Source organism: Xenopus tropicalis, chromosome 1 (assembly GCF_000004195.4).
Source record: "Xenopus tropicalis strain Nigerian chromosome 1, UCB_Xtro_10.0, whole genome shotgun sequence".
NCBI classification, from domain to species: domain Eukaryota; kingdom Metazoa; phylum Chordata; class Amphibia; order Anura; family Pipidae; genus Xenopus; species Xenopus tropicalis.
In genome coordinates, this window is record NC_030677.2 from 207,857,882 (window position 1) to 207,929,970 (window position 72,089).

The following is a 72,089-nucleotide window of genomic DNA, read 5'->3' on the forward strand; positions in this document are numbered from 1 at the left end:
AGGCACAAGGCTGCAGGCTGAGTTATACAGGGAACTCTGAGTATCACTCATGTATTATAAGGGATAATGTACCCCCTACTGTAAATGATAAGGATATTAGCAGTCACTGAGGGGTTCTGTGCCCCCCATATAAAGGCACAAGGCTGCAGGCTGAGTTATACAGGGAACTCCGAGTATCACTCATGTATTATAAGGGATAATGTACCCCCTACTGTAAATGATAAGGATATTAGCAGTTACTGAGGGGTTCTGTGCCCATATAAAGGCATAAGGCTGCAGGCTGAGTTATACAGGGAACTCTGAGTATCACTCATGTATTATAAGGGATAATGTACCCCCTACTGTAAATGATAAGGATATTAGCAGTCACTGAGGGGTTCTGTGCCCATATAAAGGCACAAGGCTGCAGGCTGAGTTATACAGGGAACTCTGAGTATCACTCATGTATTATAAGGGATAATGTACCCCCTACTGTAAATGATAAGGATATTAGCAGTCACTGAGGGGTTCTGTGCCCCCCATATAAAGGCACAAGGCTGCAGGCTGAGTTATACAGGGAACTCTGAGTATCACTCATGTATTATAAGGGATAATGTACCCCCTACTGTAAATGATAAGGATATTAGCAGTCACTGAGGGGTTCTGTGCCCATATAAAGGCACAAGGCTACAGGCTGAGTTATACAGGGAACTCTGAGTATCACTCATGTATTATAAGGGATAATGTACCCCCTACTGTAAATGATAAGGATATTAGCAGTCACTGAGGGGTTCTGTGCCCCCCATATAAAGGCACAAGGCTGCAGGCTGAGTTATACAGGGAACTCTGAGTATCACTCATGTATTATAAGGGATAATGTACCCCCTACTGTAAATGATAAGGATATTAGCAGTCACTGAGGGGTTCTGTGCCCATAATGAGGCACAAGGCTGTACTTCTAGGTACCTAAGGATATATATATATAACATTCAAGACATAGTTTAGATGTTTTTTATGGATTTTGTACATTTTGTAAATTAAAAAAAGGAGACACAGCAGTCAAAATGTGCCCAAATACAACTAAAACAGTTACATCTTTATAATGTTTATTACGTTGCATTCTTGAAAAAAGGACAAAATATATGAGAAATAAATATATAAGTTAAAACCGAAACGAAAAAGGCACAGAAATCTTTTAACGTGAAATAAACTGCCATAACCGCATTTCACCAACACAAAGAGAAAACTCCGCCCCAAGAAGGCAGCGAATAACGACAAACGATGGCGGTTATTTACTGATTCTGAAATAAAATTCCGTCCCCAAGCAGATTTGTAATAATGTAACAGGTCGTTAGCTATGATGGGAAGTGCGGCGGGAATAGATCCGAGCTAGACGGGGACATAGAAATAAAAGTTTGCCCCGGTTTCCCGGATATAATCAGTCTCGTATAACAGCCCCGTCTCGTATAACAGCCCGCGTCCCACCGGCTGCCAGCAGCGATTATTATTCCGAATAAGCTTCTTTGAGCTTCACCATTCACTCCTACAGTATATTCCTTTTCATTACAAACGAGACTCAAGTGATCGGGTTACTCTGAGTCCGTCCGACAGTCACGGGGACTTTGCGGCCGCTCTCGCCGTTAGACCGGATCCATTTTATGGCCAAAAGGTGTTTCTTCATCAGCGACTGAATCTTTTTCTTTTCACATTTCCCCGGTAAATCCTCCGTGGATGAGGAGACGGAGGAAGACGCCACCGGCACGTTGCACACAACTTCCCAAGATAATGATCTACTGGGCTTCTTTAATGTCACTTTTGGCTCCTCGTGGACTTTTGGTTTCCTCGATGGAGAGGAAGGAAGGTCCGGGAAAGACGTGTCCTTTTTCCTTTGGGATAAAAGAACGTGGGGTTCCGAGTTGAGCCCAAAGAAAAGAGATTCCTTACGTCTGATGTTTGGACTTTCCCCAATAGTAAGGAATCCATAGGGAGTAGTAAACTTGGGCAGATGAGGGAGGGACAATGCGGCCCTTGTAGCCGGGTCAGCGTGACAAGCAACTTTATCCACGTCCCATGAAGCAAAACCAGGTGCCTTTGTGCAAAGGTCTTCTCCTTTCAGCCTCTTGATGTAGGACTCAGAATGGCTTCGTTTGGTCCTGGGGGACTTGTCCAAAAAATGTTCTTCTTTATCTGGATCCTTGGTGTACTCCATGCTTCCAAGCTGAAGAATGACGTGATTCACATCTAACGACGGGATGAAGAACTTCGGGGTCCGGTCTGGGGTCATGACGATGTTAAAAATGCCCGAGTTTCTGGGGGGCAGCTTGGGTGCTTGCTTGTTGGCTTTACCTGTTTTCCAGTTGAAGAGAGTTTCTAGAGCGCCTTTAGGAGGGATCTGGTTGGTGGATAACATGGCTCTCACTGGTGCCAAACTGAGCTTTAAATGAATTCTCTCCGAAAAGAATTTTTCCTAGGGAACTTGGTTGCTGTTTATAAATCCCAGACGGACAGACTACGTCATTCAGCCAACGTCACTGGCATGGCAACCGGAGATAAGGAGGCTCTCTCACTCCTACGGCTACACTTACCTGCTGAATCATAGCGCCGCGCGGCCGGCCCGGGGCTTAGGCTCTTTCATATGTAATCGCTCTCCATTCTCTGTTCTCTTTACGGTGCTTAAGGGAATGAATGGGAAGGGCACGTTTGTATTGTGAGGAGCTTCTGTTGGGAATACTTTATAGTCAAAGCCAGTAAACAATTTGCTTTCAAAACAAATTCTTTAATGAAAATAATAAAATCTTACGTTTATAACTAGTGATAAAAATCGGCCTTTTATAAGGGTTGTGCACCTGTAGGTTAACGATGATCGGGGTCTTCAAACTTTTTAAGCAGGGGGCCAGTTCATGGTCCCACAGACTGTTGTGGGGCTGGATTAAAGTCCTCCCCCTGCATCTTCATACTTTGGCCCGCTCCCCGCTGCTTTCTCCGACTCCCCCCTGCTTTCTCTGACTCCCCTGTGTTCCTCCGGCTCCCCCCCATGTTCCTCCGGCTGCGCCCCGTGTTCCTCCGGCGCCCCCCTGCTTCCTCCGGCTCCCCCCTGCTTTCCTCCGGCTCCCCCTGCGTTCCTCCGGCGCCCCCCTGCTTCCTCTGGCTCCCCCTGCGTTCCTTCGGCTCCCCCCTGCGTTCCTTCGGCTGCCCCCTGCATTCCTCCGGCTCCCCCCTGCGTTCCTTCGGCTCCCCCCTGCGTTCCTTCGGCTCCCCCCTGCGTTCCTTCGGCTCCCCCCTGCGTTCCTTCGGCTGCCCCCTGCGTTCCTCCGGCTTCCCCCTGCGTCCCGGCCGCATAGATTACCTTGGGCCCATGGGTTGTAGTTTGAGGATGCCTGATAGTAGAGAATAGTAGTCTGAGAATAGTTGCAATTGGTCTTCGTTTATTATTATGTATAATTTTTTTTTTCAGTTCTTTCATTTTCAGTTTCAGCAGCTATTTGGTTGCTAGGGTCCAAGTTACCTTAGCAACCAGGGAGTGGTTTGGATGAGAGACTGGTATATGAATAGTAGAGGGGCTGAATAGAAAAGAAACAATAACAATAAAACTGGAGCCTCACAGAGTTGGAAGAAGAAGGCAAATAATTCAAAAACTATTACAAATAACAAACATATTACAAATTTCTGCATTTCAAAATTGGCAGCAATGAATTCACTGCGCATCAAAAATGCCGGACGCATAAAAAAAAATAGATGCGCGCGTCAAAAAAGTCGCCCGTGTCTTTTAAAAATGTCACACGATAATGGCAGTGGCGGATCAGTGTTGATAAATGTGAGGTTGTTCATTTGGGATTTAAACATATGCAGCAAGGAAAGCCAGCAAGTAGTGATGAGCAACATTGTTTGCCAGGCATGGAATCGCTGTGAATTTCCGTATTTTGCCATTGGCGGATTTTATTGCGAAACGGCTGGCAGCATAGGGATTCCCCTGTACTAAGCACAATTCAGCAGGAACAGCCCCCTAAGTTTGCTCATAGCCTGTACAGAGAGATACCATAAAACTATGGCACATAGGGATTCCCCTGTACTAAGCACAATTCAGCAGGAACAGCCCCCTAAGTTTGCTCATAGTCTGTACAGAGAGATACCATAAAACTATGGCACATAGGGATTCCCCTGTACTAAGCACAATTCAGCAGGAACAGCCCCCTAAGTTTGCTCATAGCCTGTACAGAGAGATACCATAAAACTATGGCACATAAGGATTCCCCTGTACTAAGCACAATTCAGCAGGAACAGCCCCCTAAGTTTGCTCATAGCCTGTACAGAGAGATACCATAAAACTATGGCACATAGGGATTCCCCTGTACTAAGCACAATTCAGCAGGAACAGCCCCCTAAGTTTGCTCATAGCCTGTACAGAGAGATACCATAAAACTATGGCACATAGGGATTCCCCTGTACTAAGCACAATTCAGCAGGAACAGCCCCCTAAGTTTGCTCATAGCCTGTACAGAGAGATACCATAAAACTATGGCACATAAGGATTCCCCTGTACTAAGCACAATTCAGCAGGAACAGCCCCCTAAGTTTGCTCATAGCCTGTACAGAGAGATACCAAATGATCAAACTGCAGGTTCCCTTGAGCTGCCTCCTCCTAGGAGTCCATCTTAGTAGCCAAGAGTATCACTTATGGATATTTGGCTACAGCTGTATTAAAATCAGGCTTCCATTGCTGGTGAGAGATTTGAACCCTTGGCAGTCAGTGATGTTATCCAACTTGTATTCTCTGTAATGGGGAAACCTGATAAGCTATTGTCAACACTTTGCTTGGAATACTACCAATATGGGACTTAGTGCTACAGAATATATTACAGTAGGGTTGAACTGCCCCCCTGTGGTCATTTTAGAAAATGCAGTGTGTTGTCGTTTTGGGTGAAAGAGCCAATTAAACTGGCCGTAAACCTAAGGATCCACTCTAGGCCCGGACTGGCAATATGTGGGTTCTGACTAGGGCCAGAGGGGCTGCTGTAAGGTGCCATAGGCAGTCACTATTTATTGGGCTTGTACTTAAAATGCCAGGGCCTATTCTGTATCCAGGTCCAGCCTGATCCACTCATTTCACTGATATGAGGTGGGCAATAACAGGCTAATCTGGTTCTCTCTTTTATTTTTTAAAGAAAAAATGCTCTTTATAAAATAAGAGCAGAACTAATAATAAAACAAATCATATTTTATAGATATGAAGAGAAAATAATGGTTTATAACCAGAAGGAACCAATTTTAATGTTCTGATACTTTATACACAGAGTTAAAAACAGAAGCCTTTACTGTGAGTGTACTCTAGTGGCCTCTAGTGGATGCGTGTGGAAATGCGCCCAATGGCATCACTAATCTATATTGTTCTATCCGCAATGGAAAATTACAATGTAAAAAAAAAAAATGACTTTGTTAAATGTTGTTTATTGAATTTTTTAAGGCAAACCAGTGATAAAATCACATTGCATTGTAGTGGATAATTGATAAAGCTTCTGTTTGCTTGAGTTGGTTAGTAGAGTTAGCTCTAGTACATCTGCTAGGAAAGGGAGTCCCCCCTAAAAGATGCATTAAACCTACCTGTCAATCAAAATCTGACCCAGACCTGAGCATGGAGGCTGAAACTTTGCTGAGAGAGAAATAAAGAAGAATAACTTGATTATTTAATTAACAGTACAGAATATTTCATTGATTATATTTATGTAACCTCGGCTCAGTAACTGCCTTCCCGGGCTAGTACCAGTAGAACACGGGTTACACGGGACTCTCCCACCCAGAATGGGCCTTCGCTAAGTGGAAGAGGAAGGTGAGGGGGTTGCGCAACTACACCTCTCCTGCTGCTATGCAGAAAAATAACAACAGTGGGCGCCAGAGGTTCTTGCAAATAATAAAATAACACGTGATTATTGAACCCCCACAGGGTTACTCACAATACAGCTCTCAGGGGCCAGTGGTCTGGCAACAACCCATACAGAGTGTAATACAGACTCACACTCCCCTGAGTGCAGACTTCGCAGGGATCTCACTTCCCCTCTGCCCCACCCCGTAGTGGATCCCTCAGGGAATTCTCTATCCTGATTCCCTAGTCACTGGGATCCCTACACTACAGGCAATATGGCCTGGGAGAGATACCTCTAAAACTGCCAATCCTATGTAGGAGCTCAGAACTGCTCTTTCTAGCTCCACCTTAACTGCCTTACACCCCTAGAGTGGTACTGGTACGGGGGCCCAACCCTATCTGCCTTACACCCCTAGAGTGGTACTGGTACGGGGGCCCAACCCTAACTGCCTTACACCCCTAGAGTGGTACTGGTACGGTGGCCCAACCCTAACTGCCTTACACCCCTAGAGCGGTACTGGTACGGTGGCCCAACCCTAACTGCCTTACACCCCTAGAGTGGTACTGGTACAGGGGCCCAACCCTAACTGCCTTACACCCCTAGAGCGGTACTGGTACAGGGGCCCAACCCTAACTGCCTTACACCCCTAGAGTGGTACTGGTACAGGGGCCCAACCCTAACTGCCTTACACCCCTAGAGTGGTACTGGTACAGGGGCCCAACCCTAACTGCCTTACACCCCTAGAGTGGTACTGGTACGGTGGCCCAACCCTAACTGCCTTACACCTCTAGAGCGGTACTGGTACGGTGGCCCAACCCTAACTGCCTTACACCCCTAGAGTGGTACTGGTACGGTGGCCCAACCCTAACTGCCTTACACCCTAGAGCGGTACTGGTACGGTGGCCCAACCCTAACTGCCTTACACCCCTAGAGTGGTACTGGTACGGTGGCTCAACCCTAACTGCCTTACACCCCTAGAGTGGTACTGGTACGGGGGCCCAACCCTAACTGCCTTACACCCCTAGAGTGGTACTGGTACGGGGGCCCAACCCTAACTGCCTTACACCCCTAGAGTGGTACTGGTACGGGGGCCCAACCCTAACTGCCTTACACCCCTAGAGTGGTACTGGTACGGTGGCCCAACCCTAACTGCCTTACACCCCTAGAGTGGTACTGGTACGGGGGCCCAACCCTAACTGCCTTACACCCCTAGAGTGGTACTGGTACGGGGGCCCAACCCTAACTGCCTTACACCCCTAGAGTGGTACTGGTACGGGGGCCCAACCCTAACTGCCTTACACCCCTAGAGTGGTACTGGTACAGGGGCCCAAACCTAACTGCCTTACACCCCTAGAGTGGTACTGGTACGGGGGCCCAACCCTATCTGCCTTACACCCCTAGAGTGGTACTGGTACAGGGGCCCAACCCTAACTGCCTTACACCCCTAGAGTGGTACTGGTACAGGGGCCCAACCCTAACTGCCTTACACCCCTAGAGTGGTACTGGTACGGTGGCCCAACCCTAACTGCCTTACACCTCTAGAGCGGTACTGGTACGGTGGCCCAACCCTAACTGCCTTACACCCCTAGAGTGGTACTGGTACAGGGGCCCAACCCTAACTGCCTTACACCCCTAGAGTGGTACTGGTACGGTGGCCCAACCCTAACTGCCTTACACCCCTAGAGCGGTACTGGTACGGTGGCCCAACCCTAACTGCCTTACACCCCTAGAGTGGTACTGGTACGGTGGCTCAACCCTAACTGCCTTACACCCCTAGAGTGGTACTGGTACGGGGGCCCAACCCTAACTGCCTTACACCCCTAGAGTGGTACTGGTACGGTGGCTCAACCCTAACTGCCTTACACCCCTAGAGTGGTACTGGTACGGGGGCCCAACCCTAACTGCCTTACACCCCTAGAGCGGTACTGGTACGGGGGCCCAACCCTAACTGCCTTACACCCCTAGAGTGGTACTGGTACGGGGGCCCAACCCTAACTGCCTTACACCCCTAGAGTGGTACTGGTACGGTGGCCCAACCCTAACTGCCTTACACCCCTAGAGTGGTACTGGTACGGGGGCCCAACCCTAACTGCCTTACACCCCTAGAGTGGTACTGGTACAGGGGCCCAACCCTAACTGCCTTACACCCCTAGAGTGGTACTGGTACGGGGGCCCAACCCTAACTGCCTTACACCCCTAGAGTGGTACTGTTACGGGGGCCCAACCCTAACTGCCTTACACCCCTAGAGTGGTACTGGTACGGGGGCCCAACCCTAACTGCCTTACACCCCTAGAGTGGTACTGGTACGGTGGCCCAACCCTAACTGCCTTACACCCCTAGAGTGGTACTGGTACGGGGGCCCAACCCTAACTGCCTTACACCCCTAGAGTGGTACTGGTACAGGGGCCCAACCCTAACTGCCTTACACCCCTAGAGTGGTACTGGTACGGGGGCCCAACCCTAACTGCCTTACACCCCTAGAGTGGTACTGGTACGGGGGCCCAACCCTAACTGCCTTACACCCCTAGAGTGGTACTGGTACAGGGGCTACACCTGCCACTATCTAATCCCTCATTCATGGGGCCCTGCTCCCCAACTTCAACTGGGCCCCTGCCCTGGGCTCACAGCAACACTCACCCTGTTCCTCAGGTGGAAGCAAAGAGGAAGTGCCACTCCTTTCCCAGCACTATACCAAAGTGAGGCAGGAAGTGGTCACCATACCTGCAAGCCAATAGCATCCATATGTACATTTACTTACTTAGATACATTCCCTTCTGCCCAGCAACTAAGGGATCTGAACCTATAGGGATTTAGGGGCGTGTTTACTAAGATTGGAGATAAATATCTCCGGTGATGTTGCCCATAGCAACCAATCAGCAATAAAATTTGAACAGTCACTTACAAGTTAGAAATCAAAGCAAAGACCTAATTGGTTGCTACAGGCAACATCACCGGTGATATTTATCTCCATTCTTAGTAAACACACCCCTTAAAGTCATAGGGGCCATTTAACCCTATGGGTCCCTACATTTAGAGTGAGATGAAGCTTATATTACATTTTCATTTCTGTGATAGATCCCCCTCCATGGTTCCCGTACCCTACTTATGCCCCCATCTCCGTTGCTGGACTTCCTATGGAAATCTGGGCCGAGACTGGGGGCATATATTTTTTTAGGCACCCGAGGGCCCCCCATTCAAATCCCTCCACCTTAGGCACAGGCCCTCAGGTGATTTATTATAAATACGTCCCTGCAGGGTCGGATTGGGGGGTGCAGGGCCCACCAGGGCTACTGCCCCAGGTACCCCCGCACCCCCCAAGGTGCCTCCTCCGGCCGCGTCTCCCACAAGGGCCCCCGTCCCGCACCCCTAACCCCTGGAGGGGCCCCTGTCTGATGTCCTCTCCTGAATGCAGGTATTTGAAACGCGTCAGGGGAGGCCAGAGGAAGAGGCAATAGGGTCGGGTCTGGGCTGCTGTGGAGGGGGGGCGCTGCCGCTTTAAAACGAAACAAAATGAAGTCGGATGAAACTATAAGCGCAACGTTAATTCCGCGGATATACGGCCGCACTCGGCAACCTCTTTATTCTCGGCTAATGTTTGTTTGCTTGGCTGTAGCCTTTAATCTGCATCTCCATTCCCGAGCCATTAAACTGTGGGATCTTGCGCGGCCGCATTAAATATGAATTTACGTTTCCGCTTTTATTACCCACTTATAGGGGAGGGCGCAATAAACCTTCCAATAAAAATGAGTCGTTTTGTTTAAGAACAATCTCGAGAAATTGTAGCCACGAGGCCTTTTGGGGGGGAAGAGGCAGAAGCCAAGGATTGTAATGTCCCGTCGGATCCGGGGTTTCCTTTCAGCTTTGGCCTGGGGGAGTCTCCTTCCATTTTCGGCTGAAAGTATTAACCCTAACCTGGCATTGAAGGGATTCTGGGTAACGAGAAAAACGAGAAAGAAGAAGCACAGGATGATTTATTAGCCGTTATCTTTGGATAATAATGGCAAATGCCCAGGGACTATGTGGCAACATCAGCTAGCCCAGGGATCCCCAACCTTTTTTACTCGTGAGCCACACTCAAATGTAAAAAGATTTGGGGAGCAACACAAGCACCATAAAAGTTCATGGAGGAGCCAAATAAGGGCTGTGATTGGCTATTTGGTAGCAGGGTCGGACTGGGGGGTGCAGGGCCCACTGCAGGTGCCCCAGCCGCATCCCCTAACCCCCCCCAGGGGCCCCCCTAACCCCCCCTAACCCCCCCACAGGGCCCCCGCCTGACGTCCTCCCCGAGCGCGTATAAATTGAACGCGTCGGGGAGGAACAGTCAGTAGGGGGAGCGCCGGCAAAGGTCGGACTGGGCCGCTGGGGCCCACCGGGATTTTTCCCGGTGTCCCGGCGGCCCAGTCCGACCCTGTTTGGTAGCCCCTATGTGGACTGGCAGCCTAACTGAGGCTCTCTTTTTATGCCTCCAAAACTTGCCTCCAATCCAGGAATTCAAAATAACTCCCTACTTTGAGGCCACTGGGAGGCAACATCCAAGGGGTTGGGGAGCAACATGGTGCTCAAGAACCACTGGTTGGGGACCCCTGAGCTAGCCCAAGAGTTTAAGGAAGGAGCAATAGATCAGAATATTATCTTGGTACAGAAATTAACAATATTACGTAGGGGCCCATAGGGTTAAATGGCTCCTATGGCTTTAAATCCCTACAGGTGGTGAAGCCTTTCCTGCACTTTACCAACCTTGAACCCCAGGGGATCTCTCTCTCCCTGCTGCCACTCTGGGCACGGTCTCTCCTTGCCTTCCTCTCTCCCATCTCTCCTTGCATGGTCACATGGTATCAGCCATTTGTTGGCATCAATCTCCCTTTGTGGTCCAATAATTGGTTGCTAAGTAACAAGTTTAACAACTGGTTCTGGTAGAATCCAAGTCAGCCTGGACCCCCAATGCTTTGCTGTGGTGAGTAATGATGAGCGAATCTGTCCCGTTTTGCATTGGTGAAAAATTCGAAAAAAAAAAAAAACTTCTGAAAAAACGCAAAACGGGGAAAAAAATTGCAAAACACAACTTTTTTTGACGTGTGCGCCATTTTTTAATGCAACCACATGCAATCCATGCCTGATGAAAAAATTCGCTCATCACTAGGGGTGAGTATTGATGCGCAAATCTGTCCCGTTTCGCCCCAAATTTGCAAAACTGCTGAAAAATTCACAAAATTGCAAAAAATGTGCTAAATGCGTTGAAGACAACTTGCAACTTTTTTTCTTATGCCAAATGCAAGTAAATGTGCGTTTTTGGTGGGGGGGGGGTTTGTGGTGAAATTTTTGTCTTGCCGACTTTTTTGTCTGCAACCTTTTGTCAGTAGCCTTTTTTTTTTTTTTTTTTTTTACACAACTGCAACTTTTCTACACGTCAAAAAAGTTGCATTTCGCAAATTTTTTTGCCGTTTCGTGAATTTTTTCAAAGCTTTTGGGTGAAGTGAAACGCGATTCGCTCATCACTAGTTCATAAAGGAGATGTAAATGTTAAAAATCAAAATCATATATTTAGCGTTAAATCACTATTCTGTACACTTTGCACTAACTTTATATTTTCTGCGACTTTTTCGTCACCGTCACAAAAAAAATCGGATTGGTTTTTCCGCCGTTTACAATTGATCAATACGAAAAAATTGCGACACCGATGAAATAGTTGCGCAAAATACGATAAAGTCGTGACAGCGATGAAAAAATCACGCAAAATAGGAAAAAAATGTGACGGCGACGAAAAAGTCACAAAATTTTCGTTTCCAATCCGATTTTTTCCCATTCAGGATTCGGATTCGTGGATTAGTAAATGTGCCCCTTAGTCACAGTGATAGTCTCGCCCTAAAATAATCGAGAATGAGCATTGACTCGTGCACGAGCTTTGGGAAAAAATAAGCCTGTCATGCACAGACTGGCGCCTGCTGCCTCCGGGCATGCCCAGAAGGGCTCACTTCGACAAGTTGTCGGAGTAGTGAGAGACCTGAATAGGAAGTGGGGGCGGAGCTTCACTCTGAACACGGAAGGAGAGGAATAGAGCAGAATGTAACTCGGGAACCAGGTCAGAAAGAACAGAGGGACAAAGGTAGGCAATTCTGGGAGGCTGTTTAGAGTAATTTTAATAATAGAAAAAAAAAGGTTTACTTATTCTTTAAAGTCCCCATACACGGGCTGATTCTGGCTGCTGATGTTGGTCCCTTAGACCAGCTCGGCAGCTTATCGGCCCATGTATGGGGACTAACAACAGGCCTGCCCGACCGACATCTGGCCTGAAATCGGGCATCTGCCCGGTGGCCATACATGGGCTGATTCTGGCTGCTGCTATCTGTCCCTAAGACCAATTCGGCAGCTTATCAGCCCATATTTGGGCACTAACGACCGGCCTGCCTGACCAATATCTGGCCTGAAATCGGGCATCTGCCCAGTGGCCCATACATGGGCTGGTTCTGGCTGCTGATATTGGTCCCTTAGACCAATTCGGCTGCTTATCGGCCCGTGTATGGGCACTACCGACCGGCCTGCCCGACCTACATCTGGCCTGAATTCGGGCATATGCCCGGTGGCCATACATGGGCTGATTCTGGCTGCTGATGTCGGTCCCTTAGACCAATTCGGCTGCTTATCGGCCCGTGTATGGGCACTACCGACAGGCCTGCCCGACCGATATCTGGCCTGAAATCGGCCATCTGCCCAGTGGCCCATACATGGGCTGATTCTGGCTGCTGATATCTGTCCCTTAGACAGATTCAGCAGCTTTTCGGCCCGAATAGGGGCACTAACGACAGGCCTGCCCGACCAACATCTGGCCTGAAACAGGCCAGATATCGATTGGGCAGGTTTAAAAATTTAGTCACATTGGCTCGTTGATGTGGTCCCTGAACGATGGACGTCCCAGGGCCAAACGACCGAATAAGCCCGATATCGGCCACCCATCGGGAGAAGATCCGCTCGCTTGGTGACCTCACCAAACAAGCGGATCTTAGCGTGTATGGGCTCCTTTAGTTCTAATTTCAGTTGTGTTGTGAGTTACAGATATTTCTCTTTGTATTGATACAAACGTTATCTCCAAGAGCAGAACAGCACATTAGATGACGTCTTAAAGGGGCGGGGGTTGGTCGGAGGAGCTTCTCTTGCAGTTCAGTGGGTGTCGGTCTGAGCCCCCATGTGTCCCAGGAGGTGCCATTCACATGTCTGTGTGTCATTGTTGCTGACCATATGGCTCTAATCCCTATTGCCCCTGAGGAATAGACAATAATATCCTGTGTGGCTTTAGTGTATTGACAAAGAGGAGATAACGAAGCTATTGACTAACTGGCGGCACAGTCTCATTTAGTTGCTATAATATTATTGGCTGTATGTATCTGCCATATACACAGGTCTCTCTGCGCTTTCAGCCTGCGGGCCGCAACCAAGGGGGCAATTCTTCAATGTATAAATTTTAATTGCTTTCACAATTCGAGTTTTTTGCACTAAAGTTATGGTTCAAAAATCTTCAATGTCTGTTATCAATAGCGAATTTTTTCGCCAGGCATGGATTTGCAGCGGATTTCGGCATTGGCAAATTTTTTTTGTGAAACTCCCATGAAAACTTGCTAAACAGCAAAAAATCTGCGAAACGCATTTGTTGCGTGACTTTTTTATCGCCCTTGTGGGGTTTTTTTTTGTCGTCCACTCTTATTTTTGTTGACCACACCCATTTTGATGTGACCACACCCATGTTGACACGACCGCACCCAATTTTGATGCGCAAACTAATTTGCTGCGCGTCAAAATTGGGTGCGGTCGTGTCAAAATGGGTGTGGTCGACAAAAATAAGACGTGGACAACAACAAAAAAAAACCCAAGGGCGATAAAAAAAGTCGCGCAACAAATGCGTTTCGCAGATTTTTTGCCGTTTCGCAAATTTTCTTGTGGTTTCATGAATTTTATGGCGAAATAGGACAGATTCTAATTATTAATTGCAAAAGACCCGAAAACTCAGATGTAAAAATTCACAAACCTAAAGGGTTTCTGTAGAAGTCAATGGGAGTTTGCCCCCAGGCAAAGTCAAGCCATCGTTTCAATTCGAGATTTCGGAGTTAAATTAAAGGTAAAATTCAAGGTTTTTGTTATTCTTAGGAGTTTTCCATATTAATAAATAAGCATTCAAGTTTATTTAATGCCAAATCTTGGAGAAAAAAAATCTGCGGTCGCTTCAAAAAAGGCGCAGTTGCGTAAAAAAAGTCGCATAGTAACCATTTTTGCGATGCAGGAGGCCCCATGCTTATATACAGGTCATGGAATTCCGAGGTGACTTCTAATATCCTTATATTTTACAACAGGGGGTACTATATTTATTATAATATACAAGTTTGAGTGAGTCATGTGACAGAAATGACATCACTAAGCTCCGATTATAACTGATGACATCACTAAGCACCGTTTATAAGGATATCATTTACAGTTTGGTCCCATAGGGAAATGACCCAACTGTGTATTATTTAGTATGTCCATAAGGAAATATAAAGAACAATATTTAGCAGCAATGTTGCCTTTGGTTGTAGGCAGGGGATGACTCAGGGCGACGGCAGAAAACCGTTTTAGCCAGCAGATGGTGTTCGTCTGCTTCCCTGCGCTAATTGCTATCAATAATTAAAAACAGGTCTCTGATTCATACGTGCTAGGGCAGGGATTCTTACATTAACCGGTTTCTAACCATTAGGGTCCCCTGTATGCAATAAATTAAGTCAAATATGATGCTCGGGATCATTTATGACTAAACGTACGTGAAACAACTTTATCCAACTTCCAGCCATAGGTCAGAAACTCAGAAGCACTTTAATTGGGCTGATCGCCATCATTGGCAAAGATCGTATTCCCAGCAAACTTGGCACCGTCTCCAGTGTGTCACAGCCAGAGCAGGCAGTAACCCTTCCAACACTTTCCCCTGTCTCTGCCCCTATATATTAGGTACCTACCTAGTGCTACCAACCTCTATTTCTGTAGGGAAATGAGAGCAGGGCAGGCAGTAACCCTTCCAACCCTCCCCTGTCTCTGCCCCTATATATTAGGTACCTACCTAGTGCTACCAACCCCTATTTCTGTAGGGAAATGAGAGCAGGGCAGGCAGTAACCCTTCCAACACTTTCCCCTGTCTCTGCCCCTATATATTAGGTACCTACCTAGTGCTACCAACCCCTATTTCTGTAGGGAATGAGAGCAGGGCAGGCAGTAACCCTTCCAACACTTTCCCCTGTCTCTGCCCCTATATATTAGGTACCTACCTAGTGCTACCAACCCCTATTTCTGTAGGGAAATGAGAGCGGAGCAGGCAGTAACCCTTCCAACACTTTCCCCTGTCTCTGCCCCTATATATTAGGTACCTACCTAGTGCTACCAACCCCTATTTCTGTAGGGAAATGAGAGCAGGGCAGGCAGTAACCCTTCCAACACTTTCCCCTGTCTCTGCCCCTATATATTAGGTACCTACCTAGTGCTACCAACCCCTATTTCTGTAGGGAAATGAGAGCAGGGCAGGCAGTAACCCTTCCAACACTTTCCCCTGTCTCTGCCCCTATATATTAGGTACCTACCTAGTGCTACCAACCCCTATTTCTGTAGGGAACTGAGAGCAGGGCAGGCAGTAACCCTTCCAACACTTTCCCCTGTCTCTGCCCCTATATATTAGGTACCTACCTAGTGCTACCAACCCCTATTTCTGTAGGGAAATGAGAGCAGAGCAGGCAGTAACCCTTCCAACACTTTCCCCTGTCTCTGCCCCTATATATTAGGTACCTACCTAGTGCTACCAACCCCTATTTCTGTAGGGAAATGAGAGCAGAGCAGGCAGTAACCCTCCCAACACTTTCCCCTGTCTCTGCCCCTATATATTAGGTACCTACCTAGTGCTACCAACCCCTATTTCTGTAGGGAAATGAGAGCAGAGCAGGCAGTAACCCTTCCAACACTTTCCCCTGTCTCTGCCCCTATATATTAGGTACCTACCTAGTGCTACCAACCCCTATTTCTGTAGGGAAATGAGAGCAGAGCAGGCAGTAACCCTCCCAACACTTTCCCCTGTCTCTGCCCCTATATATTAGGTACCTACCTAGTGCTACCAACCCCTATTTCTGTAGGGAAATGAGAGCAGAGCAGGCAGTAACCCTTCCAACACTTTCCCCTGTCTCTGCCCCTATATATTAGGTACCTACCTAGTGCTACCAACCCCTATTTCTGTAGGGAAATGAGAGCAGAGCAGGCAGTAACCCTTCCAACACTTTCCCCTGTCTCTGCCCCTATATATTAGGTACCTACCTAGTGCTACCAACCCCTATTTCTGTAGGGAAATGAGAGCAGGGCAGGCAGTAACCCTTCCAACACTTTCCCCTGTCTCTGCCCCTATATATTAGGTACCTACCTAGTGCTACCAACCCCTATTTCTGTAGGGAAATGAGAGCAGAGCAGGCAGTAACCCTTGCTCCCATCCTGACTTTATCCCTCTGATCCACTTTCTCAATATAAATCATTCTGAGAGAAGCAGCTGCCACCCCCGGCACTCAGTAGCCCTTTATGAGAGAGGGGACTGAGCTGGAATCTGAAACCATGGGATGAATCCCTGCATTGTAGTAGCTGCTGTTCCATCTGTGCAATACAAGATCTATTGTTAGCTACAGCAGCTCTTTTGCTTTTCAAGGCTCCCTTTCCCTTTTCTCTCTTTGCTGCTTACGTTTTTCCTTTCTCTTTCATCTAAAGAAATTAAAGATTTGAACGATAAAACGCTATTAATAGAACAATTGGCACATAATGCAGTGTGTGTATTGGCCATTGCAATTGTGTCTTTGGGAAACCATTTAATTCATCATTCTGTTCATACAAGAAGCCCCAGACCTCCCCTAAAAGCCAAGCCCATCTCACCCGGCGGTGGTGGTTGTTTTGTATAAAAGGCAAGAGGACTTATTTACTAATAGCGGGGCAAAAAAATGGGCACAATGTTTGTTTTTCTTAGCACTTTGCCCCACAGGTTGAGGTCTTTGAGCTTTAGAATAGGCCAGGTCAGAGGGCGGCACGTAGACTTCCCAATGGGCACCCTTGTTGTCCTACACTAGGTGCAGAATTCAGCAAATCCCATTGGTGCAAGTGTACCGTACATGGGTCCAAAGGGCCACATTCTGTCAATGGCCCTTCCTACTATTAGGAGGTCTTTGTTGTCTAGGGTCCTGAGTGCATTGTTGGTGACCTGTCTTGCTGACCCAGCCCAACTTGTTTCTTGATTACGATGACCTCTCCACTGCCCAGCTTTGGCCAGGGTCAGACTGGTCTGCTTGGGCACCAAGAAAAAACCTGGTGGGCCCCAGCCCTTCTGGGTCAGACCCAATCTCTGCAGGGCACTCCCCCGAGCCGCTGATCTCCCTCTACTGATGCGCTGAAGGCAAGTTTAACATACGAATGGTGGGAGGCCCTGCGGGGGCCAATTGGTGGATGCAGGAGCTCCTGAGGCAATGGCCCCGGTGGGAACTGTACCCCCCCCCCAGTCCGACTGTGGCTTTGGCCCATTCATGAGAATGGCTACTCCATTCACTCCAACTTTCAGCACAGCAGTAAAGTGTGCCTGAGTCTGAGCTTTCAGAAGGAGCCAGCGCTACACATTAGAACTGCTTTCAGCTAACCTATTGTTTCTCCTACTCCCATGTAACTGGAGGAGTCCCAAGCCGGACTTGGATTTCTTACTATTGAGTGCTATTCTGATACCTACTGGGAGCTGCTATCTTGCTCCCTTCCCATTGTTCTGCTGATCGGCTGCTGGGGGTGAGGGGGGGGGGATATCACTCCAACTTGCAGCGCAGCAGTAAAGTGTGCCTGAGTCTGAGCTTTCAGAAGAAGCTGGCGCTACACATTAGAACTGTGGCTTAGGCTTTTTAATGTGTAATGACGAAAACTTGTTTTTCCGTACCGGTATTCCTTCAAACACTCTAAAATTCCAAGGCTAGCTTCCCCTTTAATGTGACCATAAATCTTTGCGACATTATGTCACTGCTCCCCGCTTAGCATGATAAAAGGAAAGGCTGAAATGCCGTGTATTAGATTAGACCCAGCTGACTAATTCCGCAGTAAATGCACATTGATCCCAATGACTTCAGCCAGTGACTCAGCATCGAGGGTTTTTACAAGGTTCTTACCTAAGAAGCAGTAAAATGACTCGGCTTTCTAACCCTCCTCCTCCTCCTCCCGCTGATTCACTGTATTATGGGAAGGGGCCGCAGGATACATATATATTCTGTACAAAGGGTGACAGATTCCATAAACTCTACAAAAAGCCACAGGAAAATATACCCTTTGCATTACGGTAGGATTTCAGTGCGGCATCGGGATTCAGTGATCAGCAAAGCAAGACCTCGGGGGAATAAGACTTTAGTTTAGCTAAGGAAGATTGATTGTCAGAAAGTCTTGATATACCAGGGAACACAAGTCTGAGGCCCCTACCATGCTGGGAGGCAGTGGGGGCAAAGCACAAAAATACACAGTATAAGGGGGGGGGTCAGTGCCAAGAGCTCTTGTCTGGGCATATTAATACATTTCAGAAACCCGTCAACAGAATCTTCATGCTTCCCCATCCCCTTAGTGACAATACTATCTTCACATGGGTATTTCTCATAACTGCCCCAGCCTACCAGGTTCTCACAGTGTGTGCCAAGGGATTATGTTAGCTATCCCTAAGACCCTATGTTCTACCCAGTTGAGTTGAGTTGGATGTTCTTTGGGGAACTGTTCTACTCTACAATCTCCATGGTGGAGTGAAAGCTGCTTTTAGAGTGTTCTTTAACAGGATCTACCTGCTATTATCTGAAGCCCTCATTCATTGGGGCACTTTCCCCAATTTCCTATAATGTGTCTGTCAGGATTCAAACCCTGTACTGTGTGCTGGACTGCTGGTGGACTGAGCCACTCAAGGCTCTTTGTGCTGGTCCCTTATGTACTTTTGTATTCCTGCCATCTGCTCCCTTTCTCCACCCACCTCATTATCCCCATGTGCAGTTCATTATTCTATCAAGTCCCTCTATAAGCCTGTCCCTGATCTTTCCTCAGGGCTTTGTCATTAAGCTTTTTAGCTGAGATCTTGCCAACCTGTGAACCTCATGATTTCATTATTCATGAGACCCTATCTGATTCCTTGTTCCTGAGACCCTATCTGATTCCTTGTTCCTCAAACCCTATCTGATTCCTTGTTCCTCAGACCCTTTCTGATTCCTTGTTCCTCAGACCCTATCTGATTCCTTGTTCCTCAAACCCTATCTGATTCCTTGTTCCTCAAACCCTATCTGATTCCTTGTTCCTCAGACCCTTTCTGATTCCTTGTTCCTCAGACCCTATCTGATTCCTTATTCCTGAGACCCTATCTGATTCCTTGTTCCTGAGACCCTATCTGATTCCTTGTTCCTGAGACCCTATCTGATTCCTTGTTCCTGAGACCCTATCTGATTCCTTGTTCCTGAGACCCTATCTGATTCCTTGTTCCTGAGACCTTACCTGATTCCTTGTTCCTCAGACACTGATTCCTTGTTCCTCAGACACTGATTCCTTGTTCCTGAGACCCTACCTGATTCCTTGTTCCTGAGTCCCTATCTGTTTCCTTGTTCCTCAGACCCTATCTGATTCCTTATTCCTGAGACCCTATCTGATTCCTTGTTCCTGAGTCCCTATCGGTTTCCTTGTTCCTCAGACCCTATCTGTTTCCTTATTCCTGAGACCCTATCTGATTCCTTGTTCCTGAGACCCTATCTGATTCCTTGTTCCTGAGACCCTACCTGATTCCTTGTTCCTGAGTCCCTATCTGTTTCCTTGTTCCTCAGACCCTATCTGATTCCTTATTCCTGAGACCCTATCTGATTCCTTGTTCCTGAGACCCTATCTTATTCCTTGTTCCTGAGTCCCTATCGGTTTCCTTGTTCCTCAGACCCTATCTGTTTCCTTATTCCTGAGACCCTATCTGATTCCTTGTTCCTGAGACCCTATCTGATTCCTTGTTCCTGAGACCCTACCTGATTCCTTGTTCCTGAGTCCCTATCTGTTTCCTTGTTCCTCAGACCCTATCTGATTCCTTATTCCTGAGACCCTATCTCATTCCTTGTTCCTGAGACCCTATCTGATTCCTTGTTCCTGAGTCCCTATCGGTTTCCTTGTTCCTCAGACCCTATCTGTTTCCTTATTCCTGAGACCCTATCTGATTCCTTGTTCCTGAGACCCTACCTGATTCCTTGTTCCTCAGACACTGATTCCTTGTTCCTGAGACCCTATCTGATTGCTTGTTCCTGAGACCCTACCTGATTCCTTGTTCCTCAGACACTGATTCCTTGTTCCTGAGACCCTTTCTGATTCCTTGTTCCTGAGACCCTACCTGATTCCTTGTTCCTCAGACACTGATTCCTTGTTCCTGAGACCCTATCTGATTGCTTGTTCCTGAGACCCTACCTGATTCCTTGTTCCTGAGACCCTACCCGATTCCTTGTTCCTGAGTCCCTATCTGTTTCCTTGTTCCTCAGACCCTATCTGATTCCTTATTCCTGAGACCCTATCTGATTCCTTATTCCTGAGATCCTATCTGATTCCTTGTTCCTGAGACCTTACCTGATTCCTTGTTCTTGAGACCTTACCTGATTCCTTGTTCCTGAGACCCTATCTGATTGCTTGTTCCTGAGACCCTACCTGATTCCTTGTTCCTGAGACCCTACCTGATTCCTTGTTCCTGAGACCCTACCTGATTCCTTGTTCCTCAGACCCTATCTGATTCCTTATTACTGAGACCCTATCTGTTTCCTTGTTCCTGAGTCCCTATCTGTTTCCTTGTTCCTCAGACCCTATCTGATTCCTTATTCCTGAGTCCCTATCTGTTTCCTTGTTCCTCAGACCCTACCTGATTCCTTGTTCCTGAGTCCCTATCTGATTCCTTATTCCTGAGACCCTATCTGATTCCTTGTTCCTGAGACCTTATCTGTTTCCTTGTTCCCAAGACTCCCAAGTCCCGAGTCTTTGTTCCTGAGTCCCTGTCTGGTTCTCTGTCCCCTTGCCTAGTTCCTGAGCTCCAGTTCCTGTCCTTGACCTGTTCTTGTGGATCTCCCGGTTTGACCTTTGGCCTGTTCCTTGACTTTGCTTGTCAGCTGCCTGTCCCAAGTGCCGGCAGCCTGCCATTTGCCACTGTCATGGCTCTGTAATTTCGGTTTGTTCCTTCAGTGCACCATAAGCTATTGTGATGTCTCATCTTGTTATTAAATTCCACATTCACTTTATCATGGCTTCTGGCCTCCATTCCACTGTATATGGATACACCCCGGGTTACTCAGCCTATAGGCTCTCAGCTACCTGCCTCTCCTCAGCGTCTTTCTATGTGGGACGTGATATTGTCCAGCCTACTTTAGGGTCCTGTTTGCCTGATTTTGCCTCAGGTCCTTCAGAACATCCACCCCCTCCTTGTACTGCAGCCAAAGAGACAGAACCATGTTCTTCCATCACTTTCATAGGCTAGAGGCCAGTAATTACTCATACCTCCCCTGTGTCAATGGGAATACCCTTCTCCCCTGGGGCATGGACTGCACTGACAGTAGAGATGGTTCACTCCCCCACATCCCCTGCATTTGTATCAATTATCTTACAACTGAGACTCCCTTCTATTCATCCTATTATTTACAGCACTGCCCATGTGTCCCCTTTCCTACTTTATTTACCTTTAACTAATGCAGTTGATATAACCCTTCTCTCCTATTAAAGGGAAACTAAACCCCCAGAATGAATACGTAACCAACAGACAGTTTATATCATATTAAGTGGCCTATTAAAGAATCTCCCCAAACTGGAATATATATATCAGTAAATATTGCCCTTTTACATCCTTTCCCTTGAGCCGCCATTTAGTGATGGGCTGTGTGCTCCCTCAGAGATCAGCTGACAGGAAGTGATGCAGCTCTAACTGTAACAGGAAGTAGTGTGGGAGCAAAAGGCAGAACTCTGCCCATTCATTGGCTGATGGGGCCTAGCATGTATGTGTGCCTTGGCTTGTTTGTGTGCACTGTGACTCCTATGATCCCAGGGGGCGGCCCTTAGTACTTAAAATGGCAGTTTCTGAAACATGAGCTTGTTTATGCAATATATTTTTATAGAGACCTACATTTTTTGGGGTATAGTTTTCCCTTAAGAGCAGCTATATCATATCAGAGATGGGACTTGCTTAGTCCTTTCTGATCTGGTAACTGACATAGTAGGTATCAAGGGCACAGACCCAATAAACCCAACGCAAGTGTAGAGATGCAACGGTTAATAATCCTCTGTCTTATTCGTGAATTGGAGATACCCAGGTGTATAGTTGGCTCATTCAATACTGCCTCAGTCATCAGCGCCCGGGTTGTTATGGAAACCAGTTCTGACAGTTGTTAAAGAAACCTCACTAATGACTGATCAAACGGAGCACATAAGGCTGGGAAGTAATGAGTGAACGCTCGGCAATAGCGAAGGGACGGGAGTCTTGTTTGTTTATCCTTTCAACCGCTGAAAAGAGGCCGGAATTCCGTCTGCTGGAAATAATAGGCATTAAAGGAATCCTTTCTTCTGTAAGAAAGGCACTTGGATACGGCAGGGTAGTCACCAGGGTATGAGGCAAAAAAAATGGTATTTAGGAGGTTGTGATGTTGACCACCAAGTTAGTAGGGAAAGTAGAGGCCCCATGAATGACCAATGGGAAAAACGTAGGCTCTCCAGCTATTGAAGATATACAACCTAGAGATGGGGAGTCAGTCAACAACATGTAGGAAAGCACTTTGGTGAAGGGGAGATCCCAACACCAACATCTCAACAAGTTAAGTAGAAGAGAATAAGCGCTAAAACTAACTGTTACTGGGACTAATCTCTAAGGATTTTAGAAGCCCTATCTCACAAGCTTTCTGTCTTTCTACACATCTTGAATTTATGTTGAGTTAAGGTGTCCACTGGACCTCTATGATACTTCCCTCCATCACCCCCACCTCCAAGAGCAGCTTGGCTTGCACTCATGTATTATAAGGGATAATGTACCCCCTACTGTAAATGATAAGGATATTAGCAGTCACTGAGGGGTTCTGTGCCCATATAAAGGCACAAGGCTGCAGGCTGAGTTATACAGGGAACTCTGAGTATCACTCATGTATTATAAGGGGTAATGTACCCCCTACTGTAAATGATAAGGATATTAGCAGTCACTGAGGGGTTCTGTGCCCCCCATATAAAGGCACAAGGCTGCAGGCTGAGTTATACAGGGAACTCTGAGTATCACTCATGTATTATAAGGGATAATGTACCCCCTACTGTAAATGATAAGGATATTAGCAGTCACTGAGGGGTTCTGTGCCCATATAAAGGCACAAGGCTGCAGGCTGAGTTATACAGGGAACTCTGAGTATCACTCATGTATTATAAGGGGTAATGTACCCCCTACTGTAAATGATAAGGATATTAGCAGTCACTGAGGGGGTTCTGTGCCCCCCATATAAAGGCACAAGGCTGCAGGCTGAGTTATACAGGGAACTCTGAGTATCACTCGTGTATTATAAGGGATAATGTACCCCCTACTGTAAATGATAAGGATATTAGCAGTCACTGAGGGGTTCTGTGCCCCCCATATAAAGGCACAAGGCTGCAGGCTGAGTTATACAGGGAACTCTGAGTATCACTCATGTATTATAAGGGATAATGTACCCCCTACTGTAAATGATAAGGATATTAGCAGTCACTGAGGGGTTCTGTGCCCCCCATATAAAGGCACAAGGCTGCAGGCTGAGTTATACAGGGAACTCTGAGTATCACTCATGTATTATAAGGGATAATGTACCCCCTACTGTAAATGATAAGGATATTAGCAGTCACTGAGGGGTTCTGTGCCCATATAAAGGCACAAGGCTGCAGGCTGAGTTATACAGGGAACTCTGAGTATCACTCATGTATTATAAGGGATAATGTACCCCCTACTGTAAATGATAAGGATATTAGCAGTCACTGAGGGGTTCTGTGCCCATATAAAGGCACAAGGCTGCAGGCTGAGTTATACAGGGAACTCTGAGTATCACTCATGTATTATAAGGGATAATGTACCCCCTACTGTAAATGATAAGGATATTAGCAGTCACTGAGGGGTTCTGTGCCCATATAAAGGCACAAGGAGTTATACAGATCCAGGTAATCTGTCTAAATCTATGTCTAAATTATAAAAGATAATATATCCCTACTGTAAATTATATGGCTATAATAAGTCAAATTCAAGCTTCTCTAACGACCCTCTCTGTTAAACCCCGTGTCTTTATAATTTACATTAAGGATTTAGAGTTTATAGCATGAATGAAAGAGCCCCAACTCCCAGGGCAGTATTATCTACATGCAGCACATTATTCTCCACGAGCATTTTTCATGCAGCCTGACATTTGCTTTAAGGGAAAGGCCGGGACTGTAGCTGCCAGTTAGCCTGCACAGGAGACAGATAAGGAGAGAGGGCTGCACTCATAGGGTTAACCCAACGTTATTCTGCAGGGAGACCGCCATCGGAAGTGTTGAGGCACCTCAGGTGTTATAAATAAAGATACATTTCATTTCAATACCAATTTTAACACAATTTTCACACCCTAAGCCAACTGTGTAGCTTTTTGTAACTGCTCAGTCTAAGCGCCGTAGGGCAGAAGTCAGTTTGAAGGCCAAGTTGGGTGGCATTCGGGTTGAAAACTTATATGTCGTCCTAAGTAATTTTGTATATACTATAGCAAATAAAGGGCAAGTTGTGCCCACCACTACATTTTAAACCATGAAGCAGGGGGGTGGCCACAAAATTCATATGTACTGTATGTATATCTTTATTTATAAAGTGCTACTTATGTACCCAGCGCTGTACAGTAGAATACATTCATACAAACAGGGGGTTATTAAGATAATAATAGATAAATACACAGTATAACAATAGATACAAGATACAGTTGCAATAAGTTAAGGGTCAAAGACACAAGAGGATGGAGGTCCCTGCCCCGTACATATAGCAAAAACAAGAGGCCCTCTGCACCCACACTTTAATGGTTTAAATTGGCCAGCTCCATGTTGTAGCTCCCACCCTTCCCAGCTACAGTCAGGTGATCCCAGTGGAGCCAATAAAAGGGAATGTTAAAGGGATAGTTCACCTTTAAATAAACTTATTATTGTAGACAATTAGCAACTGGTCTTCCCTGCAGAAAAAGCTTTTGAGACCCCTGGTGCATCCAGAACCCTCCTCCCTCCTCTGCCCCCAACCGTGCCACACCCCTACTGAGGTACAGCAAACCCCATTGTCCGGGCCCCCCACAACGGCAGGGTCTGCTGTGTATGTGTATGTATATATATATATCTTGTAGAGTGTAAGCTCTTTTGGGCAGGGCTCTCTTCACCTCTTGTATCTGTTATCGATTGCTTTATATGTTACTCCTTGTAGAGTGTAAGCTCTTTTGGGCAGGGCTCTCTTCCCCTCCTGTATCGGTTATTGATTGCTTTATATGTTACTCCTTGTAGATTGTAAGCTCTTTTGGGCAGGGCTCTCTTCCCCTCTTGTATCGGTTATTGATTGCTTTATATGTTACTCCTTGTAGATTGTAAGCTCTTTTGGGCAGGGCTCTCTTCACCTCTTGTATCAGTTATTGATTGCTTTATATGTTACTCCTTGTAGATTGTAAGCTCTTTTGGGCAGGGCTCTCTTCCCCTCTTGTATCGGTTACTGATTGCTTTATATGTTACTCCTTGTAGATTGTAAGCTCTTTTGGGCAGGGCTCTCTTCCCCTCCTGTATCGGTTACTGATTGCTTTATATGTTACTCCTTGTAGAGTGTAAGCTCTTTTGGGCAGGGCCCTCTTCACCTCTTGTATCGGTTACTGATTGCTTTATATGTTACTCCTTGTAGATTGTAAGCTCTTTTGGGCAGGGCTCTCTTCACCTCTTGTATAGGTTATTGATTGCTTTATATGTTACTCCTTGTAGATTGTAAGCTCTTTTGGGCAGGGCTCTCTTCCCCTCCTATATTGGTTACTGATTGCTTTATATGTTACTCCTTGTAGATTGTAAGCTCTTTTGGGCAGGGCTCTCTTCCCCTCCTGTATCGGTTACTGATTGCTTTATATGTTACTCCTTGTAGAGTGTAAGCTCTTTTGGGCAGGGCCCTCTTCACCTCTTGTATCGGTTACTGATTGCTTTATATGTTACTCCTTGTAGATTGTAAGCTCTTTTGGGCAGGGCTCTCTTCACCTCTTGTATAGGTTATTGATTGCTTTATATGTTACTCCTTGTAGATTGTAAGCTCTTTTGGGCAGGGCTCTCTTCCCCTCCCATATTGGTTACTGATTGCTTTATATGTTACTCCTTGTAGATTGTAAGCTCTTTTGGGCAGGGCTCTCTTCACCTCTTGTATCGGTTACTGATTGCTTTATATGTTACTCCTTGTAGAGTGTAAGCTCTTTTGGGCAGGGCTCTCTTCCCCTCTTGTATCGGTTATTGGTTGCTTTATATGTTACTCCTTGTAGAGTGTAAGCTCTTTTGGGCAGGGCTCTCTTCCCCTCTTGTATCGGTTACTGATTGCTTTATATGTTACTCCTTGTAGAGTGTAAGCTCTTTTGGGCAGGGCTCTCTTCCCCTCCTATATTGGTTACTGATTGCTTTATATGTTACTCCTTGTAGATTGTAAGCTCTTTTGGGCAGGGCTCTCTTCACCTCTTGTATCGGTTACTGATTGCTTTATATGTTACTCCTTGTAGAGTGTAAGCTCTTTTGGGCAGGGCTCTCTTCCCCTCTTGTATCGGTTACTGATTGCTTTATATGTTACTCCTTGTAGAGTGTAAGCTCTTTTGGGCAGGGCTCTCTTCCCCTCCTATATTGGTTACTGATTGCTTTATATGTTACTCCTTGTAGATTGTAAGCTCTTTTGGGCAGGGCTCTCTTCCCCTCCTGTATCGGTTACTGATTGCTTTATATGTTACTCCTTGTAGAGTGTAAGCTCTTTTGGGCAGGGCTCCCTTCCCCTCTTGTATCGGTTATTGGTTGCTTTATATGTTACTCCTTGTAGAGTGTAAGCTCTTTTGGGCAGGGCTCTCTTCCCCTCTTGTATCGGTTACTGATTGCTTTATATGTTACTCCTTGTAGAGTGTAAGCTCTTTTGGGCAGGGCTCTCTTCCCCTCTTGTATCGGTTACTGATTGCTTTATATGTTACTCTGTATGCCCAATGTATGGAACCCACTTATTGTACAGCGCTGCGGGATATGTTGGCGCTTTATAAATAAATGTTAATAATATATATAGTTAAACCACTGTTGCCCAGCTTGAAGTATATTGCAATATATGGACAAACAATCTCTATTTTGGGATTGCTTGGTAGCTTAATGCACAGAATGGCTTAATGTTCTATATACTGTATATGGATAATAAGCTATGTATTCCGTATCAGGGCTCTGACTAAAACTTGGTCAAGAAAGGGTGAAGGGTTTAATCCCAAAAAGTTCAAATAACTTAAATTGTATTAATAGAAGGTCTGGTGGTTTCAGTTTCATAGAGGGTCCCGGGTAAGTGTTATAGAATATTACAGTACCCATTTGTATGATTCACATTGGGGCCATAGACAGACAGGCGGGCTAGAAATCCTACATTGCCCCCAATCAGAAGACTTGCTCCTGTATGCCATCCCCCCCCACTCTCACACCCAGGGTGCTGCTCCTTCCTGCTCTGGATAATGTGATTTCACTTTGTTATTGCTCGAACAATTTGGATCTGCCAGCTATGGAGCATCCTAGGGAAATGTGTGGCCATTTCCTGCAGAACAGCAGTTAAAATAATTGATGAGTACATACCAAATCCCCAGTGTGGGGGGGGTGGGGGGGGGGGGGAAGGATGCTGCTTTTAGCTCGGTAGCGTCAGCATTGCGTCAGTTTGGGTACCAGCAGTGTCTGCACACACTGTTCCAGCAGTGACTGCCTTCTGGGTGGGACTCGGTGCGGTGCACGAGCCGGCGGCTTCCCTGGGTCTTAAATCAGAAAAGCCAGAAAGTCTGGGTACTGCAGAGCCTTCTGTTATGGGAAAGCAGGTTTCCAGCCCAAACCCTGAAATGGACTCTCCCTAAGGGCGGGGGGGGGGGGGGGGGGGAGGGGGAGCTTTGCACAAGTTTATTATGACATCAACGATAATGATGTCATAGAAGGATTGTTCTGAAAATACGAAGTAAACAACCTACGATGTTTGCCAAGGAATCATTGCATGAAATAACTAAATCATGAGGTTGTTTATATTAAAAGGGGTTTCATGACCAATAAATAGAGATGTAGCGAACTGTTCGCCGGCGAACTAATTCGCGCGAACATCGGGTGTTCGCAAGTCCGCAAATTCGCGAACTTTTGGCGATGTTCGCCATTTTGGGTTCGCCGCATTTTTTCGCCTCGGTTTTTTTCTGCCGCGTTTTTTCGCTTCGGTTTTTCGCCTTTGCGTATACATAGGAATAGCTTGTGGGGTTTTTTTGGCGTTATTTTTTTGGCGTTTTTTTTGGCGTTTTTTTGTTTGGCGTTTTTTTTACAAAGTATTTTTCAGAGAAGTTTTTGCCCTTGATCCCCCTCCTGCATGCCCCTGTCCAGGTCGTGGCACCCTTTAAACAACTTTAAAATCAGTTTTCTGGCCAGAAATGGCTTTTCTAGGTTTTAAAGTTCGCCTTCCCATTGAAGTCTATGGGGTTCGCAAAGTTCGCGAATATTTGCGAGTTTTGGCGAAAGTCCGCTAACGGGTTTCGCGAACATTTTTGGCGATGTTCGCTACATCCCTACCAATAAATGTTAATAATAATAATAAAATGACTGACCAATAATAAAATAAGGGTTATGTATACATGTAAAACACATTCCCTTTCATCTACACAGAGCAACTACAGGCTAAACATGAAAAAGAATAGGATATTGTATGTGTTGTGTAAGTGTGTATAGTATGTATTCTATGGGTAAATGCTCCGTAAGGCACGGAATGCGTTAGGCTGTTCTGTTTGTCCTAATAAATAATATTTTGATTCTTATTTTCCACTAATGTCTCAATTACTGATGTGCATTTGCAGTTTAGTAGCGCTAAAGATCCTTGCCCCTCATCTGCACTGAGTATAGGCGAGTTGCAAGGGTTAAATGACGACAAACTGGATGTGGTTATTCGTACAACTTACCTCTTGCTTTTACCCTGTGTGTCTGTATAATGCACCATTAGAAATCACAGGTGTTTACAGTTGTAATGTGATGGAACTGTATGGGTTAAATGACAGGACAGGACATTTGTGTATCCATGCATGGTATTACCTGCCTTTTCTCTCTTTGATAAAGCTACAGGGGTTAAGTATTGCAGAGCTTATGTGTGTGGCCATCTAACTTGCCCTTTATCTTATGTGCTAGAGCTGTAGGGGTTAATTGGCACAGAATAAAATATATGTGTATGCCGTTATCAATCTTCTCTGTATCCATGTGCTTGTTTGTGCCTTCATTCCTAAATTATGTCTGCATTATGAATCTACAAGGGTTAAATATTACAGGAGAGCCGGTGTGCGTAGTTCTATGTTCTGGAACTGCAGGGGTTAACTGACTCCAACCAGCGGGCGTCTAGCCATAAATCTTCTCTTTACACTGTGTGGTAGTGATAATAACACAGGATGTACGTGTGGGAGTGTTGTCATACAGCTTACGGGGTAACTAAAGGGTTAAAGGAAAAAAAAAATATGCAAGGAAAATCACTTTCAAATCTAAGTCCAAGGTGGCATTTGCAGAGCACTATGTGTGTGGCCATCTAACTTGCCCTTTATCTTATGTGCTGGAACTGTATGGGTTAAATGACACAGAACAGGACATTTGTGCTTGCGTGTATGGTATTGCCTGCCTTTTCTCTCTTTGATAAAGCTACAAGTATTGCAGAGCACTATGTGTGTGGCCATCTAACTTGCCCTTTATCTTATGTGCTGGAGCTGTAGGGGTTAATTGGCACTGAATAAAATGTATTTATTTTCTCTGCATCTGTGTGCTTGTCTGTGCATTCATTCCTATATTATGTCTATATTATGAATCTACAGGGGTTAAATATTACAGGACAGCAGGGGTGCGTAGTTCTATAACCAGCCTTTGCCTTATGTGCCGGAACTGCAGGGGTTAACTGATAAAGCTACAAGTATTGCAGAGCACTATGTGTGTGGCCATCTAACTTGCCCTTTATCTTATGTGCTGGAACTGTAGGGGTTAATTGGCACCGAATAAAATGTATTTATTTTCTCTGCATCTGTGTGCTTGTCTGTGCATTCATTCCTATATTATGTCTATATTATGAATCTACAGGGGTTAAATATTACAGGACAGCAGGGGTGCGTAGTTCTATAACCAGCCTTTGCCTTATGTGCCGGAACTGCAGGGGTTAACTGATAAAGCTACAAGTATTGCAGAGCACTATGTGTGTGGCCATCTAACTTGCCCTTTATCTTATGTGCTGGAACTGTAGGGGTTAATTGGCACCGAATAAAATGTATTTATTTTCTCTGCATCTGTGTGCTTGTCTGTGCATTCATTCCTATATTATGTCTATATTATGAATCTACAGGGGTTAAATATTACAGGAGAGCAGGTGTGCATAGTTGCCTTATGTGCTGGAGCTGCAGGGGTTAACTGACACCAACCAGTGGGCGTCTAGCCATAAATCTTCTCTTCACAATGTGTGGTAGTGATAATGACACAGGATGTACGTGTGGGAGTGTTGTCATACAGCTTATGGGGTAACTAAGGGGTTAAAAGAAAATCACTTTTAAATCTAAGTCCAGGGTGGCATCTGTAGGGTTAAAGGCTTTATGATATAGAATGCAGCCTGTGTTTCAGCACCCTGGACAGCAGCCTACTGGTCCTTTTGTTCAATTAGGACCCTGCAGACAGCCAGCGCTCGTGCACAGCAGGAAAATCACGCCCACCAGGCTCCCCAGCTACAGTCAGTAAGGATGCAGGCTAGGGATGGGCTGGAGGTGAGCTGCAGCCATTAGCAGACAGGACTCCCATTATCGGCAAAGCAAGATCCAGCGGCTGATTATTTCCCTGACTGGCTTTATCTCGAGCCACTGAGCATCCTCCGGCAGAGAGAGCAGGAGCGGCTGAGATCTCTTTCGGCACCTCGGACGCCACAAGCAGGAAAAATGGCTCCAATCACGAGCGGCAGAGATGCTTTTGGTAAGCAAGTTCCTATCTCAAGTTTGGGGCATTAACCCCCCTGTATGTGATGTTGCGTGTAAGTGGTTTAACAGTATCGGCCACGAGTGAATGAAAAAATGTGATGGGACTTCTTCAGGGGATTCTGCCCTGTGGTTAAACCCCGTTGCCGTCGTCTACATCGGGTCTTAAGTCTGACCTACATAGAATATATAAATGCTGAGATACTTGTCGGCTCTGATATCCGTTACCTGTTCGTGTATTATAAAATACGCCATCAGCCTCAGCCGTTGTGGTGGTAGAGGTGGAGGTGGTGGAGTCTCCAGTGTTGACAGTTTGTACAATATATCTTTAACTTTCCCGGTTTAATGATTGTTTTAGGGGGTGTCAGAGAGTTTGCAGCCCGGGGTGCATCGTCTGAGTAAAAGTAGATGGCAAAACTCAAATAGTACGATTTCCATTTGACTTGAGATACAATCAGTGGAAGTTTTGGACAAACCCTATTGAGCAATATAGACCTTATTTATTGGCACGCCGAGATGTATTTGCTTCATTGGATTCCTTGAATTATTCAAAGGGATAGATATATATATTTTTCTGTTATTCTTTGGTCTCTTGGGTGCTATCGGCACTGCATTTGGAGGGCGTTTGGAGATGATTCACGGCTTAGCAGACATAATGCTTCCTAGTCCGGCCTGACGTCATACGACGGGGAATATTAAAAATAGATTTGCTCAGCATGATGTGCATCACATCTGTAAACGCCGAGTCCATCAAATCCAGTAATTACATGCCCTTGCTTCTCTCTCAGGTCTATCCGGCTTCTTCCATAAACAGAATATTCTCCATTTGTTTATGTGGAAGGATAACATGGCCTGGGTGTTGTTTCTGCTTTTACTAGAGTTTTCAGTATAAAGTATAATGGATTCATGTCCTACTTGTGCCTTATGTATAATATTTTGGTCTTCTCATAGCTCGTGCATGATATAAGATATCCAGATGGCGCCTATAGAATTCTATTGCCTTTCCTGCTATTAAATAACTGTAATTCACGATGAGCTGTAGCTGCACCCCTCCGCCTTTGTGCTAATGTATGCAGTCAATTAGATCACAAACATCACCCTGCTCACTGTGCAATTTCTTGTTTGCGCTGAATTACAAATGGTGTGATACATACAAAAGTCTAGAAGACACAGGGATGGGCATTGGCTGAACAGTTTCACTTCCATGACTTTAAAATACATATTGAAGTCCTTTTCCAAAAAATTGTATTATATATTTCTCAACAAAACTTTGGCACAATTAAGAAAAAAGGACCAGCTGCCTTCATATGGAATTCCTGTCTGGTTGGGAGCACGAGCTGCTCGTATTATGATAGATATGTCTATGAAGATTCTCATTCAACCGGGTCATATACAGAATCTAATAGAATTAAGTCTAAATCAATTGGACTTTCTGAGATTTTTGGAAAACGTTTCACCGCTCATCCGAGTGGCTTCTTTAATGAAATATTCTCAGAAAACTCAGAAAGTCCATTTGCTTTAGGCTTAGTTCTACCAGATACTGTATAATATGATAGATACAGTCTTCCTATTTCCTGAGAATCTCTATTGACCCGGGTTATCTACATCGTATTAAAGAGCATCGTTTTGAACAAAACTATTAGATCCAAATGAATACAAGTATAAAAGAAGTAATATGGATTTTGAACAGACTGGCTACTCTGGGATGTAACTGTAGGTGGCACATAATGTACATTCCTTGTTTGTCTCTGACAGTGACATTTACTATATCTCTATGTAATCTCCAGTGAAGTGTTATATGTTATTATTGCACTTTTTAGAGTGTAAGCTCCACTGAACATGGCCAGCTGTTGAAACCCATCTCAGTGCTTATGCCCAATATTTTGCTTTTTTAACACTGCCGTTCCAGTTCTTTAAGTAGTTAAGTTCAGACTACACTTTGTCAAGGAATATATATATAAAAAGTCATATTAACTGTTTATTATCTAAATTTAGATGAAATTCCATCAGTGGTTGGACTGGTCAGCGGGTTTGGACTTGTTTTCACGGTGTCTTTGTTCTCGTGGATTTGTTGCCAGCGTAAATCAGCCAAATCCAACACGACGCCCCCGTACAAGTTTGTCCATGTGTTAAAAGGCGTTGACATATACCCCGAGAGCTTAAACAGCAAAAAGAAATTCGGAGCAGATGAAAAAACAGAACTGGCTCCTAAATCTCTCATCTCAAAGACTTCTCTTCACCTTGATCTCGAAAAAAGGGACTTAAATGGCAATTTTCCGAAAGCCAATAAAGTCAGAAGCTCTCCAGACCTTGAGGATTTCTCGCAGCCTCAATTACCAGAAAAAGACAAAGACTCCGTTTCTCCTGAGAGCGTCAAGTCCAACGCTTCTGTAGTATCCCTGGACAAGCAAGATAAACTAGGAACCCTCTTCTTCGCTCTAGAGTACAACTTTGAGAAAAAGGCATTTGTGGTGAACATCAAAGAAGCCAGATCCCTTCCAGCGATGGATGAACAGTCCATGACATCTGACCCGTATATAAAAATGACCATCCTTCCTGAGAAGAAGCACAAGGTTAAAACTAGAGTGCTCAGAAAGACTCTCGACCCAGCCTTTGATGAGACTTTCACATTCTATGGAATTCCTTACAGCCAGGTTCAAGACTTGGTCCTTCACTTCATCATCTTGAGCTTCGACAGATTCTCCAGGGATGATGTCATTGGTGAAGTCTCTTTTCCTCTCTCGGGAATTGAACTGTCTGATGGCAGAGTGCTAATGAACCGGGAAATCAATAAAAGAAATGTCCGGGTAACTTATTTCATATGTTTCTCTTTATTAGCACATTTATTGATTTTTGCATTAATCTTTAGAAATGAGAAAAAAAAAATTTGGGGGGGGGGGGGGGGGGGGCGGTCCACACGCTTTTTCTTTTGATTTTATCAAAAATTCAAAATTTTGAATTTAAATTCAAATTTTATCAAAATTTTACATTTATCATAAAAGCCTTCAAGTTCAGGTATGGGATCCTGTCTCCCATAGACACCATTTTAATCAAATAATTCAGAATTTTAAAATTGATTCCCTTTTCTCTGTAATAATAAAACAGTACCTGTACTTGATCCCAACTAAGATATAATTACCCCTTATTGGGGGAAGAACAATCCTATTGGGTTTATTTCATGGTTAAATGATTCCCTTTTCTCTGTAATAATAAAACAGTACCTGTACTTGATCCCAACTAAGATATAATTACCCCTTATTGGGGCAGAACAGCCCTATTGGGTTTATTTAATGGTTAAATGATTCCCTTTTCTCTGTAATAATAAAACAGTACCTGTACTTGATCCCAACTAAGATATAATTACCCCTTATTGGGGGCAGAACAGCCCTATTGGGTTTATTTAATGGTTAAATGATTCCCTTTTCTCTGTAATAATAAAACAGTACCTGTACTTGATCCCAACTAAGATATAATTACCCCTTATTGGGGGCAGAACAATCCTATTGGGTTTAATTAATGTTTTATTGATTTTTTAGTAGACTTAAGGTATGGAGATCCAAATTACGGCAAGACCCCTTATCCTGAATACCCTTGGTCCTGAGCATTCTGGGTAATGGGTCCTCTACCTGTACTTTTGCTTTCATGAAAAATAATGTTCAAATCTAGACCACTGTTCACAAAGAAAAACTCAAGTTTTAAATTGTAAAGAGTAAAGTAAATATTTATATAATTACACTATCTTCATATTTTATTGAAGCTAATTGGTAATTTTACAATTTTAACTGTAAAAAAAGTAGGAATTATTAGGAAGTTATTTTTGCATCAATGTCATCTACATTGTTAATATAAATAGTTTTATGCAACTGTATTTATTGTATGCATTTATTTATATCCAAGTCCCTACCATTTACATTAATATAAATATCAAACCCGATTCCTTTTAAATATTATTTTTTGTTTGCCTTTAGAAATCAGCCGGACGTGGAGAGCTGCTAATCTCTCTTTGCTACCAGTCGACAACAAATACTTTAACTGTTGTTGTGCTTAAGGCTCGGCATTTACCAAAAGCTGAAGTGTCAGGATTATCAGGTACTGTTTTGTTCATCTAAAGGGTCTGGAATATAATATATGCTTGGAATATGGATTTGGGGATTCTGTTCTAGTTCTATGATCTTATTGTTGTTGGTACTTATAGCTATAGACATCTAAATAATAGCTCCATGTTGGATAATAGCTCCATGTTGGATAATGGCTCCATGTTGGATAAAAGCTCCATGTTGGATAATGGCTCCATGTTGGATAATGGCTCCATGTTGGATAATAGCTCCATGTTGGATAATGGCTCCATGTTGGATAATGGCTCCATGTTGGATAATGGCTCCATGTTGGATAATAGCTCCATGATAAAGCTTATCCATTAAGTCAGGGATCCCCAACCTTTCTTACTTGTGACCCACGGTCAAATGTAAAAAGACTTGGAGAGCAACACAAGCACCATAAAAGTTCATGGAGGAGCCAAATAAGGGCTGTGATTAGCTATTAGGGAGCCTCTATGCACACTATCAGCTTACAGGGGCTTTATTTGGTAGGAAATCTTGTTTTTATTCAACCTAAACTTGCCCCCAAGTCAGGAATTCAAAAATAACTCCCTGGTTTGGGAGCACTGAGAGCAACATCCAAGGGGTTGGGGAGCAACATGTTGCCCCTGAGCCACTGGTTGGGGATCACTGCTGTAGGCAAATCAAAGAAGAAACACCATACAAAGGGTTTTTATTCATCCAGGTCACGGTATATCTAGTAGAAGTTGATTTAGAGCCAGTCCAGTTGCTCTAGGCTCACTTCTACTAGCTATAAAGCAGATGGTTACTTAGTCAAGCTGTCTTTCCCTAATGATCCCAGTGTCACCTTCAGCATCAGTTCTTGGCACAACACCACTCACTGACTTGCAGCCTCTCTGGTTATTATACTAATAACTTCTAGTATCTGGATTCATTGGTTTCCTTCTTTCATTTTCTGGTTCCCAGACGTAAGGACCATGATTTTATTCTTCCTACTTTGGGAAATTTATTAGGATAAATTAATATCATAATAACAGTAGTATACTCCCCTGTAGGGGCATATAAATTAGGGATACTTGGTAATTGTATCCCTTGGTGCTTGGAACTCGAAATTCCTCAAGTTCTTGAGAAATGCATGAATTTTTTACTTTTTAAAATACAGGTATGGGATCCCTTATCCGGAAACCCATTATCCAGAAAGTTCAGAATTACAGAAAGCCCATCTCCCATAGACTCCATTTTAATCAAATAATTCACATTTCTCTATAATAGTAAAACAGTAGCTTTGACTTGATACCAACTAAGAACAGCCCTATTGGGTTTATTTCATGGTTAAATGATTCCCTTTTCTCTGTAATAATAAAACAGTACCTGTACTTGATCCCAACTAAGATATAATTACCCCTTATTGGGGCAGAACAGCCCTATTGGGTTTATTTAATGGTTAAATGATTCCCTTTTCTCTGTAATAATAAAACAGTACCTGTACTTGATCCCAACTAAGATATAATTACCCCTTATTGGGGGCAGAACAGCCCTATTGGGTTTATTTCATAGTTAAATGATTCCCTTTTCTCTGTAATAATAAAACAGTACCTGTACTTGATCCCAACTAAGATATAATTACCCCTTATTGGGGGCAGAACAGCCCTATTGGGTTTATTTAATGGTTAAATGATTCCCTTTTCTCTGTAATAATAAAACAGTACCTGTACTTGATCCCAACTAAGATATAATTACCCCTTATTGGGGCAGAACAGCCCTATTGGGTTTATTTCATGGTTAAATGATTCCCTTTTCTCTGTAATAATAAAACAGTACCTGTACTTGATCCCAACTAAGATATAATTACCCCTTATTGGGGCAGAACAATCCTATTGGGGTTAACTACTGTTTAAATATTTTTTTTAGTAGACTTAAGGTAGGAGATCTGAATTAAGGAAAGACCTCTTATCCGGAAAACCCCAGGTCCCAAGCATTCTGGATAATGGGTCCCATACCTGTACAAATGTAATAGAAACTCTTGAAACTTGATGGATTTTTTGTGTATTGAACATAATAATCTGGTGCAATCACTGTGCAACAATAAACCAGACGCTGATGGGTTTTTCAAGCAGATATGATATATCTGATGTGTCCCCCATGCTTGTTATTCTGTGTGTGTATGGGGGAGGAGGGCGGAAGTCTAAACCAAATGATTAATGGTTCAACTAATGTGCTTCGTGCTGTCCTTTACATGCTATTATCTGAATCAATGGCTTCTCTGATGTATTGCTGATCTCCAAGAAGGTTTTTAGACTTTCAAGGAATTTCCAATATGTGTATAGGTAATTAATATTAAGGGTTGCTGGATATTTATTTTATATATTTTAAAGCCAAGCAGATTTTTTTGGGAGCTTAAGTGAAAGTGATCGTTACCGAGAAGTAGTTTTTTAAAAGTTAGAAATTGGATGTTTGAAATTTATATAAAAATAATCTTAAAAGCATGGGTTGGGCATATGAGCCAGAGAACATGAATAATAGACAACATTGTAGACATGTAGCAAACAATACACATTTTCCCTGCTAAAGGGCTGGGGTTGTCTTGGGCTGGTACAGAAGCCTTAAACATATTGTATAACATTTCTAGATTACTTCTTTAGTTAAGCTGTAGCTTCACCTTTAATAGTAAGTATGTAACAGTATTCATTATTATCATGTAATTACATAGTGCCAACATATTCCAAGTGCTATACATCATTCATACCTGTCCCTCAAGTACAGATGATAAATGTAGGAGGATTAGAATACAGGCATGGCCTTTAGCTTTGGCAGCCCAGAGGTCATTTGTAATTTACATAGAGCTGTCTCAGCAGTTGCACAAGTTGCAGTTACAGATTGTATAATGTGGGAGAACAGGATATAAGGTGTGAAAGGTGGTAGATGACATGTTGTTAGTTGGAGAGATAGGTTGACTGAAGCACAAGCTTTTAAAAAATAGGCTTGACACAGGCCTATTGGAACAAATAGAGGAACATACTAGGAGCTAGTGGTAGAATGGAGATAAGATGTTGGTAGTTGGAGAGATAGTTTGAGTGAAGCACAAGCTTTTATAAGATAGGCTTGACACAGGCCTTTTGGAACAAATAGAAGAAAATCCTAAGAGCTAGTGGTAGAATGGAGAAGAAATGTTGGTAGTTGGAGAGATTGACTGAGTAAAGCACAAGCTTTTAAAAAATAGGCTTGACACAGGCCTTTTGGAACAAATAGAGGCACATACTAGGAGCTAGTGGTAGAATGGAGAAGAAATGTTGGTAGTTAGAGAGATAGGTTGAGTGAAGCACAAGCTTTTATAAGATAGGCTTGACACAGGCCTTTTGGAACAAATAGAAGAACATCCTAAGAGCTAGTGGTAGAATGGAGAAGAAATGTTGGTAGTTGGAGAGATTGACTGAGTGAAGCACAAGCTTTTATAAGATAGGCTTGACACAGGCCTTTTGGAACAAATAGAGGCACATACTAGGAGCTAGTGGTAGAATGGAGAAGAAATGTTGGTAGTTAGAGAGATAGGTTGAGTGAAGCACAAGCTTTTAAAAAATAGGCTTGTTACAGGCCTTTTTGAACAAATAGAGGAACATCTTAGGAGCTAGTGGGAAAAATAGAGATGAGATGTTGGTAGTTGGAGCGATTGATTGAGTAAAGCACAAGCTTTTAAAAAATAGGCTTGACACTGGCCTTTCGGAACAAATAGAGTCACATACTAAGAGCTAGTGGGGAAAATAGAGATGAAATGTTGGTAGTTGGAGAGATAGGTTGAGTGAAGCACAAGCTTTTATAAGATAGGCTTGACACAGGCCTACTGGAACAAATAGAGGAACATCCTAGGAGCTATTGGAAGACTGGGGATGACATGTTGGTAGTTGGAGAGATAGGTTGAGTGAAGCACAAGCTTTTAAAAAAATAGGCTTGACACAGGCCTTTTTGAACAAATAGAGGAACATACTAGGAGCTAGTGGGAAAAATAGAGATGAAATGTTGGTAGTTGGAGCGATTGATTGAGTAAAGCACAAGCTTTTAAAAATAGGCTTGACACTGGCCTTTTGGGACAAATAGAGGAACATCCTAGGAGCTAGTGGTGAATGGAGATGAGATGTTGGTAGTTGGTAGTTCTTTCTTTTGAAATAGGTTGAGTGAAGCACAAGCTTTTAAAAAATAGGCTTGACACAGGCCTTTTGGGACAAATAGAGGAGCATACTAGAAGCTGGTAAAGAGTTGAATTAAAGCAGATTGGGAACAGGTAGGTAGGTAAGTAGGTAGGTAGGTAGGAGAAAATAAAGGTAAAGGTACAGATCTGTTTTTGACTGGAAATGCATTTGTTTTTGAATATTACAAAGTGGATTGATCCTTTTGATGAGGAAAACACCAAAAAAAAACACAAAAAAAAAATCAAGTGTTGGGATTGGATTGTTTATGAGCATTCTACAGTAATCTTTCTTCACCTTAAAAAGGGCAGCATTGAGTTGTGACAGCAGACATTTATAGTGGATGAAGTCAGTATGTTCAGAGAATTTCTTCCATGGTGCATTAAACCCTATACTCAAAGCTAATCTCATGCCTTCCCCATTGGTGCATTAGCGGGACTAAGGTTTGGCAAATTTTGGATACTGTAAAAGGGACATTGATAGAAAAAAAGTCTACACTGGAAACAACAGTCTACAATTCTATAGTATTTTAATGGAAGAGTTATTGGAGCTTAAGAATCATGAAAGCTGTACTTCTGTGTAATATGGAATGGCAAAGATTGCCTCGCCATGGTATAGACCAGGGATCCCCAACCTTTCTTACTCGTGAGCCACAGTCAAATGTAAAAAGACTTGGGGAGCAACACAAGCACCATAAAAGTTCATGGAGGAGCCAAATAAGGGCTAAGATTGGCTATTAGGCAGCCTCTATGCACCCTATCAGCTTACAGGGGGCTTTATTTGGTAGGAAATCTTGTTTTTATTCAACCAAAACTTGCCCCCAAGTCAGGAATTTAAAAATAACTCCCTGGTTTGGGGGCACTGGGAGCAACATCCAAGGGGTTGGGGAGCAACATGTTGCCCCCGAGCCACTGGTTGGGGATCACTGGTATAGACCAATCTGTATCAAGCCCTACTTGTGTTCAAACAGTTAAACAGGGCCCACTTACTGCAATTAACCAATTACCTTTTCTTTCTTTTGAATTATATCTTTCAGATCCTTATGTAAAAGTGAACCTTTATCATGCCAAGAAAAGGATTTCCAAAAAGAAAACTCATGTGAAGAAGTGCACCCCGAATGCAGTATTCAACGAATTGTTTGTCTTTGACATTCCTTGTGAAGGCCTGGAAGATATAAGTGTTGAGTTCCTTGTCATGGATTCAGACAGAGGATCAAGGAATGAGGTTATTGGCCGATTAATTCTGGGGTCTTCTGCAGATGGAACAGGTGGCGAGCACTGGAAAGAAATCTGTGAACATCCCCGGAGGCAAATTGCCAAGTGGCATATGCTGTGCGATGGTTAGCAATGAAATAGAAATGAGCGGACTTTACCTGTTTCCATAAATTGGTTTATTTCTAGTGTAAAATAATTTCAAAAATGCTTGTAACTACATTTTTTTTTGTTCAACATGTGGCTGATTTAGGAAGAAATAGCAGAAGGTAAAAAACACAAACCAAAAAGATTTGGTAAACAGTGGGGTATGTTTACATAGTTTTTCCAACTGTGTAACATTTACAGAATGTAGTGGAATCTATTGCACGCGATTGTTGTGGTCGATTTAAGACATGGAACTAGATGGACTAGTTAAAAAATGGTGTCCTTGGTATGGTAGACGTTCTCTCTGAGATGTCTTTAGAAGGTCTCAGTAGCATTTGAGTACCCTGGAACATATACAATGAAAGTGTAGTCCTTTGGTTGTTGTTGAAATAAACCTACCAGCACCCTTGGCTGTCATAAGGTGCTTGGAGTGGTCCAACAATAACAACTGAAGGCCAATACTTTTTACCCAGGGGCCCAACTCTACTAAAGATGGCCTTGATGGCCAACACTATTAAAGATGACCTTGATGGCCAACACTACTAAAGATGGCCTTGATGGCTAACACTACTAAAGATGGCCTTGATGGCCAACACTACTAAAGATGGCCTGATGAGAACTAATGGCACCACGTGCTGGAACCTAGGGAGCTTTGTGCATAATAATCTAGCTCTGTAACTGATCAGCCCAAAGACTCACAACAGGAACAATTTTTATTTCACTTGCATTGTGTTCTTCTTGTGAATTATATGGGAAAATCTGCTATTTGACTTTGTGATTTTCATAAGTGACAAACTTAGTAGATAGAGGATGAAGCACCGAAACAGTATCAAAGGGCTTGGACTCAAACACATTTCTGGCTTGATGTATATACATATATATATAACCCAGAGTAGTGCAGGAATCCAGTGCTTTGCTACCTTTGCATACTATACTCCCCTTTCCAAAGAAAATCTATAGGGCAGCAACTAAATGTAAATGATATATACTGGAAGTAATGCAACATGTCAACTGATGATATATGTATATATATGTATACACTGAGGATTGACTTGCAACGTTCTAGCATGAGTGACAGAACAAATAGGAGCAACTAATGAGCTGACTCGGCTTCCCTTATACCTTTGCTTCACTCTATTATGGCAAAACCAATGCTATTTATGTGCATTATTGACAGACCAGAGGCAATGTAAAGTAAACAAACAAAACGAATTAGAAAAGGGACAGATTCTACAATATTTCTACAGCATCACTCAAGGACAATGGCTACATTTATCACCAATATTTCATAAAAAACATTACAATTTTCCAAAATATTTGTCAGTATTAAAACACATTCACATTATGAAATGTCCAATGTGTGTAGTTTATTATAACACTCTATAACTCTAGCTCTATAACTACTATACTATAAATAGTGCTACATACAATGGAAAATGGCTTCCAACTCTGGATCAATTCATGAAAAAATATGGTGTTGGTTATGAATTCTGATCATTCCCCTTGGGTTTAAGAAAATATCATTCTTTATACACAGAATATTCGTCCATGTGTCCGTCTAGATTGCTTATATTCTCCAATGAGCATCAGCAAAACTCTAGCCCTAACCATAACCCAAATTCTAAATAACACAAGATATGTAATATGAGATATGGGTTTATTATCTATGGAACCCATTTTTTTAGAATTTTCTGAACTACTTTATTGCCAATTCTGTACAATTATCAGCTGATTATGACAATTCCAACATAAGATACTTTGATTAAATGTTAGACTTATTATACTGTATTTATTATTATTTATAAATATGTAAAAATTGGATTTTAACACACATATATAACAATAAATACATCCCTAAGACAACTGAAAATACAATAAAGCCCCCCCTTTGTTGGAGCAGTGCAAATCATAATTTAACCCACTGAACATTAATGTTCTCCAAACCTATTTATTAAAAGGTGCATTCACCCAAATCTGACTTAATACCCCCCCGTCCAACTTACATTTACTATCTATAAATCTATAAATTTAGATAAAATCCTGATAATACACAAACATGTAAAAATTTTTTGATTTTATAATTGAAATTATGAATTAAATCTATGAATTGAGTCTATCAAATCTATTGATATCCCATGTTCCATAGCACACAGTTAACACAATTGTATTTATTTGTATACTGGAACAATCCACGTTGACTTAGGTTTTAATGTATATAGATATATAAATATATTTTAAGGTATAAGTACTAATCCGAATGTATAAATACTGTAAGTAGATTAAATTTAAACAACTTTGTCACTACGTTCCCAATTTTTCAAAAAATTCTGCTAATGGGAAGACGTGGCCTTGCCAAGGAATGTTCCAAACCCACTGAAAGAATAGATGTAGGTAAATTGGTCTTACATGGAAATACCCTTTTGCATTAATCACAAAATGATTATGCCTAATTGATTAATTATAAAGGGCCTATGTGGTCTTATCTACAAGAGAGCCTAAGCCATATCACATGATAGAAAAAGCACCTAGTGCATTATGGGAGCTCCAGCGTTAAACTCTGCCCCTTATTGATCATAATGGTAATTCATTATCGTTATCGTTCATTATCGTTACTCTATACTAATTTTATTTATGCTGTTTATAATTGAATAGACAACTTAGGGGCATGTTTACCAAGATTGGAGATAAATATCACCAGTGATGTTGCCCATAGAAACCAATCAGATCTTTGCTTTTGGTTTCTAACTTGTAGGTGATTGTTCAAATCTAATTACTGATTGGTTGCTATAAGCAACATCACCGGTGATATTTATCTCCAATCTTAGTAAACATGCCCCTTAGCTTGATGGAAAAATTATCTCAAGAGCTTTATTTAGGCCCGTCCATCTTGGGCTTTTCCTAGCTTCTACTTGCTGTGAACAGCCAACTCAGGACGCACAGTTAATGAAACTGCCTATAGGGGGAATGTATGTAAAAATCAGTAACAAACATTTTAACTGCTTTATGGCCTAATTGAACATGGCTTTATTTGGTCTGAAAATTGTCCTTCAAAAATAAAAACTTACTTACACTGTGCATTGGTGCAACCAAATCAACATGCAAGTTGCAATTTTGAGTTCACAATCTTATATTAAATGTTAATATGCACAAAGTAAAAAAAAAAAAAAACAGTCTATTTTTATTTTTTGCTTACATTCCCCCAACTAGGGTTTCATGGTTGTTAGGAATCAGTGCAGACTATCTAAGGGTTTGACTAGCTTCTGTTTTATCCCGCCATTAGTGATGAGCGAATCTGTCCCGTTTCGCTTAACTGGAAAATTTGTAAAACGAATTTGACAATTTGACGTAACTGAAATTGATGAAATTTTGCTGAAATTTTTGCAAAAGTTTAGCGAAACAATTGCCAATGGTGAAATGCTGAAATTCGCTGCAAATCCATGCCTGGAAAAAAAATTCGCCCATCACTACCCGAATTTGACAATTTGACGTAACTGAAACTTTTTTTTTGCTGAAATTTTTGCAGAAGTTTTGCGAAACAATTGCCAATGGTGAAATGCTGAAATTCGCTGCAAATCCATGCCTGGCTAAAAAATTCGCCCATCACTACCCAAATTTGACAATTTGACATAACTGAAACTTTTTTTTTGCTGAAATTTCGCTGAAATTTTTGCAGAAGTTTTGCGAAACAATTGCCAATGGTGAAATGCTGAAATTGGCTGCAAATCCATGCCTGGTGACAACATTGGCCCATCACTACTGGCCAATCCAAACCTACACCTATTAGTTAAAAAATAAAGCATGAACGAATCAAGACCAGATTAAGCATTCCTTGAAACTTTTCCCCCCAGAACAGAATACAAAAATCTAAATACTTTTTTAAATATGGAAATATTTTATTTACAAAATATTACTAGGGGAGTTACTATAACCAACAATCAATCAATAATTGTAATCAAGCCAAAAATGAATCCACGCCAAAGGTAGAATTGGCACATTTAGGAAAAAGGAATTTCCGTAGCACAATTAGCTGCTCTAAGATTAGAATCTTGATAGACATTTTTTTGTGATACAGCTGGAAGTTATCAAAGATGAGCATATTGGTTCTTGGGTATATAGAGCTATAAAACATAACAATAGAGCATTCATATTAAATTAGCCCTATTTAGCAATCACTGCCCTGTGTTTAGTTGTTTTGGGTATGTAGACAAAAGCAGATTATCAGCTTCTTGGGCAGTTGTTATACCGATATTTATTATTATTATCATTAATATATAACAATTGATCTTAGATGGTGCTGTGCACAGAACTTTTTTTGAAAGAGTGGATCTTTGTCTGACAGATTTTATTAGGTTTTGATAACTTGCCATTGGCCACAAGGGAGTCCCGAGCCTAAATTAATGAGTTTCCCCTTTATAAACCGCAAGGTATTTTCAGTGGCTGTAATGGAATTGCCTAAAATCAGAAGCTCATTAGCAGAGGATTATACAAACCTGCTGTCTCATCTGTAGTGATGAGCGAATCTGTTCCGTTTCGCTTCACCAGAAATTTGCGAAACTACAAAAAATTCACAAAACGGCGAAAACAATTAACAAATTGCAAAACAATTCACCAATAGCAAAATGCGTAAATTTGCTGTAAATCCATGCCTGACGAAAAAATTCGCTCATCACTACTTATCTGTCGAACTTGTTTTTGTTTTCTTGCTGCATTTCTTTTAGCTAGCAGATGTAGTTAAATTGCAGGGAGGCAGATTTCTATTAAAAAAAAAAAACTGAATTTTTGAGATTTTTCTTATTAAAAAAAAAATTGTAAAACTGGAAAATGTAGAATGTGTGCTCAATCTCGATCATGTAAAAACACAAGAAAACTGTTTGAATGCAGTAAAATCACATTCTACCCATTATTTTCGATAAGACTGCCAAATTTCAAATTATTCTTGAAAATTTGAATGAAAAAATAGCTTGAATTTTGCTACTCATTTTGAATTCTAAATGAACTTGGCAGTTTTTAGATGCCACATTTTTGCCTATTAAATCTCCAAAATGTGAGTTTCAGAAACTCAAATTCACAATTTGAATAACTGTGAAATATTGAATTTGATTCTTGATAATTCTGGATTTTTTTTTTTAAACATTATTGTTTATTAAAATCTTTTCCTTTTTCCCTCAATGGCTTTTAGTCAGAAATGGTTCTTTAGCGTTCAGCACTTGAATCTGAGCAATTGAATTTAGTGATGAGCGAATCTGTCACCAAAAAAAATTTGCTAAACGTCAGGAAAATTTGCGAAATATCTGCAAAATACGGATATTTGTTGTGCGACTTTTTTGTCACCGTTTTGATGTGACCACACCTAATTTGACGCAACCATGCCCATTTTGACACAACTTCATCTTTTTTTGACACGCAGTTAATTTTTTGCGGCAAATTCGCCAATAGTGAAATGTGGAAATTTGCTGCGAATCAATGCCTAATGAAAAAATTCGCTCATCACTAGTTGAATTCCATTATTTCCTATGGCACAAAGCTTTTAAGACTGCAAGACTACAAAAATGCAACGGAACAGATTTGTATTTGTTTGTTCCTTGAACTTTCCATAACGTTATCCATTGGACATTAACAACAACAAAACCTTCCTTAAATCCGCCCAGTGTTAAAATGATAAATTCATGTATGTTGCATATACTTGTAAATTAGACTTTTTACATGCAATACGGCATGCTATATAGGGAAAAATACACATTAATGATATTTAGTGATGAGCAAATCTGTCCTGTTTTGCCATAAAATTCGCGAAATGGCAAGAAAATTGGAGAAAAATTTGCGAAACGCATTTTTCGCTCGTCTTTTTTGTCGCCTGTGCATTTTTGATGCCCAATTTGACACTTGACGAATTTTTCCGCCGCAAATTTTCGCAGAAGTTTCACGAAACAATTTGCCAATGGCGAAATGCGGAAATTCGTTGTGCATCCATGCCTGGCGAAAAAATTCGCGCATCACTAATGATATTTGTTCCATAATAGCTATAGTCCCTAAAGTAAACAAATTTGCACTTTTTAAAAATATGAATATTGTTTTTCTATGTATACTTTTGACAAGTGTTTAGTGTTGTAGGAAGATTGTTGGCGCTATGCAAATTACGAATAGGGCTTATTAAATTGGTCAGTTTGGCAAACCTAACGTTAAAGGTTAAAATAATGAAATTGACTACAAATTGCACACTGGCCTTCCTTGAGTTTGGCATTCAGGTTGTAGGGACCAGGATAGACCTGGATTCCAAAGTTTTGTGTAGCCATTTTTCTGGGTTGAAGAAACCCAACCCAAGTGGCTTGAAGGTGGTCCTTAATATCTGCACACAGTGGGGTCTTAACTATGCAAGTGTGGCTAATTGTTCAACGACAGAAAAACACTATTTCCTTACATTTTTGAAGGCACACAATACAATATATAGAACCAATCATTTTAGTGCAAAGCAGGTAGGCCAAGAATCATAAACAAGAATCAAAAACAACCAAAAACGATGGACCATGGAAAAGTTCTTCAGGTGTAGCTTTATACGTAAAAACTACTTTTTTGTGAGCTTTTATGTTGGCGATTTCTAGACATTTTGTTGATGCTTATTAAAAACCATTGTCTCCTATGCAAAGGGATATAGCATAGTCAACAATGGCCAACATCAGCCCCAGGAATCAGCTTAAAGAATAAGTAAACTTTTTTTTTCTATTAATAAAATTACTCTATACAGTTTCCCAGAATTGCCTACCTTTGTCCCTCTGTTCTTTCTGACCTGGTTCCTGAGTTACAGGCTACTCGATTCCTCTCCTTCCTTGTTCAGAGTGAAGCTCCGCCCCCACTTCCTGTTCAGGTTTCTCATCAAGAAAAAAAACCCTGCTAATGCACAGACTGGCTCCTGCTGCCTCCAGGCATGCACAGAAGGCTCTCCAATTCGACTGCAAGTAGTCGATGTAATGAGAGACCTGAACAGGAAGTGGGGGCGGAACTTCACTCTGAACAAGGAAGGAGAAGAATTGATCAGCTTGTAACTGAGGAACCTGGTCAGAAAGAACAGAGGGACAAAGGAAGGCAATTCTGGGAAGCTGTTTAGAGTAACTTTATTAATAGACTCAACCGAGTCACCTAATCTTACTCATCGATATACAGTGAACGATGTAGAGAAGAAATGTTCTCTACATGCAACAGGTTCATGCTTTGTTCTTTATTTATGAAGATAACGTGAACTCAATTAATTGAGAATGGAAATAGACTTTCGATTAAGCAGCAGCTAGTTTCTTCACTCCAACCTGCTTAAATGCAAAAGTTGGGTGATTCGATCGAATTTTCGAGGCATCGACCTGATGCTATGGACTCATTACCTGACCAGAGAAGAACTCTAATACCTCCATGCATAAATATCTTGAAAAGTTTCACCAACAAGACCGACAGCACCGTAATCTAAAGCTAAGCTTGCCCATTGTTCCATAAATCGTTTTAAATGTCTATCGAAAAAAGTTGTTGGGAGTTGTGAACATATGAACATGAACTCTTTGAACATAAGCAGAGAAAAAAGGGGGGAAACATCTTCACTGATGAAAGTCTAGCACCACACTGCAATTTTTTTTTAAATAATATGAAGTATTTATTCTGTTGTTCTCACTTTGTGGTTTGTTGTGTCTAAATAGAAGACATGTGACAGGAAGCATGGTGTATGAGGTGTCGTATGTTCTGTGCCGGCTCCGTCGTGCGTATGTTGTGCGTCATGTATGTAATATACGAATAAATGTTGCTGCTTTCACTCATGTTTAAATAAAAAACAATTCAATGAGAATCGTGTTGTCTCTGATTTGTGTTAGTATGTTAACACCAAACAAACCTACATTTACTAAAATCTTTATATTTTATGCATGATCTATGAAGAATGTAATTTTTGAATATAGACATTGACATTTAGGGGCCTATTTATCAAAGTACGATCGCTTCCGAATACAAAAAAAACCCGTATTTTTTCTAAGTTTTCATACCATGTGTATTTTTGCTGATTTTTTTGCTAATTTGCGTGACTTTTTAATACGGTGCATAAAAAATTCTGCCGCAAAATCGTATTTGTCGCACCGAGAACAAAAGTTTTGGATTCATTCAAGCTTCGGTATCGTGACTTTTAGTGATGAAATTCGCGAATCTTTCAAGCCTGTGTCTAATTTTTTTGACGTGCAACTATTTATTTTGACGTGCGACTATTCTTTTGACGCCAAATTGATTGTTTGTTTCACCAAACAATATTATCGTGACTATTACGATCTTTTCCGTAAGCATTTTCGTGATATTTGCGATCATCAGAAATTATTGTATCTATTCCGAATTTTACCCATTTCGGGATTCAAACTCGTACTTTGATGAATCAGCCCCATAGAATTCATTACACATTTTCAAATAAACAAAATTACGTATAAGCTTTACATTTCTGCTACATGGAGATTTATCTTGTCCCAGCAAAACATGTTTGTACAGACATGGCAATCATAGTTGGAAACCATTAAATCTATTCAGGTTTAAGAGGAAGACTTGATGATGGATGGTTCTGCCATGAAAACCTTGTGCTCCTTCTCTGCACTGTTAATAAACATGCGGTTTTACCCCCGAAGCAATGTGATAGTCTTGCTTTTACCGTATACATGAACAGTCCATGCATTTAAACATTTTTTATCCCAAACCTAAAACAATTGGTGGATGAGACATTTCTTCTTTATACAAAATGGCAAAACAAAAATATACAATGGCAAAACTTTATGGTTTGATAAATGTGTTGGTGTCGAGGTTGGTAAGAAAAAATGTGCCTCCAAAGCATTCACGTTAGCTGGGACAGTATTGCAACTAGGAGTAAAAAATGATTTTTTAAATAGTACAAAAATGAAGCAAGAAGTGGTGGGAACCTTATTATAACAGGGGGGTCAGTTGATTGATGAGAACAGGGAAAAAGCAGAAATTCTGAACTGTTATTTTTTTGTCTGTCTACACAACTGAGGAACCAGCTAATGAAAGCTTTCTTTTTAATAGACCTAATTCTACTGACGCATGGGTCACTCAGGAGGGAATTCAAAAGAGACTTAAACATGTAAAGATAAACAAAGATCTGGGACCGGATAGTATTTATCCCAGGGTAGTCACTTTGAGTATGGGGGGGAAGTTTTGGGTTCCAGAGCTGGAGAGAGTGCAGAGACTGCAACTAAACTGGTAAAGGTTAGACTGTCAGGGTTGGGGTTATTTTCTCTTGAAAAAAGGTGCTAGCGAGGGGACATGATTACTCTGTACAAGTACATTAAAGGGGGTTATGGACAGATGGGGGTTGATCTTTTTTCCCATCAGTGCACCAAAGGCCACCTCTTTAGATTAGAGGAACAGAACTTAATTTGAAGCAATAAAGCGGGAAAGAAGAGCAAACTGAGCAGGCTTGTGCTGTGCCCTGAAGGATTTTTCTTAAAGAAAGGAGTCTGACACAGACGATCATGTGTACAAAATAGAAGGTAAGAAATATAGAGATTCTTTTTAATGAAGACTAAGAGCAGCAGTTCTGTAAGTGTTTATGGCTGTATTCACATAGACCTTTCTGATAAAGCTTACTTAGTTGGCTTGGATGATTTCTTGAACAAGCATAATATTCAAGGCAATTAGTACAGATATTGGTGTATATAATTTATATATGTGAGGGTATAGATAGGTCGATATAAGTGTAAATATGTGTAGTGCGTTTCGCTTACTATGTAACTGGTTTATGGTACACCAAGTAGCATTTTGTTGTAGCTGTAACTTGCATTTGTAATAAGAAGAGCTAGGCAATAGACAATTCTTGGCACTTTGTCCTGATGACTTTTTTTCCCTTGGAAATATTCGTGTGTCATTACCCTTGCGTGTAAATTTAGTAAAAAAGTAAAATTCAATATGACATTCTCTTAATGAACTGGAGTCTCATTATGAAGCAGAATAGCATGTTGTAGTATGTGGTACAGATGATTGTTTTTTGGCAGAGACTGGGGAATATCCCTCAAAATGAAAAACAAATGATGCAAAGTAGAAAATTCTCCAAGGAAAGCCATCAGCCATAAATCTTACTATGGGAAGGAAGTTAACCTTTCAGCGAGGCAATGACCCAAAGAAATCAGCCAAAGCTCCAGTGAAGTGGATAAATAACAAAGAGTAAATGAACTACAGTGACCCATTGGCAGTGTATGTTGAATAAAATAATGGTGAACTGACCTCAAGATTTCTGTCCATCAGTATTGCCCAAGGGATTCCACTGAGTTGGAACAGTTTTATGGAGACGTATATTGTTAACCAGGGGTTTGTTATTGATTGATGATGGCTAATCCAGTGGATGGGTTTACAATGGGTGGAATGCCTTTCTAGACAGGAAAGGTATATTGAGTTATTTTTATATATTACAACAGTGATTGATCCAAGTTAACTAGGCACATTCTCTTCTGGGGTCAAAGAGGTTGCCTTGCTCCTGATCAATATTGAGAGGGAGTTGCAATGGTCATACTCAGTAGATATCTATTTTATTAACCTCACTATTATTTTATAATATTGATCACGATAACAACATGTTTTCCCCAAAAGCAGGTTCTTTGAGGTTACTACTATTCTCCATCTAATATGGTAACAAAGCAATGTGTTTTATTTTTATAACAACGTAACCCACTATGAGCTTCATGCTACATGTGCATTTCCCCTTTGCCAAGGGTCCTACAGCTTTCAATGTTCCACATGAAGCAGAACTAACATCTCCATAAACCATACATAGGCTGGGGCATCAGGTGACACCTAGGCAGGCCATGGTGTCAGCGGTTTTCATCTTTCTAGACTTGGATTAGATGCACACTGACGGGGAGTGCAATTAAGGATCAGGTACAAGTTCTAAGCTTTTGCTATTTGTATATCTCTCCACACGGGTGTATGGCCACCTTAAAAGTAGTTTTTTTTAATTTAATTTAGAAAGGGTTGTAACCAAAATAAGCACCTTCAAAGAAAAGTAAAACAACATAGTTGTAATGTTCTAGTTAGATAGGAACCAGGTTGTTGGACCACTGACAGAAGTCTGACTCTTCTGTAGAAGAGCATCTGCACACTCAAAAAAATACAAAGGAAAAATCTTTTATTTGTTACAAAAGCATAGAAAATATAGGCCAATGCCTTTCAACCCAACAAAGGGTTTTCATCAGGGGCAAAAAAAGTTAAAAAAGGGGCCCTGATGAAGACCCTTTGTTGGGTTGAAACACATTGGCTTATATTTTCTAAGCTTTTATAACAAATAAAAGATTTTCCTTTGTATTTTTTTGAGTGTGCAGATACTTTTTGCTTTTGTGATTATTTTTGGAGTTGCTGAATGGGTTTTCTCCAGTTTGCACCTCTATTATTATTATTGTTTTGATGAGGCATTCCACAACCTCACTGCCCTCACCGTGAAAAACCACCTACGCTGCTTCCATTTGAAGCAGCGTAGGTGGTTTTTCATGGTGAGGGCAGTGAGGTTGGGGAATGCCCTTCCTAGAGATGGGGTAATGGCAGATTCTGTTAATGCCTATAAGAGGGGCCTGGATGAGTTCTTGAACAAGCAGAATATCCAAGGCTATTGTGATACTAATATCTACAGTTAGTATTAGTGTTTGTATATATAGTTTATGTATGTGAGTGTATAGATTGGTAGGCGTGGGTTGTGTGTGCTGGGTTTACTTGGAAGGGTTGAACTTGATGGACTCTGGTCTTTTTTCAACCCTATGTAACTATGTAGGTGTGCACTCTGGCATCTTGCATTACTAATCTCTTCTGTAGAAGCGGGAATACCCAACCAGTCCCGGTGTTCACCAATGCCCTTTTGGGGGCCCTGTACTTTCTGCTGTGGTACTGGCTAGGAACCTACTAACTCGGGAGTTGTAGACAACCACAATACGAAGTACTGCCAAGGATGAGACAAAAACATGATCAATTCAGGCTAAGGTCAAGGCAGGCAGCAAGTATTGTGGTTAAAAAAACAAACAGAAGTCAAAACCGGAAAAGTGCACAAAAACAAGGCTTACCTGAGGCAACCAGAAGCCAGCTTGGTCAATGAGGGAATGAGGCAAATGAGGTTTAAACAGGGAGTTTTGGCACCAAAACAGAAGGAAACGAGGAAAAAAAAGTAAACAAAAACCCCCACCAAGATGGCACCTTTGGCTTCAAAACATACAATCGCGCATGTCATGACATCACCACGCCTGCACAAATATGTTGGAAATGTTTCCCTATGAGGAAGCCCTGAGACACACCCACCGGTTGGCGTAAACCGAGGTGGGGGAACGTGCCGGACTGGCGGTGCGCCTTACAATAGTATATTTACTTATAGATGGGAATTATCCTGCCTTATTGTATATTATTTTATATTAAGGAATTGTTTACAGAGATTGTTGGTCAATAAAGTCATTACTTTCCACAACTGTTGGCTGATATACAGAGAAGGGAGATGCTATGCAGTCTTCCATTTTTGGAGTGGAATTCAGCGGTGACAAATTAAATATGTCTAGATATAAATAATCTAAATGTTTTGCTAACAGACTGAGCGAATGGCGAGTTATTGCTCTAATGGGGAATGTGTCAGATTTTGGTGACCTTTCCTTATCAGCAGAGTAATGGATTAGACACCACACGCAAGGTTCCATGTACTGACTGGAACAAACACAGGCTTTACTCTCTCTGAAATAGAATCTGCCTGAAATAAGCTCCCCGAGAAGCTGCTTTATTTCCCCATATATAGGATTATTCTAGATGCTGTAATGCCTATAATTCAGGTGAATGGTTGACAATCGCCATTTAAGCCGTTTTATTTTTAGTAAAGCTCTGTTTGTATTTCGCCCGCACAATGGACTTGCCTGTTCCACACAATGAAGCTGACGGATTAATACTGTCGTTGGAAAATGCCTTGTGGAAAGGACGTAAAATAATTGCAGATTTGTGGCGGCAGAGTATGAATTAAATATTTATTACAAATACAACATGAAGAATTTATTCATTTATTACATCATGATCATATTTATCTGTCCATATGCCAGACACATTTGAAATCAGTTTGGTAATTGATTTAATAAAACAGTGTAATGAAGATCTTATGTTGCCATTATACAGTTATAATATACTGTTTTGGGGACATTTTTGGCTTGGTGGCTTTTTTGTCTCGGGAACATTTATGTCTTGGTGACTTTTTTGTCTCGACAACATTTTTGTCGCGGCAACATCTTTGGCTTTGTGACTTTTTTGTCTTAGGAACATTTTTGGCTTGGTGACTTTTTTGTCTCAACAACATTTTTGTCATGGCAACATTTATGGCTTGGTGACTTTTTTGTCTCAGGAACATTTTTGGCTTGGTGACTTTTTTGTCTCAGGAACATTTTTGGCTTGGTGACTTTTTTGTCTCAACAACATTTTTGTTGTAGGAACATTTATGACTTGGTGACTTTTTTGTCTCGGGGACATTTTTGTGGTGGCAACATTTATGGCTTGGTGACTTTTTTGTCTCAGGAAAATTTTTGGCTTGGTGGATTTTTTGTCTCGGGAACATTTATGTTTTGGTGACTTTTTTGTCTCGACAACATTTTTGTCGCGGCAACATCTTTGGCTTTGTGACTTTTTTGTCTTAGGAACATTTTTGGCTTGGTGACTTTTTTGTCTCAACAACATTTTTGTCATGGCAACATTTATGGCTTGGTGACTTTTTTGTCTCAGGAACATTTTTGGCTTGGTGACTTTTTTGTCTCAGGAACATTTTTGGCTTGGTGACTTTTTTGTCTCAACAACATTTTTGTTGTAGGAACATTTATGACTTGGTGACTTTTTTGTCTCGGGGACATTTTTGTGGTGGCAACATTTATGGCTTGGTGACTTTTTTGTCTCAGGAAAATTTTTGGCTTGGTGGATTTTTTGTCTCGGGAACATTTATGTTTTGGTGACTTTTTTGTCTCGACAACATTTTTGTCGCGGCAACATCTTTGGCTTTGTGACTTTTTTGTCTTAGGAACATTTTTGGCTTGGTGACTTTTTTGTCTCTGGAACATTTTTGGCTTGGTGACTTTTTTGTCTCAACAACATTTTTGGCTTGGTAACTTTTTTGTCTCAACAACATTTTTGTCATGGCAACATTTATGGCTTGGTGACTTTTTTGTCTCAGGAACATTTTTGGCTTGGTGACTTTTTTGTCTCAACAACATTTTTGTCATGTCAACATTTATGGCTTGGTGACTTTTTTGTCTCAGGAACATTTTTGGCTTGGTGGCTTTTTTGTCTCGGGAACATTTATGTCTTGGTGACTTTTTTGTCTCGACAACATTTTTGTCGCGGCAACATCTTTGGCTTTGTGACTTTTTGTCTTAGGAACATTTTTGGCTTGGTGACTTTTTTGTCTCTGGAACATTTATGGCTTGGTGACTTTTTGTCTCTGCAACATCTGTGGCTTGGTGACTTTTTTGTCACAGCAAATTTTTTCATGGTGAATTTTGGCCGCAGTTTCGTTAAAAAGTTCACCTATGGCGAAATGTGGAATTTTGCTGCTAATTCATGTCTGGCAAAAAAAAAAAAAAAATTGGCTCATCACTATCCAGGAGGACACAGTGAGGATTATCAGAAAAAAACCTTCCATTGAATAAACATTTTACAAACTTCTCTATGTATTTGGAATGAAACCGATTCACCAACTTTTTGACAAGTCTCATCCTGTAGTTGATCCTGGAAAATGTAAAAAAAAAAAAAAACTTTTAGAATAATTTCAAGCAATTTCATTTGAGAGGAAAGATGAGAGAATATTTCTTACAATGGTTAAAGTATCTCTACTTAGCTTGGAAAAATCAATCACACCGACATCCCTAGATTCTACTCCCCCCATGTATTTGAGCGACCCTGTGAACTCTATCAAAGCAATCTGTGGCATGGTCTGCGAGACTGCGATTGTACAAATGTTGATAGGTATCAGAGAAAATATCTCTGTTGACCTGGGCGCTGCTTCCTAAGCAATTTTCTCTGAGATCCTGAAAGCATTAGTTGTGTTAGTTTTACGGGGTTCATTTTCTTCCAATTCAGTTCTACTGACGCATTGTCTGGTGGGGAGAAAATGTTCCCTTAAAGGAGAAGGGAAGTCATTTTGGCATTTTACTGCTAATAGATTCGCCACATTAGTGCCACCTAGAATGCTGTATTTATCAGCAGAAAGCTTTACTATACCTGAGTAAAGAGCCCTAGAAGCTCCCTCTGATAGCAGCAGCCATTTTAGCTCGGTCTTGGTAGCTTCCTGCTGCAGTTATAGGCGTTGGAAGCTCAGATCACAGATTCCTAAGGGTTGGGTAAGTGAGTTCTTATGCATTCTTATGGGAGGGGGAGTAGGAGAAGGAGAGAACTGAGCAGACTCAAGCCCCAAACCTGAAGGAGCCCTAAAAGAGAGGAAGTCTGATACCGAAGAACATGTTACCAGAAAAGGAGACAAGAAATCCTGTGTTTCTTTTGATAGAGGACTCAGTGCAGCTTATCTCTAAGTGCTTATGGCTGTATTTACATAGACCTTTCTGATAAAGCTTACTTAGTTTTTACCTTTCCTTCTTCTTTAAAGATGCAGTTTAACTAAGGAACGCCTGGTGCAAATCATGTTGTCTAGTCCAGTGGTCCCCAACCTTTTTTGTACCACGGGCCGGTTTCAAGCAAGGGGGTCTGCTAAAAATCATTTAACCATTAAATAAACCCAATAGGGCTGTTCTGCCCCCAATAAGGGGTAATTATATCTTAGTTGGGATCAAGTACAGGTACTGTTTTATTATTACAGAGAAAAGGGAATCATTTAACCATTAAATAAACCCAATAGGACTGTTCTGCCCCAATAAGGGGTAATTATATCTTAGTTGGGATCAAGTACAGGTACTGTTTTATTATTACAGAGAAAAGGGAATCATTTAAGCATTAAACAAACCCAATAGGGCTGTTCTGCCCCCAATAAGGGGTAATTATATCTTAGTTGGGATCAAGTACAGGTACTGTTTTATTATTACAGAGAAAAGGGAATCATTTAACCATGAAATAAACCCAATAGGGCTGTTCTGCCCCAATAAGGGGTAATTATATCTTAGTTGGGATCAAGTACAGGTACTGTTTTATTATTACAGAGAAAAGGGAATCATTTAACCATTAAATAAACCCAATAGGGCTGTTCTGCCCCAATAAGGGGTAATTATATCTTAGTTGGGATCAAGTACAGGTACTGTTTTATTATTACAGAGAAAAGGGAATCATTTAACCATGAAATAAACCCAATAGGGCTGTTCTGCCCCAATAAGGGGTAATTATATCTTAGTTGGGATCAAGTACAGGTACTGTTTTATTATTACAGAGAAAAGGGAATCATTTAACCATTAAATAAACCCAATAGGGCTGTTCTGCCCCCAATAAGGGGTAATTATATCTTAGTTGGGATCAAGTACAGGTACTGTTTTATTATTACAGAGAAAAGGGAATCATTTCCTGTAATGGCCTGTAATTCGGAACTGCATAACAGGTTTCCAGATTCTAAGAATATTTCCCAATCAGCTGCAAGAAGGTGCCCTATTAGGTCCCTTTAATAGTAAATACATTTAATAAAGGGAGTAAATAATGCAGGCAAGCACAGCCAGGAAGAGAAAAATAAAAAATAATGCTGTGAGACAGGCCGTGATGAATGAAAGAAGTTGGATATGAAAAGAGTAAATCACAAGCCTAATTATCTCCTTGTGGATGCAATATGGGGATTTATTACAACTTATTAGCAGAGGATAACAGCACAACATGGTGTTTTATAATAAGCCCTGGATCCCTTTCTTTATATACATCTTTTTCAGCCTTTCCACCAATTTACTTTCTGATTAAAAGTAAATGCAAGATCCGGATTCCCGGAGGAGGCTGTGACAGGTTTACAGCACGGGGCCCAACCTTATTTGCAGTAACTCAAACCATACGCTGCTTATTGCCCGCGCCGTCGGTCGGGCCCCCGAGATTTACTCGGAGCCACGAGAAAATTGCTAATATGTAACACAGTAAATTAGTAATAGAGGGGAAAGGGAGAGTTACTGACTTACATTAAGGTGCATTTTGGTTTTATTCGGAGGTTTACCTGCTGATAGAGCACAAAAATGACACTACTAAAAATAAATGTAAGAGGTTATGAGATGACACATGAGGAAAATCAATGTTTTATATTATATACCCAACAGAGAAGGGCATAAAAACGTGTGAGCTGGGATTGGGATGGAGAGACACTGGGAAAAAACAAAGCGAAAAAAGAGTCCCACTCCCGAAACTGCCATTGGTGGGTTTTTGGGTGATGGGGGGGGCGGTCGTTCTGCACTTGATTAGCTGCCCCCCCCCCCCTGCTGTCAGTAAGCTCGTTCCTGCATCTTCTTTCCTCTTTCTTCTCGGTACAGCTGCATGGGGATTGGACAGGTTGTAAAGGAAGCTTAAACTTCCCCCATCCAATCGCTGTGCAGCTCTACCAGGACATGTTTTTTTTTTTAAAACCCATCAGTTAATAGAGATAAAAAGTAAGTAAATGTGCCTTCCTATTTTCAGTAATTCTGACCCAAGCACATCCAGCCTGTGACCGTAAAGGAAGGCTATGGAAGTCAAGGGCATGCCTCCCTGACGGATGAGGTAGAGCTTCATACCAAGTACAGGTATGGGATCCCTTATCCGGAAAGTTCCGAATTACGGAAAGGCCATCTCCCATAGACTCCATTATAAGCAAATAATTCGAGTTTTTAAAAATGATTTACTTTTTATCTGTAGTTATAAAACAGTACCTGTACTTGATCCCAACTAAGATATAATTACCCCTTATTGGGGGCAGAACAGCCCTATTGGGTTTATTTAATGGTTAAATGATTCCCTTTTCTCTGTAATAATAAAACAGTACCTGTACTTGATCCCAACTAAGATATAATTACCCCTTATTGGGGCAGAACAGCCCTATTGGGTTTATTTAATGGTTAAATGATTCCCTTTTCTCTGTAATAATAAAACAGTACCTGTACTTGATCCCAACTAAGATATAATTACCCCTTATTGGGGGCAGAACAGCCCTATTGGGTTTATTTCATGGTTAAATGATTCCCTTTTCTCTGTAATAATAAAACAGTACCTGTACTTGATCCCAACTAAGATATAATTACCCCTTATTGGGGCAGAACAGCCCTATTGGGTTTATTTAATGGTTAAATGATTCCCTTTTCTCTGTAATAATAAAACAGTACCTGTACTTGATCCCAACTAAGATATAATTACCCCTTATTGGGGCAGAACAGCCCTATTGGGTTTATTTCATGGTTAAATGATTCCCTTTTCTCTGTAATAATAAAACAGTACCTGTACTTGATCCCAACTAAGATATAATTACCCCTTATTGGGGCAGAACAGCCCTATTGGGTTTATTTCATGGTTAAATGATTCCCTTTTCTCTGTAATAATAAAACAGTACCTGTACTTGATCCCAACTAAGATATAATTACCCCTTATTGGGGCAGAACAGCCCTATTGGGTTTATTTCATGGTTAAATGATTCCCTTTTCTCTGTAATAATAAAACAGTACCTGTACTTGATCCCAACTAAGATATAATTACCCCTTATTGGGGCAGAACAGCCCTATTGGGTTTATTTCATGGTTAAATGATTCCCTTTTCTCTGTAATAATAAAACAGTACCTGTACTTGATCCCAACTAAGATATAATTACCCCTTATTGGGGGCAGAACAGCCCTATTGGGTTTATTTAATGGTTAAATGATTCCCTTTTCTCTGTAATAATAAAACAGTACCTGTACTTGATCCCAACTAAGATATAATTACCCCTTATTGGGAGCGGAACAGTCCACCCTCTTTGCCCCACTCCTGTCACTGGTTCTACAAACCCTCCAATCCAGCCTATCCTGTTCCTAAACTTCAGTCACCCTTTTCTGTCCCAGTCAGCACAATAACCAGTCCCAGTGAATGACCCCCTCTCTTTGGGAAATGCCCTCATATTTATTGTAGAAACTTCTCCACTGTGTGTTCGGATCACAAAAGGTCTCCGAGTCATTTAAGTACCTGAATAAGGATTTTTGTGATCTAAAATATTTAGTGCACTGGTCTCTCCAATAAATATCAAGCGAGCACATTTGGCAAGCCTCGCGGAGATTGATTTTTCTTAATTGCCACAGTTCAGAAGGTTCTTGTTTGTCGTGGAACTGACAGCAGAGTTGGAAATGGCATTAAAGTAGGTTTTCACCAGGCAGAATCTAGGTTCTACCCAATATTGTGGATTTTGGCTACTGAGATGAATACCTGTGTACATATGGGGGAGAATTCACAAAAGTGGAGGGAGCCCTTTATTGGAGTAAAAGTGGTGGAAAAACTGATGGAAAACACTGTCTCCAGATTCACAAACAGAAATCCGCCTCAACCGCCACTTTTCAGTTTTTGGTGAAAGAAAAACAGTTTACATACACTTCATTTATATGACATTTTAACATTTTTCCCCCACATTTCCCCCACCTGTTGGACCTCTTTTCACTGGGCATGTTGGTGTGGGGGCCGGATTGCTGCTGCCCAGTAATGAGTAGGGGCTGGAGAAGACAGTATTTAGACCCTTAAATCTTAGAAGTGGAATTACACAGAAATATAGGAAACATTAGAAAGCCCAGATTGCCCTGAAAAAATGATGTATAGTTTCCCTGAGCAAACTAAAGTTACCCCTCAGGAAATGCCCCAAAGTGAATGACAAATGGCAAATGAAATGCAAAATCCTGCTGGTAAATTCCTTACCCCAAGGCTCGTGTAGCTGTGGGACTGGGGTTGATGGCACCGACAGATTTATTAACAGCTAAATAGTGATGGGCGAAAAGTTTCGCCAGGCATGGATTCGCGGCGAATTTCCGCGTTTCGCCATTGGCGGATTGTTTCGCCAGCGTCAAAAAAGAATAGTCGCGGGCGACAAAATAATAGCTGCGGGCGACGAAACAAGAGCCGCGGGCGATGAAACAATAGCCGCGCGACAAAACAATAGCCGCGGGCGACGAAACAATAGCCGTGCGACAAAATAATAGCCGCAGGCGACAAAATAATAGCCGTGCAACAAAACAATAGCCGCGGGCGGCGAAACAATAGCCACGCGACAAAATAATAGCCGCGGGCGACAATTTTTTTTTGTCGCACGACATTTTCGCCGTTTCGCGAATTTTTCGCCGTTTCACGGATCTTTTCAAAGATTCGCGAATTTTTTGGCGAAGCGAAACGGAATAGATTCGCTCATCACTACAGCTAAAGGCAAATTCATAAAAAACTGACAAAATCTGAAAACTGTCTGTTTAAAAGACAAATTCACAAAAGTGGAGATAGAGGTTTGTGAATAAGGTGGAAAATCCGACAAATCTATCTCCACTTTTATTTTGTCTCAATATCAGCACTTGTGTGAATTCCCCCCATGGAGTTGGGTAGAGCCGGACAGCAGTAAAGTTCTTTCGAGTATCTACGTATATGGGTAGCGGATATGTTGTTACCATGAGCATCAGGAATTTTGGAAACCTTTTTGGCTCAAGAAAGAGTCAGTTTTTAGTGTTTAGTCACAGTTATAATTCACTCTCCACTGACAGATCATTGTACCTTTATTTAATGAGCGCTGAGATGTCTCATCCATCACAATATATGGTCCCTCACAATATAAAATAGTTAACAATGCAACATGCCCTATTCTAGGGTTCCTTGTGTTATTTTTGTTTTTGTAGAAGCTCTACACATCTCTCAGGCACTCGGAGCCTATGAACAGTATCTTTTCCATTTCACATAAATTCAGTGATGTGCGCGGAGCAATCATTCATGTCAGAAAATGAACCCGGTGAACAAATATCCAAGCTGTGCCGTGACAGGCTGAGTCTTATGATGGCGGCAAATGGGTCAGTCATGTTCATCATTTCATTATTTAATTCTGTATATATATATAAAATAACATCACCTGATTTGATGCCTTTAGAACCTTAAGAAGAAATTGTTTGTTAAATTCTTTACAGGCAAGATGAATATTTTTTCCATCCATTTATGAGCACATCCCAAGCACAATCCCATCATTTATTAGGGAAAGCTAAACTGCTCTTTCTCTATAACTAGCTGTAGAACCAGCAACAGAATCTAGCTTGGTTATTCAGTCTATTTGCCTATACAACTGATTTCTTATAGGGAAACTGTCATGATATTTATGGGATACTTTTTATTTCTAAATGACACTGTTCCCTCTGCCATTTAACCTTTTATTCTTGAGCCAACAAATGTATTTGTAGCTGTAATATTGGTGTGTAGGCGCCATCTCAGTGCCTTGTGCCTGAGTCTGAGCTTTCAGCCAGCGCTACACATTAGAACTGCTTTCAGCTAACCTATTGTTTCTCCTACTCCCATGTAACTGGAGGAGTCCCAAGCCGGACTTGGATTTCTTACTATTGAGTGCTATTCTGATACCTACTGGGAGCTGCTATCTTGCTCCCTTCCCATTGTTCTGCTGATCGGCTGCTGGGGGTGAGGGGGGGGGATATCACTCCAACTTGCAGCGCAGCAGTAAAGTGTGCCTGAGTCTGAGCTTTCAGCCAGCACTACACATTAGAACTGCTTTCAGCTAACCTATTGTTTCTCCTACTCCCATGTAACTGGAGGAGTCCCAAGCCGGACTTAGATTTCTTACTATTGAGTGCTATTCTGATACCTACTGGGAGCTGCTATCTTGCTCCTTTCCCATTGTTCTGCTGATCGGCTGCTGGGGGGGAGGGGGGGATATCATTCCAACTTGCAGCGCAGCAGTAAAGTGTGCCTGAGTCTGAGCTTTCAGAAGGAGCCAGCGCTACACATTAGAACTGCTTTCAGCTAACCTATTGTTTCTCCTACTCCCATGTAACTGGAGGAGTCCCAAACCAGACTTGGATTTCTTACTATTGAGTGCTATTCTGATACCTACTGGGATCTGCTATCTTGCTCCTTTCCCATTGTTCTGCTGATCGGCTGCTGGAGGGGAGGGGGTGATATCATTCCAACTTGCAGCGCAGCAGTAAAGTGTGCCTGAGTCTGAGCTTTCAAGAGCCAGCACTACACATTAGAACTGCTATCTTGCTCCCTATTTGGGAACATGTTCTTTGGTATCAGACTTCCTCTCTCAGAAAAATCCTTCATTTCCAGGGCCAGAGTCTGTGCAGTTTTCTCCTCTCTCCTGCTCCCCCTCTCCCATAAGAATTCATAAGAACTCACCCCCCTCACATCAGAATGTGTGATCTGAGCTACCAACAGCTAGAGCTGTAGCAGAAAGCTACTGAGACCAAGCTAAAATGGCAGCTGCTGTCTTCAGCAAACGGATGGAGCTTCTAGGGTTCTTTACTCAGATATGGTAAAGCTTTCTGCAGAATAAATATAGCGTTCTAGGTGGCACTAATGTGGCAAATATATTGGAAATAAAATGCCAAAATTACTTTCTTCTTTAAACTAATTTCAAGTTGTTATATTTCCTTTCCTAAATTTGCCTTTTCTGTTGTCTTTGCCATAATTTAGTCGGTTTTCCTATTTCTGCAACGTCATCAGTTAATTATAGTTTTGGTCTCAATTACAGAAACATGGGAAACTGTGATATATTAAATGTTAGAACCCACATTAAGATGGGGGTGCGCTGCGATCAATTGCAATAAAAGCTAATCGTCCATACAAACAATGCAGCATTTCAGGAAAAGGTACGGCCCTGGGCCCGTAGAGCTGCTAACTTGTAATTTTAATAAACACACGGGTTCAAGCGTAAATACGTTAATAAAACCACATGCAGCTGATTATAAGCGTTTTTCAGTCTGTAGTTTTATTTACCCATCATGCATTTCAGAGTTTTCTCGTTCACCATAATTCCGCTATTGCCTGTTTGTAACGATGCAATACGTCATTACAGGGGGCTTTATTTGGTAGGAAATCTTGTTTTTATTCAACCAAAACTTGCCCCCAAGTCAGGAATTCAAAAATAACTCCCTGGTTTGGGGGCACTGAGAGCAAACCCAAGGGGTTGGGGAGCAACATGTTGCCCCTAAGCCATTGGTTGGGGATCCCTGCTCTTATTAATGGCTAATCCTGAATGGAGGTGTAGATATTTTGTCAGAGACTTCCATGACTAGAGGATAACAGGTCAACCAACAGAGGTGGATGATCTATTAGTAGGCCATGAAGTAAAGGTTGTTTGCATTGTGTGCTGGGAGGAGACCTGACTGGTATGTTGGATTCTTGCCCAAATAACATGACATTGTTGTGTGTACCCGATGTCTGAATGAAGTGTGTTCCATTAAGGGACAGGAATGTTCTTATGATAAATGCATATCAATTGATGATGGGCAGATAAGATAGTTATAATCAGTGATGAGCGGATCTGTTCCGTTTCGCTTCGCCGAAAAAATCTTTCAAAAGATCCACGAAATGGTGAAAAATTTGCGAAACGGCGAAAATGTTGTGTGGCAAAAAAAATTGTCGTCCGCGGCTATTATTTTGTCGCATGGCTATTATTTTGTCGCCCGCGGCTATTATTTTGTCGCATGGCTATTATTTTGTCGCCCGCGGCTATTATTTTGTCGCGCAGCTATTCTTTTGACGCCCGCGACTATTCATTTTTGACGCCAGCGACAATTTTTGGACGTGCAGCAAATTCTTCCTCTGCGAATTTTTTCATCTGTTTCGCGAAACAATCCGCCAATGGCGAAATGCGGAAATTCGTGGCGAATCCATGCCTGGCAAAACATTTCGCCCATCACTAGTTATATTCTTAAATCTTAAACTCAGGATCCTCCTGCTCTCTCCTAAGAGGGAACCTGTTCAGCCTCAATTAAGCTCACTAGCATGGCTGCCTGTTAAGCAAAGGAGCTTACAGAATCCTTCTGCTAACATTCCTATCTCCTCACTCCTCTGCCCCTCACTACATTCCCTCACTGGTCTCTCTGCTCCTCACTACATTCCCTCACTGGTCTCCCTGCTCCTCACTAAATTCCCTCACTGGTCTCCCTGCTCCTCACTACATTCCCTCACTGGTCTCTCTGCTCCTCACTACATTCCCTCACTGGTCTCTCTGCTCCTCACTACATTCCCTCACTAGTCTCTCTGCTCCTCACTACATTCCCTCACTAGTCTCCCTGCTCCTCATTACATTCCCTCACTGGTCTCTCTGCCCCTCACTACATTCCCTCACTGGTCTCTCTGCTCCTCACTACATTCCCTCACTGGTCTCCCTGCTCCTCACTACATTCCCTCACTCCTCTGCTCCTCACTACATTCCCTCACTGGTCTCCCTGCTCCTCACTACATTCCCTCACTGGTCTCCCTGCTCCTCACTACATTCCCTCACTGGTCTCTCTGCTCCTCACTACATTCCCTCACTGGTGTCCCTGCTCCTCATTACATTCCCTCACTGGTCTCTCTGCTCCTCACTACATTCCCTCACTAGTCTCTCTGCTCCTCACTACATTCCCTCACTGGTCTCCCTGCTCCTCATTACATTCCCTCACTGGTCTCCCTGCTCCTCACTACATTCCCTCACTGGTCTCCCTGCTCCTCACTACATTCCCTCACTGGTCTCACTGCTCCTCACTACATTCCCTCACTGGTCTCCCTGCTCCTCACTACATTCACTCACTGGTCTCCCTGCTCCTCACTACATTCCCTCACTGGTCTCCCTGCTCCTCACTACATTCCCTCACTGGTCTCCCTGCACGTTCCTGGTCATCTCCTCCGCTCCTCTCAGAGCCTCCGTCTCTTTACACCATCCACACCCACTGCGCTCACTCGGCTTAACCCTTTCTATCTCGCTGCTCCTTCCCCCTGGAACTCTATCCCTGAATCCCTCCGTAGGGAAAACTCACCCACTCTGTTTAAGAAAAAGCTCAGCTGTTACCTTCTGGGGCACTAAAACATTATTTTGCCCAGTCCTGCGCTTAAGGGCAAATGCCCATACCTGTGCCTGTATGTTACCCAACCACATGGCACTTATTCCCTCTGCATTTATATTTATTGTATTTATGTATTATAACACTTGCCCTCCCTGTGTGTAATTGTGTATTCTGTAAGACTGTACAGTGCTGCGTACCCTTGTGGCACTTTATAAATAAAGTTATACAAACATACATACTCGTTTTTTAAGCCAAGGTTCTGAAGGACCAGGCCTGAATGCATGAATGTATAAAGTACGCCGACTACTTATCTGTACCGATCATTCTGGATATATAGATGAAAGAAATTTATTTGGGAAATCAAGAACTGGCCCAAGGTAAAACTGGCAATAATTACAATGTATTGTATTTTGCTCCCTTGTTCCAAATGAAAAAAAAAAATCATGCTTGATTGATAAATGCTTCTAAAATCCTTGTGTGTAATAATGGAATATCATTCATATCAGTCTTTTTATAGTCACATCTATATGACAATTGCCTTTGCAATCTTGTTCTTCCCCCCCTACATTCTCCCTTCTCGTCTTTTTTTTAGCGATCTTATATTTTATCTTATAGTTTAACTACAATATCTCTTCCATCAGCCCAGAGCCAGCTGCTTAACTGTCAATTCTGTTTTGTCCAAATCTGCCAGTTTTATTAGGGCGGATATTACTTCCAGCGATGTTCTCAACTGTCAGAATTTGCTGTCAGCAGAAATTGCCGGTATGATATCCAGTCTCCTTGTGTTACTCTCGGAGCTTTGGCTTTGTTTTCCTTCAATTAAACATTGTTTTATGAAATAATTGCTCGTCGGGGGTGTTCCTGTGTATGTTAAATATCATAGACTTTTTCATAGACTTTTCTCTTGTTCCGTCGTGGTTAATGAGTGGGATCCAATGAACACACAGTGCAAAAGCTCTATTTTTTCATTGTAATAATCGTATTTTATTTGATCCCTCGAGAGAGCTTTTGAGAGAAGAGGGTAAAGGGAAAGAGCAAAAAGGCTCTCGGCAATGCAAGATGAAAGCCAGATACATAATGAATCTCTATTTAAATATATAATTAAATAATATTCACACATTAATTAGACAAATTGTAAATGCTGAAAGTACATGAAAGCTTTGCATAAATAATGATGGCGTTTATTACCTGTTCTACCTCAAATATGAGCAGGAGAGGTTTTCTCTTACAACGTTGACAGAAAACAGCCAATCACAGTACAGGTATCAGACCAAGCTATAATTACCCCTTATTGGGGGCAGAACAGCCCTATTGGGTTTATTTAATGGTTAAATGATTCCCTTTTCTCTGTAATAATAAAACAGTACCTGTACTTGATCCCAACTAAGATATAATTACCCCTTATTGGGGCAGAACAGCCCTATTGGGTTTATTTCATGGTTAAATGATTCCCTTTTCTCTGTAATAATAAAACAGTACCTGTACTTGATCCCAACTAAGATATAATTACCCCTTATTGGGGGCAGAACAGCCCTATTGGGTTTATTTAATGGTTAAATTATTCCCTTTTCTCTGTAATAATAAAACAGTTCCTGTACTTGATCCCAACTAAGATATAATTACCCCTTATTGGGGGCAGAACAGCCCTATTGGGTTTATTTCATGGTTAAATTATTCCCTTTTCTCTGTAATAATAAAACAGTTCCTGTACTTGATCCCAACTAAGATATAATTACCCCTTATTGGGGCAGAACAGCCCTATTGGGTTTATTTCATGGTTAAATTATTCCCTTTTCTCTGTAATAATAAAACAGTACCTGTACTTGATCCCAACTAAGATATAATTACCCCTTATTGGGGCAGAACAGCCCTATTGGGTTTATTTAATGGTTAAATGATTCCCTTTTCTCTGTAATAATAAAACAGTACCTGTACTTGATCCCAACTAAGATATAATTACCCCTTATTGGGGGCAGAACAGCCCTATTGGGTTTATTTAATGGTTAAATGATTCCCTTTTCTCTGTAATAATAAAACAGTAGCTGTACTTGATCCCAACTAAGATATAATTACCCCTTATTGGGGGCAGAACAGCCCTATTGGGTTTATTTAATGGTTAAATGATTCCCTTTTCTCTGTAATAATAAAACAGTACCTGTACTTGATCCCAACTAAGATATAATTACCCCTTATTGGGGCAGAACAGCTCTATTGGGTTTATTTAATGGTTAAATGATTCCCTTTTCTCTGTAATAATAAAACAGTACCTGTACTTGATCCTAACTAAGATATAATTACCCCTTATTGGAGCCTAAACAATCCTATTGTGCTTAATTACTGTTTATATAATTTTTTCAGCAGCCTTAAGGTAGGAGATCCGAATTACGGAAAGACCCCTTGAAAACCCCAGGCCCCGAGCATTCTGGATAACAGGTTCCTTACCTATATTAGCTTTGCACGCATAGGGGATAAATGAATTAATTTGTTAGCAGGAATAAATGATAGGTATTTCCTTCCTAGTGTCTATTAGAGGTTGTGCTTTGTTGTCCACAGTCCAATGCTTAAGCCTGGAGCTTCATGAAACTCATTGGTTACCCTAGTGTCACATGATCCTGTATGTAAGGTGTAGCTTGTTGGTCCTCCAGCTGTTCAGTCTCCAAAGGATTGTGGGGTGTTCCCCCAGGATTATTAAAGCAACAGTTTCTATTGAGGTTTCTTATTTAGGTGGTCTGCAAGAAAAATTTGGTTGAGAAGATACATATGATGATCAGAAAACAGTGTTCTGCACCAGTGAGTCCCTATAAACTGGTCTGTAGGTGGGAGCCTGATCAGCATACTGCCCAGGCCATGTTTGAAAACCCATTGAGTCTTGATCATCATAAGTATCTTCTCAACCAAAATTTTCTTGCAGACCATCTAAATCAGAAACCTCAATAGAAACTGTGGCTTTTATTCTCCTGGGGGAACACCCCACAATCCTTTGGAGACTGAACAGCTGGAGAACCAACAGGCTACACCTTACATACAGGATCATGTGACACTAGGGTAACCAATGAGTTTCATGACGCTCCAGGCTTAAGCATTGGACTGTGGACAACAAAGCACAACCTCTAATAGACACTAGGAAGGAAATACCGATCATTTATTCCTGCTAACAAATTAATTCATCTTGAGTCTTGAGGGTATTCCTTTTTTTCCCATGTGACATGCTGTCAACTAAACATTAAACAAGAAACATTAAAAAGAGACAGAAGAAAGATGTTTGGTTGTAGCGACAAATAGAGAAGAAACCAGATATATTGATAAGGAGAGGGGAGAGAGAAAGTGCGACAAGTGGGGAGAACTGAAAGAAAAGGAGAGAAATATTATAATACAAACATAAGAAACAATGGAGAAGTAAAAGTGGAAGGATATTATTATTATTTATTATTAACATTTATTTATAAAACGCCAACATATCCCGCAGCGCTGTACAATAAGTGGGTTTCATACATTGGTCATACAGAGTAACATATAAAGCAATCAGTAACCGATACAGGGGGTGAAGTGAGCCCTGCCCAAAAGAGCTTACACTCTACAAGGAGTAACATATAAAGCAATCAGTAACCGATACAAGAGGGGAAGAGAGCCCTGCCCAAAAGAGCTTACAATCTACAAGGAGTAACATATAAAGCAATCAGTAACCGATACAAGAGGTGAAGAGAGCCCTGCCCAAAAGAGCTTACAATCTACAAGGAGTAACATATAAAGCAATCAATAACCGATACAAGAGGTGAAGAGAGCCCTGCCCAAAAGAGCTTACACTCTACAAGGAGTAACATATAAAGCAATCAGTTACCGATACAGGAGGTGAAGAGAGCCCTGCCCAAAAGAGCTTACACTCTACAAGGAGTAACATATAAAGCAATCAGTAACCGATACAAGAGGGGAAGAGAGCCCTGCCCTAAAGAGCTTACACTCTACAAGGAGTAACATATAAAGCAATCAGTAACCGATACAGGAGGGGAAGAGAGCCCTGCCCTAAAGAGCTTACACTCTACAAGGAGTAACATATAAAGCAATCAGTAACCGATACAGGAGGGGAAGAGAGCCCTGCCCTAAAGAGCTTACATTCTACAAGGAGTAACAAATAAAGCAATCAGTAACCGATACAATAGGGGAAGAGAGCCCTGCCCAAAAGAGCTTACAATCTACAAGGAGTAACATATAAAGCAATCAGTAACCGATACAAGAGGGGAAGAGAGCCCTGCCCAAAAGAACTTACAATCTACAAGGAGTAACATATAAAGCAATCAGTAACCGATACAAGAGGTGAAGGGAGCCCTGCCCAAAAGAGCTTACACTCTACAAGGAGTAACATATAAAGCAACCAATAACCGATACAAGAGGGGAAGAGAGCCCTGCCCAAAAGAGCTTACAATCTACAAGGAGTAACATATAAAGCAATCAGTAACCGATACAAGGGGTGAAGAGAGCCCTGCCCAAAAGAGCTTACACTCTACAAGGAGTAACATATAAAGCAATCAGTAACCGATACAAGGGGTGAAGAGAGCCCTGCCCAAAAGAACTTACAATCTACAAATATTAGAAAAGAGATGATACTATGGCAAAAGAAGAAGAAAGGGTGACTGTAGAGATATCAGGGCCTACTCAGCCTTTCCCGGGTTAAATTTGGGACCAAGGAGGAAGCAGAGTACTTGCAGGCAACATTTAGCTTAAACAAGGTATCCCCAGGGTTTAGAGAGTCTCTTAAGGTGGCCATACACGGGCAGATTTCAACTGCCAATTCAGGTCCTTCAGACCATTTTAGCTGCTTATCTGCCCATGTATGGGCACCACCAACAGGCCTAGTCTACCTGACCAACATGTGGCCTATTGTCCAGTGCCCAGTCGGGCAGGTTTGATTTTCCATCAGATCGGGGACCGCATCAGCTCATTGATGTGATCCTTGGTCCGACATAGCTTATGCCCGCTGCTGTAATTCGATCGTTTGGCCCTAGGGTGGGCATATCGGGAGAAGATACCATGCGTGATCACCTTTAGTCAATTTCAAGTACAGGTTGGGGCTGGCAGCAATCAGAATAGTGAGAAGAGTCAGGTACTGGTAGATCAGATCAGAAAGGCAATTTAGGACACACCCAGGCACGTACAGAATAAGCCCTATATATATGGGCATTCAACCTGGATCTCTGGCATCTCTTTTTATTAAATTTTCACTCGGAAATGGGATGTGATGACATCACCAACGTAAACTTTTGCCCCTTGGGCGCTGCCATCTTTAGACACAAGTGGAGTGATCAGTGGCCCAGTGACTTGGCCGGGATTTGGCCAAATGCTGTTAGGTGGGTTTGGAGGTTCGGCAGAACCCAAAAAAGTGGGCTTGGTGCATCCCTACTCACAACCCTACATATACAGAAAAAAAGATTATAAAGGTTATTGGGTCCAGTGATTAAAGGTTCCTGGTGGGCTCTCACAACCCCACCTACATACACAATACAGATATAAGGATATTTATTGGAGGAGTGACACCTCTGCTAAAGACCAAGTTTAGTTACATTTCTGTCTGTTGATAACACGACAAAAGCTCAATCTTTGCTTTTATTCCTCTTGTGAGTTGTTTAATTACATGTAACATTTAATCCAAAGAGTTGCTGCCATAATGAGATCGGCTTTTATCTGTTTTTTTAATTCCTTCGCTTTTCTTTTTGTTGATGTTCCTCGTTGCGTTTGTGGAGTTATTCCCATGAACTGCGCGTACCTTCTCGGCAACAGCTGCACGGGGCCTTTGTGTTAACAAGCGCTCCATTTTCTCATTAATAACGGAATAAATAAACAAGAGAAGTTAATGGGGTGAGATGACCAGATGGTGCCCACAAGAGCTGGAGAAAACAAAGAGCGTCCCCACTGTTGGGTTAATGCTACTGAATGTAATGCACTCTCAGGCAATCGTACCGGTATAAATAAATGATGGCTCTCAGGTTCTCCTCCAAAAAACCCAGGTATTGCTGTATTTAAAGATTCGTAAGTTTAAAAAAAAAAACCCTGAAGGAGTTGGCAGAATGGAGCATTATGTATTTATATGTTTATTTTGCCTTGCAGATACAAAACATTATTACTAATTCTGTGTTGGCCCTCTCTCAGGGCATCGCTACGTCCAAAAAGCAAGAGTTCTGCTATTTCATTTTCGGATCATTTTAGGTGAACTGTCTTATACTATTCTATAGATAACATTTATGGATAATCATTTATTACCCTACTGTTTTACCTTATCACATACTGTAGAGCTAATTTGGGCCATGCCAACTGTTTTATTCCCACAGCAAAAAAATCCAGTAGCACACTGAAGTTGCAAGCCGTGTAAAAATTTGTTTTATTTGCCCAAGTACATACAAAAAACAAGAGCAACGTTTTGGGACCCTTTCTCAAGCTAATGGTGCACTAATTAGTGTTCAAGTTATAAAGGTTGTGAAATGGGTGGGGATAGAGAAACCCACCC

General features: G+C 42.0%; 1 protein-coding gene across 1 annotated transcript; it reads left to right on the forward strand.

Moving 5' to 3' along the window:
- Nucleotides 1-30,877: 30,877 nt before the first annotated feature.
- syt4 (synaptotagmin 4) lies at nt 30,878-45,429 on the forward strand (the record flags this gene model as incomplete). Its single annotated transcript, NM_001171514.1, is given in 6 exon segments — nt 30,878-31,059; nt 33,057-33,868; nt 35,030-35,150; nt 40,337-41,206; nt 41,235-44,340; nt 44,341-45,429. Coding segments are annotated over 4 exon segments (1,275 nt in total).
- Nucleotides 45,430-72,089: the final 26,660 nt, after the last annotated feature.